At 35.9% G+C, this 60,948-nt stretch overlaps 6 protein-coding genes across 9 annotated transcripts; 3 read left to right on the top strand and 3 right to left on the bottom strand.

The window, feature by feature from the left end:
- The first annotated feature begins 2,560 nt into the window (after nt 1-2,560).
- On the top strand, nt 2,561-7,836 carry LOC110698063. Of its 2 annotated transcripts, none has more exons than XM_021875467.1 (9): nt 2,561-3,142; nt 4,602-4,685; nt 4,794-5,105; nt 5,200-5,335; nt 5,506-5,671; nt 6,338-6,466; nt 6,568-6,762; nt 7,142-7,264; nt 7,403-7,836. In XM_021875467.1, exons 1-9 carry the CDS (start codon nt 2,917-2,919, stop codon nt 7,517-7,519), a joined length of 1,488 nt encoding a protein of 495 aa, XP_021731159.1. In that variant the 5' UTR covers nt 2,561-2,916; the 3' UTR covers nt 7,520-7,836. The 2 variants fall into 2 exon arrangements, with proteins under 2 accessions (XP_021731159.1, XP_021731158.1); XM_021875466.1 differs by having other exon boundaries at nt 2,563-3,142; nt 4,767-5,105.
- A 102-nt stretch (nt 7,837-7,938) lies between these two features.
- Nucleotides 7,939-10,250, bottom strand: LOC110698062 (probable LRR receptor-like serine/threonine-protein kinase At1g34110). The gene has a single exon (XM_021875465.1). The coding sequence runs from the start codon at nt 10,104-10,106 to the stop codon at nt 8,172-8,174; it is 1,935 nt and encodes a 644-aa protein (XP_021731157.1). The 5' UTR covers nt 10,107-10,250; the 3' UTR covers nt 7,939-8,171.
- A 2,280-nt stretch (nt 10,251-12,530) lies between these two features.
- LOC110698061 (exocyst complex component EXO84A-like) lies at nt 12,531-22,880 on the bottom strand. Its single transcript, XM_021875464.1, has 8 exons — nt 22,558-22,880; nt 22,209-22,306; nt 20,893-21,335; nt 14,680-15,266; nt 13,582-14,094; nt 13,167-13,355; nt 12,951-13,087; nt 12,531-12,837 (listed from the first exon to the last, which is right to left on the bottom strand). The coding sequence occupies exons 1-8, from the start codon at nt 22,723-22,725 to the stop codon at nt 12,663-12,665; spliced, it is 2,310 nt and encodes a 769-aa protein (XP_021731156.1). The 5' UTR covers nt 22,726-22,880; the 3' UTR covers nt 12,531-12,662.
- Nucleotides 22,881-24,432: 1,552 nt separating this feature from the next.
- On the top strand, nt 24,433-27,598 carry LOC110698252 (protein MAIN-LIKE 1-like). Its single transcript, XM_021875649.1, has 5 exons — nt 24,433-24,501; nt 25,683-25,757; nt 26,181-27,194; nt 27,300-27,389; nt 27,476-27,598. Exons 1-5 carry the CDS (start codon nt 24,433-24,435, stop codon nt 27,596-27,598), a joined length of 1,371 nt encoding a protein of 456 aa, XP_021731341.1.
- Nucleotides 27,599-27,948: 350 nt separating this feature from the next.
- Nucleotides 27,949-29,985, bottom strand: LOC110698251. The gene is made up of 3 exons (XM_021875648.1): nt 29,436-29,985; nt 28,653-29,258; nt 27,949-28,562 (listed from the first exon to the last, which is right to left on the bottom strand). The coding sequence occupies exons 1-3, from the start codon at nt 29,983-29,985 to the stop codon at nt 27,949-27,951; spliced, it is 1,770 nt and encodes a 589-aa protein (XP_021731340.1).
- Nucleotides 29,986-37,534: 7,549 nt separating this feature from the next.
- On the top strand, nt 37,535-50,678 carry LOC110698060 (DNA polymerase alpha catalytic subunit-like). Of its 3 annotated transcripts, XR_002506649.1 has the most exons (7): nt 43,913-47,863; nt 47,989-48,063; nt 48,789-48,899; nt 49,334-49,393; nt 49,724-49,821; nt 49,977-50,464; nt 50,544-50,678. XR_002506649.1 is itself a non-coding variant. In XM_021875463.1 (6 exons), the coding sequence occupies exons 2-5, from the start codon at nt 48,828-48,830 to the stop codon at nt 50,059-50,061; spliced, it is 315 nt and encodes a 104-aa protein (XP_021731155.1). In that variant the 5' UTR covers nt 37,535-37,825; nt 48,789-48,827; the 3' UTR covers nt 50,062-50,464; nt 50,544-50,678. The 3 variants fall into 3 exon arrangements, 1 of the variants encoding a protein (XP_021731155.1); XM_021875463.1 differs by lacking the exons at nt 43,913-47,863; nt 47,989-48,063 and adding an exon at nt 37,535-37,825; XR_002506650.1 differs by lacking the exon at nt 47,989-48,063 and having other exon boundaries at nt 43,915-47,863.
- Nucleotides 50,679-60,948: the final 10,270 nt, after the last annotated feature.

Here is a 60,948-nt window from a genome sequence, read left to right as displayed (position 1 = left end):
CCTAAATCCACTACTACTTTTTTGAATTATTTCTCTCCTCTCACATTCATCACTTTTCAATAAATTATTAACCCCACTATCTTTCTTTTACAATTTTTTAATACTCCAACTACCCCACTTACCTCTTATTTTATTTAAGTCAATTAAATTATCTAAAACTATGTACCAGTAAAAATGTAACATTTATTAAAATAAGGAGGAAGTATAAAAAAACAAAAATTTTGCATTACAATACAACAATCATAATAGACAATATTGGGAAAAGGGTAAAGCTAGCTAGCAACACCAAACGTTTTATTAGCCCTTGCTTTCTGTACCTTCTAATTTCTACTAAAAAATAACATCAAAGTTTTTTTAAAAAAAACCAAAACAAAGCTGCATGCTACTGAAAATTACAAAAATTCACTGAAAACAAAACAAAAAAAAATAAAAATAAAAAATGCACACGCTTTGCCATAGATTTGGTCACACGTGGCATAAGTACTTAATTGATGTAATAATCAATAGTTAAAGCCAATAAGAATACGCTAACAAACGCGGCTTACAACTGCCGTGACTGACTGACTGAATCTGAACCTCTTTTTCTATTTTGACTGCCCTTCTTATCTGTAAGACTTTGAAGTTTCAACTAATCAATCTCACTCTTTTTTAACATCTTTTTCTTCTTTAATTTAATTTGGGTTTGGTTTCTTTATGTTTACACCATGTTTGTGAACAAATTGTATCCTGTTACACAAATCGATTTGATATATATATACTTTATTTTTTTTAATTATAAGTTACTTTTATAATGCTCAAATCATTGTATAAAGTCTTTCAATTAGCGATTGTAATTCTTTGGGTTCTTTTACTTCGATTTATATCATTTTGATTTACATTTAGTTATCAAAAAATCAATTTTGGTATAAAGGCAAAAGGTTGAGCTAATTTTAATTCTATTATATATTCTTGGAATGATCAAGTTGTTTTAAAGTTTATGGATTTTATCAAGCCTTAACTTGATTAAAGTATATTAGTGATGAGGTATGGAGTACTTTTTTGTTTAATGCACTTGAAAATTGATTAGATATGTTATTATATTCCAAGAAAGTATTGGTTGGACTATAATTCTAGTTCAATGAGTTGTTTGTCCTTTTCAAATCTCTACTGAAAACTTTAAATATAGATATCTGTAAGTACGTGATTTTTAAAAAATGATTGAAAGTTGATATTTTAGATATGTGTATCAACTCAAAATTTATCAAAATCTCACACAAATGTTTTTCTCTTATGTGATGGTCAAAATTTGACTATGTAATCAAGATATTTATTTATAAAGAATAAATTAAAATGAATGTAGTATCGATATATGAGTTGACTACCGATATCACATTGGCAGTACTTCAAACGTACAGGGGTACCAATATTAGAGTACATTATGTAAATGAATTTTAAATAAAAAAAAGTTTGATTAAGCAAATATTATGATTAAAAAGGGTTTGAAAATATTTACTTTCTTTGAATGACAACAATATAAGATTCATTTTAAGGGCATGCTTGGATTGAGGGAGATGTATTATTAGGATAATAAAAGTCAAACTAAGCAAAATGAAAGTGAATATAAGGAAGGAGGAGATATTGATGGTGTGATTGTAAGGAAAATTATGTAGTGATGCTGTAATATGAGGTGAAGAAAAGAAACTAATACCCTCATTTTGGGGGTAATAGTTACAATAGGGGGAGGGTGGATAACTATTATCCTCATTATGAGGATAATAATTCCTCCATCTCTCTCTTTTCCTTATGGTAGAACTACTTTTTTTCATTTGTAAACACCTTGTCTCCTACAAGTCTACAACAATCCCTCTAGTTACTTTTTTTTTTTTTTTTTCAAGTTTGACTTTTATTACCCTTTTAATATATTACCCTCTTAATATATTACCCTCAAACCAAGCATGCCCTAACTGTTAACATAAACCAAGTCAATTAAACAAAAAGTGAAGGTTGGAGAAGTAGGTGCTCCAATATCCACCTCATATCCCAATATTGAATAAAAAGTCTCAACCAAAATCAAATTGATAAGATTTTAGTCCAACAATAATTAAGGTTGATATTTTTAAATTACATTAAATATTTAGATCTACTATCAATCTTTTTCATAGTAATCCTCAAATCATCATAATAATGCTAATAAAATAATCACTCCAATTTTTTCAACAATCAACATCAACCAAAGAAAATAAAAAATCAACATCAATTGAAGAAAAATAAAAATCAACAACAATATACTTAAAGAAGATTTATATATATATATATATATATATATATATATATATATATATATATATATATATATATATATATATATATAAGATGCTTTTTATTTACCTTATTGAATTTTAAGTCTAATTAAGATTAATCAGATCTTATTAGACGTGAATATAAGGACAAATAGTGTGAAATTAAAGTTAACCAAGCTCAATAAATCTAAAATTAAAACTCCATAAATTGAAGTGAAAACGATTGGTATTAAAATCAAGCCTCGTCTACATCACTGTGGATTTATAAATTTATAAACACCAGATAAAAGAATGCGGTTGTTCTTCTCCTCGTTTGTTGTTGTATAGCAAAGCTCTTTCTCTCCTCTTCTTTCTTTTTTCCTTCTTCCATCCGACCCACCCACACAAATATATCTTTTCCCTTCGAATTCACGTTTTGCTGCTTTTTTTTTTCCTCTCTCTTTCCTCTCTTTGCATTCAATTTAATTCAATTCATTGCATTGTATTTATACACATCATCATCTTCATAATTATGATTGTTAATTATTAATACTTTATATTATAATTCTCGATATTTCCTCCAATTTTTTCATCATCTTCTTCCCCCCTTTATTTTCTCTCTCTTCTGCAATTTCTAGAGAGAGAAAGGGGCACAAAAATGGGAGCTTGTGTATCAACCCCGAAAGGGTGTGTTGGGAAACAATCAAAGAGGTCAAAGAAGAAAACCCATCATAGTACTAGTACTGCTACTACTGGTAACAATCGCAAAAAGAGAAAATCTGGAATTAAGAAACGCGTTTCTTCTCGTTTATCTGATCGTTCTTTCGATGCCTGTAACAATACTTCTTTTACAGATCGATCTTTTACTAATCCCACTTACCAAGGTTTATTTTGCTACTTTTAATTTTTCTGGGTTTATGCCTAATTTTATTTTTGTACCTGATTTATTATTTTTTTTAGTGTGATTTGTTTTGTGGGTTTTGTAATTTTGATTTTTGAGCTGAAAATATTACTTACATTGGATGGTAAAAGTCGATAGCTAGCTTAGTTGGTAAAGTCTCGTGAGGTCGTTTCAGATCGAATCCCGGCTACACCACTGCCTTTAGCGGTCACTATGTACCGACAACTAGAATTGGATAAAGCTGTGGTCTTTTGTTGTTTTTTAATTGATGATGTGAGAAAATGTGCATTAATTTTTCTGGGTGGCAGCTGATGCTTGTTCACTTTTTGGCTGAGAGTAACTTTATTTTGTGGGTAAGATTATGTAAACATACAAAAGTTAGACGGAAGTTTGATTAATGTGATTAGGATTATGATTAAATTAATTTAATTATCCAATTGTGGTAGTACTTGATTTTGCTGATTCTTATGCTTTTCTCCATGTACAAGCTATTGCCAAAAGTGGGTTTTTGATTCTGACTTCCTGTTTGAACCTAATACCTAGATTGATAATTAGGAATGGTTGTTTATAACAGCAGGTAATTGCTACTATTAGGTTCTAATTATGTGGGATTTCAATGCCGGAATTTTAAGGATTCAAGATCATCTAATTAAAGAAAAAAGAGGATAAATGAGGCATAGTAATGCTGATATGCTGGCATTTGAGTGCCTGATAGTCATGCTTACGGCGTTTAGCTTAGTGGAATTTGCTTATTAGTGCAAGCAATTCGTCTCAGATTGCATTAACTTCTGATTAATTGCATCTGATGGTGTGAGATTTCAGTGTTATTTGGATTGCTGAACTTGTTACACATTGTTAAACAGATTGGACGAATTCCTGTTGTTGACCTTGCATAGAATCACTTAGAATGTATACCATTGGCAAACTCGCTTATGCTTTTATGCGGAGTTTGTGGAAGAAAATCTTTTCCAGCACCAAGTGCTAATTACAGACCTGTTTTAAGGATAGAATTAAGCTGAATATAATCTTGGGGCTCCCTGATGCAGTTGAGCTGAAAGCTGGGTAGTGGGCGTGGGCTATGGGCATACTTGTTTTACTATGATGAATGATAAGCAACACTCAAGTAGTTATCTAGTTGAACCATCTGTTAAGTTTGCTCCGTCTTTTATAAGAAGTATGGAGTAATCGAGATTGTGTGGTATCAATAATGGCAATCCCTTAGTGAACTAATTTTTTTTATAAAATCCGGTGGCTGTTTCTTGCTTGTTATCATTGTGGGCATTGTTCACGGATGACTTATTCAAAAAACAAAGGCCCAAAGCTCGATTATTGCATTATATCAGATTGAGAAATATACTGAAATGTAACATTGGTTCTTGTGGATTATTGTGTTGCTGTTCTCTCACTTTAACCGTGTTTATCACTTATTATGGTCTTGACAGGCAGTAGCGTTGAGGAGGCATGGTATGATTCAAACATGATTTTTGAGTCTGACGGCGAAGAAGATTATCAGAGTATTCCAGAAGGTATGTTTTCCCCTTTGTTATACTTATATGAAAATGGTATAAGTTCTCCGTACCCATCTTAGTAGAAAAGAATCAATGCAGATATATTATCTCAAAATGCTTTATCAGTGGGTAGAAATTCGCATGAAGTACATTCTGCACGGAATTCTATGAGCGATCTTGGTAGAAACTCAATGGAAACAAAGCATCCAGTATACCTCGATGAAATATCCTCTTCTGTAGATGAAAGCAGCAGCAAGGAGGACAAAATGTTGGATAATTGCGGCATCCTTCATAATAATTGTTTGCCTTGCCTGAATACTACGACCATACCTTCTATTGAGAAGAGAAATTCACTCAGCTCTAGTCCGCAAAGTGCGAAAAAGAAGGCAGCATTAAAGCTTTCCTTCAAATGGAGGGATGGACCCCCCAATTCAAGATGTATGCACCATTACTTTGTGTCTATTAAGTAATGGATGTTGTAGATATCTTTATGTCGATTTACTAATCTCTAAAGTATTTAACTTCTGTGCAGTTTCATCAAAGATGCTCCTGCAAAAACCACTAGCAGGGTCTCAAGTACCTTTTAGTCGAATAGAAAAGAGAGTAATGGATAGTTGGTCACATATTGAGCCAAATTCCTTTAGAGTTCGCGGCCAGAATTATTTTAGGTAAGAGAAAAATGCTGGTTAACCACAAAAACATATTTATCTTTGAAGGATAATGTCAATATCTTCTGAGATGCACAAGTCATAAATATATTGAAAACTTAGAATCTTGATCCATATTTTCAGACATTTGCTGATTTTCTGACTTTGGAAAACTTGCTTTCATATGACAGGGATAAAAAGAAGGAATTTGCTCCACCTTATGCTGCATACTATCCTATTGGTGTTGATTTATTCTTGTCCCCACGAAAAATTGAGCACGTGGCTCGATTTGTAGAACTTCCTGCAGTAAATTCTTCAGCGGGGGGTTTCCCACCCCTTCTCATTGTAAATGCTCAGGTATTTATACCAAAGTGAAATTTTAAGAAATGTGTACCCTTGTTTAGATTAACAGTTCTGATCCTGGTTTCTCAGCTTGAGATAACTTAATGGTTCTGTACTTTTATTCTCTTAAAAAATTCCAATCCTTAAGGCTACTGGCCAATTCGTTTAGGAGCCTAAATTTTCTATGAGCACCTCAATATAGACCCTATGCTTAATGGTTTTTTAGTAAAATATTACACTGCTAAGAAGGGGAACAACATTCCTACTTTTATGAAGTCTCTGAATATGCATGAGTTTTTATTTTCTATGTTCATTTTGAACTGTGATGAATATATTATTGGCCTCTTAAGGTTGATTTATCTGCTGAAATCTGAAAGAATTGTGGCTGGCATCTTGCATTGAACTCTTCCGTTTGGTCATTGAAACCCTTATTCTGTTTTGTTATTTTTACTCTTTGAGGTGCCACATTTTGATTATTTGCCCATTCAAGCATATGGAAGTACACAGTGCATGCTATTTTGTTTATATCAACTAGTTTATTTTGTCCGACCTTAATATGGGTACTGTGATTGACATAATAACTAGCTTAAATTTGATGGCAGAGGTCTTACTCTTTCACTATGGCCAATTTATTTAGATTTCGCTTTTGATAGTCTCAGCTTTTCTTTTCTTGGTGTGCAGGTGCCATTATATCCTCCTGCATTTTTCCAGAATGAAGTTGATGGTGAAGGAATTAATATAGTGATGTATTTCAAGATAAATGAAAGTTTTTTAAAGGAAATTCCATCCAACTTTCAAGAAAGTATCAGGGTAAGATGTGATGGTCATCTAATTACTTCTGATTCTTTAATCTCAGAATTTTTTTAATCTCTGTATTTTAAATGTGTTTCGTATGCTTCTTGTGTATGCAGAGATTGATGGATGATGAAGTTGAAAAGGTAAAAGGTTTTCCTATGGACACGATTGCACCTTACCGGGAGCGATTGAAAATTTTGGGTCGTCTAGGCAATGTGGACGACCTTCATTTAAGTGCCGCCGAGAAGAAGCTTATTAATGCCTATAACGAAAAGCCTGTCCTTTCTCGTCCTCAACATGAGTTCTTTACGGTAAGTAGAAATTTAGCTATTCATCTTCTCCAATATATTTCATGATATTTGTTCTGTTCCACCAAGTTTTGATAATTTTAGAGGCAGCGTAAGAACTGATGAATGGAGTGTTATGTTACTTTGAAGCGCTTGTGCTTTTGAAAATGGTTTCATTGTTTTACGAAATCAACTATGAGTACTTTGAAAATATGAACGATACATACATATATAAATACTGTGCTAGTGTGCTTAGCAGGAAAAAAATAATGGTTATTGTTTTCACCTAAACTAAGTGCAATATGTTTCTTAAAGGTTGTCTGATTCAAATATTCAATAAGCCCTGTTAAACCATGACTTTAATGTTCTAGGATTCTTATCATCTGCTGCTAATTTTCTGCAGGGAGAAAATTACTTTGAAATCGATTTAGATATGCACAGATTTAGTTATATCTCAAGGAAAGGCTTTGAGGCATTCCTGGACAGATTAAAGATGTGTATTCTGGATTTTGGACTCACCATACAGGCAAGTTGATATCGCCCTTTTTGAGAATATTTATGTTTATTTTATTCGGTTGTATCCAATTTTTTTTTTATCATAAACTAAGCATATGCGACATGCCGACAGCGTTTACTGATATAACTGTGTTACATTATTAAACAGGGAAACAAAGCTGAAGACTTACCTGAGCAAATTTTATGTTGTGTACGATTAAACGGACTTGACTACATGAATTACCAGCAATTAGGGATGAATCAAGACAACCCCTTATTGAATTGAATTTTAGCTGGTATACTGTAAGATCAAAATATGTGAAATAAAAAAGAAAAGAGAGTTTAGTTTTGCCCCATATTATATATTTCCATAGTCTGTATGTATGTGTATAGTTCTAAAAGAAATTTTTACAGTTCCTATGATGATGGATGGAGCTGAAATTTTTACTCTGATGCACATGTAGTGTGCATAGATAACAGGGTCATTCACATGCATATGATAAAAAATACTATAGGATATATTAGACATAGTAGATTATTGCCCTACTTGTAATTATAATTCTGTCTAGACATAATGATGAATGCATGGCCCCTTGATTTGAAGAAATTGAGCATCTATATAAATGGCACTTTATAATTACTTTTAAATTTTCATGAATTTCTTGGAAACAGTGGGACACTCACCAACTCATTACCATAGTTTTTGCTCCTGATTTAAATGATGGGTGTATGGCCCATACTCCAGAATTGTACTCCATTTTATTATTTTGGATCATGCCAAGATAAAGACATTAATAAGTTTCTGCTAGAATCATGATTGTATTTCCAAAGAGAATGAATGTGTGATGCTAACTTGCACAAAAAATGAAAATGCATAAAAAAAGAATTCTAGTTTAGTTCTAACTTTCTATCATGCTAAGAACCAAAAAAATTCTAATTCAAATCTTACAAGGAGGAAGAGGTTTTCCACATAAATCTCGGTTTCCAGAGTAAGAGCTCGATGGAAAACCGCTAAGTGGTTTACCGATAGGAATTTGTCCCTTCAATAGATTATCTGATAAATCCAATTCTCTTAGTTTCTTCAGCTTCAAATACCCATTTGGTATATTGCCATTAAAATGGTTTCTTTGTAACTTCAATATCTCCAATAAACTTGCATCACCTAATGATTCTGGCAATGCTGAGGTTAATTGGTTGCTGCTGAAATCCAAGGTCTTCAGTGATCCCATCTTCCCTATGGAAGTTGGCAGTCCATTTTTAAGTAAATTGTTGGATAAATTTAGGAGCTGAATTCCAGTTTGAGATCCTATACCAATACCCTCATGCCCGCTTGAGAAACTGTTGTCAGAAAGATCGACATATGTCAGAGACCCGCCTGAAAACCTGGTCTCCAATTCGAAAACCTTCTCCACTGATCCTGTGAGATTGTTTGAGTGAAGGTCGATTATACCCAAATCATGCAGATTCGTGATTGTGTCTGGAATATCTGAAATGAGGGAGTTCCTAGATAGGTTCAGCGAATAGAGCTCAGTTAGTTTCCCAACCCAAGCTGGTATGCTTCCTGTCAGACTGTTGTCTGACAAGTCCAATTCCTGCAACGCACTTGGAGTTGCTCGTAGGACTTCTGGAAACTCACCTTGGATCCTGCACCCTGCTAACAAAATCCGGGAAAGAGACGGCAACTCAGCTAGCCACTTAGGAATAGATTGAAGGGTTAGAAGGTTGAATGAAAGATCAAGGATCTGTAGGTTGTTAAGGGTTGACATCTCTTGAGGAAGTGGACCTTGTATAAAGTTATGTGATAGGTTTAAGAGAATAAGATTTGATAGCTTGCCTATGGATTCTGGTATAGTTTCAGATAAACGATTACCATCAAGATATAACTCTGACAGTTTTGATAAATCGCCAAAACTTGATGGTAATGGACCCTCAAGCTTGTTATTTGCAAGTGATAATCTACGAAGGGATGACAAATATCCAAACGTAGAGGGTATGTTTCCTGTTAGCTGATTGTTTTGCAGCCTCAGGAAACCAAGGGAGGGCATATCACCAGGATTTACAGGAAATGGAATTTGTCCCTGGAGAAAGTTGGTGTCAAAATAAGCTGTTGAAATGGCAGTTAAGTTATTTACAGAAGCAGGAATCGCTCCTGTCAGACGATTATTTGAGAGATCGAGTGCTTTCAAGGAGCTCAAGGCCCCAATCTTCTCGGGGATTAGACCATCTAGAGCATTGTCATGGAGGTCAAGTGTCACCAGATTCACCAAGTTTGAAATAGTATCAGGCATGAACCCTGAAAGTCTGTTGGAATACAGGAATAATCTTTGCAGGTTCCTTAGAGAACCAATACTAGAGGGTATCGATGCAAGAAATCTGTTCTCCTGAAGCTGAATTTCTTCGAGTTTTATCAGCTTACCGATACTTTCTGGTATAGGACCACTCAGATTATTGCCAAAGAGATTCAGCTTTGTGAGATTCACCAAGTGAAAACCGACAGATTTAGGGATGTTTCCTGAAAGACTGACAAGCCCTCCGAGGTCAAGGACTTCAAGAGAAGTAAGGCGCATGATTGAGGGTGATAGAACGCCTTCCATCTTCGTCTGACCAATGAAATCTTCTGTTGAGATGAGCCCTGGCAGATTGATTTCTGTCACTCTGTATGTTGTGTTCTTGCATACGATCCCCTCCCAATCGCAGCACCTTCGGCCTACCCATTTTTGCAGCCTGCCAGAAGTGTCAAGGCTAATAGCTGCCTTGAACTTATGCAAAGCTGTTAGGTCATTAGAGTTGCATGGTGGGGAACTAATACTTTTGACAAATTCAGGGTAAAATATAGAGAATGTTAAGAGGATGAACATTAACTGATATGCCATGTTTTGGCTAAAAAGGGATGAATGAGACTTGAGATTAGTACCTGTATTTAAAGGTTAAACAGATTTGACAGAAATTAAAAACCCTACCATTAAGAAAACATTATTATAAAAAGTGAAAAATATCTTTCTTCTTTAATCTTTACACTTAAAACTGGCCCTCTTAATTAATATATTATTAAAGTTGATTGTTTTGTTATAATTACAGGAGTCAACAAAAAGAATCCAAAGATTTGTTTAGATTTGTATCTTTTTCATCCCACATTAACTACCGCTTTTACTTTTCAACAACAAATTTTGATGGATAGTCTCTTTTTCTACGTATTGAAACTTGAATTGGTTGATAGTGAATGCAACAGTTAATATGAAATGGAGGTCGATATGAAATCTTTTGTAATAAGAAACTAGGGGATTAATTATACTATTATGGGCATCGAATAATCAAAACTTGTTTTTGGAGTTCTCCAATCATTTTAAGTTAACAATATTCATTAACTTGAGAATTGATTGGTTTTCTTGTCTTTCTCTTTTGTAGTGCTCAATAAAGTCCAAAGCATATATTTTAAGTAGCAGTTCTAACGTCAGGTCTTTGGAATTAATCTTTTTATGGAACATGCTTTGCATATAAATTCAAGCCTAATATTGCTGGCACATGTTATTAAAAAAGCTTCGACAAACACTTAATGGCTTATTAGCTTAGTGTTAATACTAAACTATATATTATGCGGACAAATTATACAAATGATATAATGCACTTGCGTAGATATTAAATTTGATCCGTTGGATCTCATCTTGGATTACTTGCCTGTGTTGATTAATGTATTGAGGTTAAATGACTTAAATCTGACGGCCAAGGTTGATACTTTTCTGCATTATTAATTAACGTGAAAAGTATTATTCAAGTTGTTAAGTTGATAATTTTTGGATAGTAATTGTATAGATTAGCAGGGGTCAACCCTATGTTTGAAGGTCCCCCCCACTATCCAATGATGGTAGGTTGTTAGTCAACTTTATCTTAGTATTAGTACAAGCTTTTAATTTGTTCCTTATAACCATGTAAGTTATATACTTGTATCAACTTGAGGCATATGTAATTTATCTATGATCATAATAATAATGATGATAATTGTTATGAGTGTGGAGTCTAAGAGGAATGATCTTGATGCTCCTTGCTCCATGACAGAGAAAACGTAAGCTACTCTCGCGGGTTAATCGAGGAATTGAAACTCCCTCCGATGCTAAAGAAGTAACCTTGTCGAGAGTAGAACAAAGTATAATTTTAGATTTTAGGGAGTTATCTCGTACGTTTCCTCAATATATGTTTATTACCATTGCGACATGTCAAACGCATTGTTAGTAACTACTCTGTAGTACCTTAGACTTTTACTCTATAAAAACAAGCTAAGGACCCTTTATAAAAATTTTACGCTTGTTTTAGCTCAGTAAGCATTGGATTTTTATGGATCTGAGTCATTTAAACTAATTTAAACATCAGTTTGTTTTAAAAAAAAAATTTCAACATCTGTTCAGTCCAAACTTCAAGTGTTAGTGCAGTTCACCAGCATCATTTTTCTTGGAAAAGTTGTTAATCAGATACTTAAATTAGGCAACCAGTCAAATTTGCTCTTTTGAATCATTTTCTTTGTCCAAAATCATATCCTAAAGTTTTTAGATGCACGGCTGACAATGTAATGCCCATTGTTCTGCTGCTAACATGCAGTTTTCATATTGTAACATAGATATTGGTATGCGACTTTCACTACTATCACACGTACTGCGTACAAGTTTGTCACTAATGTTACCATTTATTATTAGTTTATTACTACCTATCAAATGGGACACGAATGTGTATAATATGAAGCCAAAATGCACACACTGAATTTTTATGCAGGCTGATGCTAAGGCAGGCTTCAGTAAACACAAAACAGCTTTCACTATTGCAACCTATATATAATGCTTGAAACCATATAAGGGGAGATTGTATAGTGCACTTGCAAAGACATAAAAAACTAATAGTAGCAACAACCAATAACAGTACGTATTAACATTCGTGTTTTCAACCTTGCATATCCCAATCCCAGATCTGGTGGCTAAGATGGGCCCATGTGACCTCCAAGGTCAAACTTTTTTATTTTTTCACAATTATAACATGCATGGGCAAAATTATGATATATTGTACTCTTAGTCTCTTACACTTAGTTAATTATAAGTTAATTAGCTAGGTGTCAACCCTATATTATATGTATACAACTACCGGTCTACCATCTCCACTATGTATGTTTTGAGCTAATTGGTTGACATCTTAGGCCTTGTTAAATTTTAATCAATCGGTTTTAGAATAAACTAGTTGTAATCAGTAAAAATCAATTTGATATGCGTAACTCTCACATTTGTCTAGATTTGAAGTACTTCCGAAACTTTGTAGGATTGTAGAATTATAATTATCGTAAGGATCCAAAATTGCTTAACATTTGAACTCACAAACGTAATGTTTTGTATTGAAAAATTACAATTGGAATCTGTCCATTTTACTTACAAATTGCAAAAAACTGATGATTACTATTGCATACTCGTGAGGCTTCCATGAGAAAAGGCTGATGTTAATGACCTTCCAGATGCTGATGCTGCAGGGCTGACAGCTTCGCGGTCCTCATTTCCAAAGTTGGCCTTTCCTGTTAGCATCTTTAATGCTATCTGGGCTACTTCAGCGAACCATTCATCCTCTGGCAAAGAACTGCCGAAGGGGGTGAAAGAAGCAAAACAAACAGAAATGGAAGCTTTTAGCATTGACTACTTGGCGAGTGACTATGAACCAATTAAATTCATGCTAATGTAAAGCATACTAACCTGTAAGGATCAATCCCAGTAGCAGAAACTGCGTCGATAGCTCTAGCAATGATGTTTTTAGCTACTTGTTGGAGATTTCGAGACAAAAAACGGCCTTGGGATGCAAACAGCATCACAAACTCCATATCTAAGTAAAACTGCAAAAGAAGTCCTCATAATTATTAAGAACATGCAACTTATGGTAAGGTGACTAGGGTGAAAATTCGAATATCCCACCTGCTGAAGGCCATAAGGACCCAATGGCTTGGTCCCCTGCTCGATTTCTTCCCAAAAGGTTTGATCATCAGAAATCCACAAAATCACTGTCTCTGTCAATCTTATTAGCAGTAATGTCGCGAACCTTTCTCTTCCTACAAATATCTCCGATGCTAGTGCAGCTATTTGACTCAATCTCATGTAAAGCTCCTAAAAAAACACCCCAAAGTTAATTGTTTTATGACCTTTATGGGTATATGAAATGCAGGCCTAATTTTTATTCTGTTATGACCCATTAAAGATCATTCAAGAATAGGTTATCGTTGATATAAAATCAATTTTAATTAGTAAAAATAGATTCAGTTCAGTAAAAATAAAAGGTGACTGGTGAAGAGAGCACGGCCTTAATTATATTTGAAGATGTGAAGGATAGAACCTGGAAAATTGAAGAAGGGAACCACTCAGGCTCCTCAGCATAACCATCCAACCTAGTATATAGGTGTGCTGTAAGACGAAGTTCACCATCATTAGTAAAGATCAGCTCAAGGGCATGCTGTCTGCAGAAGCTATCTCTTAACCTGTCTACAGATTTTTGGAGCCTCTTCTTCCAGTCTCTTTGCTCTGCTACACGATGTTGTCGATCTATGTCTTTTCTTGAAGGTTCTTCATTCCTATTAATTTGATTGAAGGGCAACATCTTTGCAGCAGCACGAGGGAGAAACTCGTCTGATAAAAGGAGAGCATTGGCTAGCAAAGCAAGCTGTTGGGCTTCAGTCTCGGCCACCTTGACAATTGAAGGTCCTAGACCATCTTGGATCGCCTCAGTTACTGATGCTGGGAACGCGCTTATTAGGGTGTTCACGTAGGAGTGGAACACATGTACTAACCCTTCAAGCAATGGTGTCCTCAGTTGTAGAGTCTCTAGGGGTTCCACGTCTTCGAAAAGATCCTGAAGGAGGAAGCACCAGAGTATATGAAATTACTACAAGAGATTTTATTGGAAAAGGAAAAATTCTGATACAACCATCAGAATGCCACACTATGAATCCTAATTACCCTATCAAATACAGATATGATTTTCATAACTAGTCTAAATTAGCAAGGATACAATATCTAAAAGCCCTATAGCCTAATCCAAAGAAGTGGAGTGGAAATTTCATCCATTAATATTTTGACCATTAATCTTTTCATCACAGAAAACCACTATAAACATCATTTCCAAATCATTCGGCAGCCCCAGGATTTCATAGATTGTTTCAGGAGTAGATAAAAATGGCCAAGTAGTAACCATCTTTAATCTTCTATCTTCACCCAACTAATCAACCTTTTGTGTTCAATTTTCGATAGGAATTGGGGGTCACATTGGTCATTCACACTACGTTCTGTTGTTCAATACAGTTAGTCAAGGCAGAGTGAAGTTGGAAGTGGCAATAACTGCAAGTCTGCAACTATATAAGGGACTAAGGGAAATAACTTTAGAAAACAAGAAAATGAAGTTTATGATTAGAAATTCGCAATAAGTGATGAGGTGCACCTGGACCATAGAATTAAATCTATTGGCACTGCTACTGAGCCTAGATTGACTCACACCCCCGCCTGATGGAGGCGTCAGAGACCAGTTGTCAGAAGAAGCAAGGGCAGCGCAGTTCTGTTCGATCCTTCTCAGATTAGCACTAAGCGCCTGCTCAACAAGTGGCTTAAAATCTTTCAGCAGAACAGGAGAGAGGGAAAGTCCTTGAGATTCAAGCAATGCACAATGTCCCAAACAGATCTGCACACAGTGAGCAGCTGCTCTCAGATTCCCTGAAGCAGCTGACTGGGTAAGCAATTGCCTCCTTACTAAAACACCTAAATTCTCGGTTTCCTTAACTGCCCAAGTCACTAACTCCGATGTATATGAAGTGTCCTCCCCAAAAACAGCTAGAGAATCACTCGAAGCTTGAGCGATAGTAGAGAATACGAGTTGTGAGAGACTAGTACAATATGCTGCCCCTGGATTTACACTGAGAGTTGCTGCAGGCTTCAGAATTTGTATAGTGTGGTGAAGCTTTTGGTGATGTGCATTCAAAAGTAATGAATGAGCCCTCGGACCATCCCCTAGTCTTTTAAGCGCCATTACAACTTGTTGTGCGACAGCGGAAGCAAAGGTCGTAAACAAACAAGAAAACAATAAAGAAATTCAATGCAAACAATAAGAACAACACCAAGAATTTACGTGGTTCACTATCGATGTGATAGCTACGTCCACGGGCACCGAGATCGAATGATTTCACTATAAACTGCAAAGATTACAAAGATGATTCTTGTATTTCTCAAGAACGGCTCTCACTCTATCTCTTTTCACCCTAATACTGATATTAGGGAGGTTTTATATTAATCCCTAATTAAAAGATACTTGGGCAAAAAGATAATAAAATAAGATAACCTAAAACCGCAAAATCCGCGTTCCGTATTTTTCCTTCTCCGCCCGGTCAGACCGGGCAAGGTCTGCCCGATCGGGCGCGAGAAGAAAACTCCATACGAATGCTTCAACGTATCCAACCCCCACCGCCCGGTCAGACCGGGCAAGGTCTGCCCGATCGGGCGAAGGCTCGCCCGGTCGGGCGAAGGCTCGCCCGGTCGGGCGCGAGAGCAGCTTCTTCAACGAATTTGCCAGGCACCTCTTCTTCTTCCGCCCGGTCAGACCGGGCAATGTCCGCCCGATCGGGCGGACAAAGCTACGAAGCACGAGTCACCTAATATACTTATCAACAATCTCCACCTTGACGAGAACTCGTAGTCAGCAAACAACCCCATCAAGACATAGTGAAAAAACATCTCAAGCCAAACCCGATGCAGGACTCATGCATAAGCCATACATCCCGATAAGTCTTCAACCAAGACCCATCACATACTCGTCTCCAAGTATAACAACTCATAATGCTCCACCTGCATCACAAGCCCCGGGCAAGCTCCACCTTAAGGCCAACACACCTACACCAGGAGCTCCCCAACTTCGCCCCTCAGGGCCTACTACATCACGTAGTAATCAATATTTAACAAGTCTAAGCAATGTTTAAACTTGCTAAACGGAACAGGCTTAGTGAAGAAATCAGCCGGGTTGTCAGCAGTCCCAATCTTCTTCACCTTAATCCTCTTGTCAGTACGCAAGAAATGATACCTGACATCAATGTGCTTCGTCCGATCATGGTGTACTTGATCTTTAGCTAAGCAAATCGCACTTAGACTATCACAATATACTGTAGCAAAATCCTGTGCAATACCCAGTTCACCTACTAGGCCTTTGAGCCAAATAGACTCCTTAGCTGCAGAAGTTAGAGCCATATACTCAGCTTCAGTAGTTGACAACGTAACTGATGACTGCAATGTAGACTTCCAACTAACCACAGAACCACCCAAAGTGAACACATAACCAGTCACAGACCTCCTGGTATCCACATCAGCTGCATAATCAGAATCACTGTACCCAGTGACCAAGCATTCCTTACCATTCCCGTACACAAGACCAATATCAGTTGTCCCTCTCAGGTAGCGAAAAATCCTTTTCACCCCTTGCCAGTGTTCCCTCCCAGGTCGAGCCATAAACCTGCTTACAACACTAACAGCATGCGCAATATCCGGCCTAGTACAGACCATAGCATACATCAAACAACCAACCGCGTTTGCATATGGAACTCTAGACATATAAGACAACTCCTCCTCTGATTGAGGTGACATAGACAAAGACAACTTACAACTAACAGTAGTTGGCGTACTTATAGGCTTCGATTTTTCCATCCCAAAACGAGACAAAATCTTTTCAATGTAGCTTTTCTGAGTCAAGAAAAGCTTACCTCTAGCCCGATCCCTGTAGATCTCCATACCCAAAATCTTCCTAGCTGCACCCAAGTCTTTCATGTCAAACTCCGAGTTAAGCATCTCCTTTAATCTAGCAATATCAGATTTATTCTTTGTGGCAACCAACATGTCATCAACATATAACAAAAGATAAATCATGGAACCATTATCCAGCTTACTATGATACACACAGCAATCATATGAATTCCTGTCAAAACCTTGTGAAACCATAAAAGAATCAAACCTTTTGTACCACTGTCGGGGGGATTGCTTAAGTCCATACAATGACTTTAGCAATCTGCAGGCATAGTGTTCCTTTCCAGGAGCTTCGAATCCTTCGGGCTGCTTCATCAGAATCTCCTCCTCCAAATCGCCATGAAGGAAAGCCGTTTTAACATCCAACTGCTCCAGCTCAAGATCAAAATGTGCTACAATTGACAATAACACACGGATAGAAGTATGTCGAACCACAGGTGAGAATATCTCAACAAAATCAACCCCTTCTACCTGACTGAACCCCTTAGCAACTAGCCTAGCCTTAAAACGTATTTGCTCAGTTTCCGACAACCCTTCTTTCTTCTTGTAAATTCATTTACAACCCACAAGCTTCCTCCCTTCCGGTACCTTTACCAGTTCCCACACTCTGTTCTTGTAAAGGGACTGCATCTCTTCACCCATTGCGGCAAGCCATTGCGCAGACTCACTACAACTAATTGCTTGTTTATATGTGGCAGGTTCAAATGACTCTACATCATCAGCTACACTCAATGCATAACCTGTCATCGCATCAACACAGCAATTTCTTCCCTCCATCTCTTCAATCAATCTAACAGGCTTCTTGATAACTCGTTTAGGCATCTCAAGAATGGTGTCAGGTTGACTAGATGACCCCTGATTAGATTGCTCCACCTCATCCCCAGAGTTAGAATGAGTAGGAGTAATCTCAGGTTCAGGAGTACCCGGCACTGGAACATCAGCATCATCATCAATATATTGTACCCGAGGTAAATCAGCAATGGTAGACTGATGTACCTCAAGTACCCCATCTGTCTGTAATAAATTGTCTCCTTCCCTTCTCAAATCTGAAATCTCTGCATTTTTAATTGAATACATGGTGTTTTCATCGAAAGTAACATCCCTACTAAGAATGACCCGACCCTCCGAAGGTGAAAAAATTCTAAACCCCTTCACACCATCCCCGTACCCAACAAAACACCCCTTCTTGGCTCGTGGATCCAGCTTACCCTCAATAACATGATAATAAGCAACACAACCAAAAATCTTCAAATTCGAAAAATTAGGCAACTTACCACTCCAGATCTCAAACGGAATTTTGGAATCAATTCCAGAATGAGGACCCCTATTAATGACATAACAAGCTGTTAACACAGCTTCACTCCAGTACCTCCTCCCAAGCCCTGCATTAGAGAGCATGCATCGAACTCTCTCTAGCAGTGTCTGATTAACCCGTTCTGCTACACCGTTCTGCTGTGGTGTCTTCCTGACAGTATGATGCCGACCTATACCCTCATCTGCACAGAACTGATTAAACTCGTCTTTGCAAAACTCTAGCCCATTGTCCGTTCGTAGCTTCTTGATCTTCCTTCCTTGTCGATTTTCCACCAAAGCTTTCCATTGCTTGAAAACTTTGAAGGCCTCATCCTTTGACTTAAGCAACCTAAGCCATGTGTATCGGGACTTGTCATCAACAAATGACACAAAATAGTGGTAACCTCCCATACCTTCAACTCTAGATGGACCCCAGCAATCTGAATGGATGTAATCGAGCACTGCATCAGTAATGTGAGCACCCTTGCTGAACTTTGACCTGTGTTTCTTACCAAACACACAATGCTCACAAAATTCAAGGTTGGCAACCTTGACCCCGGATAGAAGACCCCTCTTGGACAATAGCTGCATCCCCTTCTCCCCCATATGACCAAGCCTCATGTGCCAAATCTTAGTCATCTCCTGGTGAGATACAGATGCGCAAACCGCAGAACTAGGCAGTGTAACACCCTCAAAAACATAGAGGGTGTTCCTTTTGATACCCTTAAGTACCAACTCAGAACCTCTGAAAATACACAACTCCCCATCTGAAAACACACCATTGTACCCCAATTCATCCAGGGTACCCAATGAAATCAGATTCTTTCCTAAAGCAGGAACATGCCGTACATTAGTCAAAGTTAACCTCCGCCCATCAACAGTCCTCAACCTCATGGAACCAATACCTGTGACCTTACATGGAGCATTGTTACCGACTATAACCATACCCCCATTGCGAGGTTCATATGTATCAAACCAATCTCGACGTGGACACATATGGAACGAACACCCCGAATCTAGAACCCAGTTATCAGATAAATCATCAGACCTAGCAGAACTGACTAATGCTAAATCTTCCTCTGAATTATAGCTCTCATTCGGTTTCTCTTCAACTACAGCAGCCTGGGACTTGTTTTTCCTCACCGGACAATTATTCCTAAAGTGACCCGGTTCTTTACAGTAATAACATGTTTTAGTAGTAGTTTTACTAGATCCATCCTTGCCGTTTCCAGCACCCGACCCAGCATTGTTCCCCTTGTTAAACCCCTTATTCTTTTTAGACTTTCCGGACTTAACAAATAACCCACTACCATTATCCCCATTATCACTCGTAGCTTTCATTCTGAGTTCCCTAGTATGAAGTGCTGCCTTCACTTCTTCTAAGGTTATAGAATCCTTACCAACAACAAAAGACTCTACAAAATTCTCAAAGCTAGACGGTAGAGATACAAGTAAAATCAACGCAGCATCCTCATCATCAATTTTAACATCTAAATTACGTAAATCAAGCAAAATAGAGTTAAGTTTTTCTAGATGTTCCCGTAAGGAAGTACCTGACTGCATCCGGAGGCTAAACAACCGCTGTTTCAGTAATAATTTGTTGGTCAACGACTTAGTCATATACAATGACTCCAGCTTCAGCCACAATCCAGCCGCCGTTTCCTGATCAGCCACCTCCGTGATGATTTGATCATCAAGACTAAGTAATATGGTAGAGTGTGCCTTCTCTTCCATAACTTCTAACTGCGAGTCAGTCGGTCCGTCTCCTGACTCCGAAGTAGTACTCTTTGGAGCCAACGGACGCCATATCTGCTGTTGTTTTAACAGAGCCTTCATCTTAATTTGCCATAGCCCGAAACTATTTTTCCCGGTAAACTTCTCAATTCTTATTGTTGAATCTCCTGCCATTGTTATCTTCAAGAAACTCTCCAAGGATTGAACCTGAGCTCTTGATACCAATTGTTGTGCGACAGCGGAAGCAAAGGTCGTAAACAAACAAGAAAACAATAAAGAAATTCAATGCAAACAATAAGAACAACACCAAGAATTTACGTGGTTCACTATCGATGTGATAGCTACGTCCACGGGCACCGAGATCGAATGATTTCACTATAAACTGCAAAGATTACAAAGATGATTCTTGTATTTCTCAAGAACGGCTCTCACTCTATCTCTTTTCACCCTAATACTGATATTAGGGAGGTTTTATATTAATCCCTAATTAAAAGATACTTGGGCAAAAAGATAATAAAATAAGATAACCTAAAACCGCAAAATCCGCGTTCCGTATTTTTCCTTCTCCGCCCGGTCAGACCGGGCAAGGTCTGCCCGATCGGGCGCGAGAAGAAAACTCCATACGAATGCTTCAACGTATCCAACCCCCACCGCCCGGTCAGACCGGGCAAGGTCTGCCCGATCGGGCGAAGGCTCGCCCGGTCGGGCGAAGGCTCGCCCGGTCGGGCGCGAGAGCAGCTTCTTCAACGAATTTGCCAGGCACCTCTTCTTCTTCCGCCCGGTCAGACCGGGCAATGTCCGCCCGATCGGGCGGACAAAGCTACGAAGTACGAGTCACCTAATATACTTATCAACACAACTGCTCTTCTTTCAGCACCTTTGGTGGAAGACTGGCTAACTGTTTCCACCAGTTGATCTGCTAACTTCAGTCTGCTTGCTGTAATGGCATTTTGGAGTGATATCAACATCGTTGTTTTCAGGGATCCCCTGTCATTGGCATCTTCTACCACTCTCTCTGCTTCGTCTAGGGCTGCTAATGCTTCCTCCACCCTTCTCTCAGCTAGGAGCACTTCTAGGGACTCAAGGAATTCATTCAACCATGTCTCAATCTTGGTAACCTCGCTATTTTTATTATTAGACAATTCTTCATCTGATGGACCTTGTACACCTGGTGACAAAGAGTTAACATGGACTCCATCTGCTAAGCCATGAACAACTGCTGCTTGAGCTGATAAGAGGTTACGAAGTGATAGAAGTTGACCCTCAAGTGCTGATATCTCCTTCGCCGTTCTGCAAGTTATGCATATATCATGTTTTTTGAAAAAATATTAGGATTTTTTGACAATTACCACCTATAATTATTGTTGTTTTAGGAATTACCACATACAGTTTTTTTTTTTTTTTTTTTAATTGAAATTTACCACCTACATTTTTCCAAAACACTAGAACTTCTCACCACTTTGACCAACCCCTCAAAGATGACGTCATCCTTGCTATTTCCCTCCGTTTTCTTTCTTCTTCACTCGATTCTCACTTCCCTCTTCTTCCACTTCCATCTAAATTGAGGCATAGCTTGAAATCGAATTGCTAGAAACCCTAATTTTTGAAGATACGAAGCAAGAACAATGAATTTTGAAATCCTAATTTTTTATTTTAGCAATTTGATTTTAGTATTTGTGCAAAATTAAAAAGGAGATGAAGAAGAAAGACCGAGTACCAAAAGAGGAAGGAAGGAAAAGGAGGGAAAATGAGAGGAAGGGGATTTGTGGGCCCCACCAAGACACCATCTTTCAAAATGGTGGAAAGTTTTATCATTTTCATAAAATGTAGGTGGTAAATTTCAAATAAAAAAACTGTAGGTAGTAATTCCTAAAATAGCAACAATTATAGGTAATAATTGTCAAAAAATCCAAAATATTAGGCAGGAATATTTTCTACACAACTCTCGGAATTCGACTATAAATCCAATCATACAGAAAATATAAGTACAAGTTTTTGGTGAGAACATTTGACACGAACCTATAACGATATAATTAAAGTTACTCGTATACATAGTCGTAGCTTATTGTCAAATTATCTCATACGAAAGTTTACCATGAAATGTTTGGATAACAAAAGACGTGACAAAAATTAATAGCAATCGAGATAAATGATTCTGCTGACCGTATAAAAGCAGAATAATTAGCATATACACTCTTACGCATCTCCTCAGCTGATGCCTTTTTTAAGTCCTTTAAGTACATTGTCAAGTATTTTAACTCCTGGATAGCAAAATACAAACAAACCAACCATTAAAACAAAATGATAGTCATATTTCAAACGACTATTATAAAATTTTCAATAAATAAATAAATATATAGAAGAACGTAGCACAAATGCACAATGCAAAAGAAAAATAACCATTAATCCCATCGTTTAAATAATAGCTTGAATAATTCAGATAAGTCTAATCCCAATGTTAATCATAATATTATTACAAAGATTATTAATCTAATTGTAAGAAAGACAATACCTTTTCGGCCATTCTTCTGCATTTTGAGTTGATGAAGGCGTCAAGATCGAATTGAGAGCTTTTAAAGACCTTAAGACGATCGCTAAGTGAGAGGTTCGATTGCCTCTCGAAATCGTTTGAATCTCCTAAACTTAGCTCCTTTGATCCTCCTACCACCATATGATCCATATTTTCTTCTTGTTATTCTTTCTAATAAGATTGTTGGTTTAATCTTTTCTTTTTGATCAAAACATTTTCTTAATTAATCTTCAAAAAGAAACAATATCCCCATTTTAATTATCGGATGAATTTCATTGCAAAAGAGGAAACCCTTGGAAAGAGAGGAAGAGTGATGATGATCCGTGATGTCCTATAGAGGAATAAACAGAACAATAACAAACTTCTTTGTGTTAGGTAATTGGAAGTTTGCCACGTGTAGTGTGGGTCCATTGACTGTTAGGATTTCCTGTTTTAATTAATTAAGTTAAAATCCCGTGCAATGTACGGTTGTTAAATATTTTTGACAATAATACTACAAAATACTACATAAAGTATGTAAAAGATATTCAGAATTATTTCATTTTGGTATATATGGAATATAATTGTCAAATTGGAAAGAAAATATCACAAGGTATCAATAGTTTACTTAAAGATTTTGAAAAAAAAAAAGAGAAAAAGGCGGGAAAATTTTTCATGGAAGGATTTACTTTTAAAATAGGTTAATAATAGAAGATTAGCTCTCCAAAATATACCTATTCATTAATTTGTTTAAAAAAAAAAACCCTATTTTTAAATATTGAAAAAGACAGTCTAACAATCAAACTTTGAAATATAAGGCCTTATGTAGTTGAACAAAACATTATTATTATTATTATTATTATTATTATTATTATTATTATTATTATTATTATTATTATTATTATTATTATTATTATTATTATACAGACTATGTTAATGATGACTTTGTTGCTTTGTCACCTACATAACATTATTCAAGAGTCTATCATAAAAAATCTTCATAGATATTTCCAAAGGTTTCCTCGGCCTCAAATGAGAAAATTCAAGTTTATCTTCTTGATAATGTTTATTAAAGGGTATTTTAGTAAACCGCATGGCAAAGAGGGGGTATATATGTAAAATCTATGTTTATGATGTAACGATTGTTTCTGTCGTTATTTCCAAAGCTAGACGGAGTCTTCCAGAATTCCAGAAGAAGGATCGCACAAAGAAGCTCCTAGCCATCTTTAATGGTGACATCAATGGAGGAGAGAAACCTCACAACAAACATAAAACACCTACCCAATAGGGTTAACCATTCCCTTCATTTATATGTTTTTCTTAGGATTTTCTTAGAATTCGGTGGCGAAGCCGTCGGAATATAGCTCTAATATCTCCATATAAACATCTTCTGAGCTTTCTCAACTAAAATAGTAATCTGATTTCTCCAATGAGGCGAGTCATGAGCTTTCTTCACCGCGGACACAGTGGCCACTGGAGGAGAGAGAAAGAAAGGGTTGCGATTTCACCATTGAATCTGCATATGAGCTTTCTACATTGGGGAGAAGAAGTTAAAGTTCACGGTATGATTTACAGAGGGTGTTGTTAAACGTCGCTCCCAAATTACAACCCGACGCTCGCATTTTTTTCATGAAATTCCGTTTTTGCCCCCCGTATATAAATACTCACGACACTCACTCACGACAGTTACAACACTTTTTTACGCTCGTACTTCTCTCTCTAAAAACTGAATATCTCCTCAAAAAATAAAAAAACAGATTTTTTTAAAAAAATCTGAAAATTCAAAAAAAAAAAAATCTGAAAATTCCCAAAAAAAAAAAACAGAAAATAATAAAGAAAAAGAACAAGAACCACCACCAATCGAAGGAGGGTACACCAATGGCGGATCGGAGGCGAATAACGTTCACCTACGGCGGTCGTGGCGGCGGCGTGGGAGGCGGCGAACAGGTTTGGCTCACAGTGCTTTTGATTTTCGTAAATACGTTTTTTAAAAAAATAATTCTGGAAAATTAGGGACATCCGGAAATTTCAGGCGGATGTCCCTAAAATCTGTTTTTTTTTTCCTTTTTTTTTGTTTTTGTTTTTTTTTTGTTTTTTTTTTGTTTTTGTTTTTGTTTTTTGTTTTTGTTTTTTGTTTTTGTTTTTGTTTTTGTTTTTTGTTTTTGTTTTTGTTTTTGTTTTTTGGTTTTGGTTTTGGTTTTGGTTTTGTTTTTGTTTTTGTTTTTGTTTTTGTTTTTGTTTTTTGGTTTTTGTTTTTGTTTTTTGTTTTTGTTTTTGTTTTTTTGTTTTTGTTTTTTTGTTTTTGTTTTTATATTTGTTTTTGTTATTTGTTGTTGTTTTTGTTTTTTGGTTTTCGTGGTGATTTTTGTTTTTTTTTCTCATGATTAATGTTATGTAATTTTGTTTTTTTTTTGTTGTGATTAATATTTTTCAAATAATCGATTAAAAATATTCCGAATTTATTGGTTTTTTCTTTTTGATGATTAATGTTATGTTTTTTTCCGTGGTTAACAATTTTTTGTTTTTGTGATTATTCCGTTTTTTTTATTTGTTTTCTCATGATTAATGGTTTTTTTTTCGTGCTTAATATGTTTTTTGTTTCGAGATTAATATTCATTAAATAACCGATTAAAATTATTCCAAATTTTTTTTCTTTTCTCATGGTTACTTTTATGTTTTTTTTCGTGCTTAACATATTTTTTTTCGTCATTAATATTGTGTAAATAACCGATTAAAATTATTCCGAATGATGTATTTTTTTTCTCATGATTAATGTTATGTTATTTTTTTTAGGGATGAACATATTTTTTTTTTTCGTGATCAATATTCTTTAAATAACCGATTAAAATTATTATTATTAGTAATGTTATTAGTTTTAGGATTGTTATTATTAGCAGCAATATTACTATTATTATATTTATTGTTGTTATTATTATTATCGTTGTTAAGAATATTCTTATTATTGTTGTTATCAGTATTATTACCCAATTTATTTTTGTTGTTATTAATATTGTTATTATTGTAATATTGTTTACTTTTTTGAATTTGAATATTAGTTGTTCAACTTTAATATCATAGTTATATTTGTAATTATTACTGATATTTGATATTGTATTTATTTAATGTAGATTGAGAGTTCGGGTCCTCGTCATGCAGTATCAAGACGTTTGCATGCGTCTATTAGGAGGGAGTTGGGTCGTTCGGTAAATACGGGGGCACCGTATCATCATGAGCAGCAATATAGGTCTGTCGGTACTTAGTCGGGGGAGCATCAATCGCAAGGGAGCCCCCCCATGTACTCGTTGGGCCAAGTGCCGACATCTGACGAGGAGGACGATGAGCGGGCAAGTCAGGCTGATCGAGATGAAGAGTACGATCCAGTTGGTTATCATACGGTGCATAGGTGTCAACAAGGGAGATTTGTGAGTAGCAGTCAAGCGAGTCAACCTTCCACTAGCTCAGCAGAGACATGGGTAGTGCAGCAGCCGATGCCAGGTGGTCCTGAGGATGGTATTGTTATCCCCAGTTTTGGTGGTCACGTGGCTGCATATATTTGGGGCGGGTAGGAGTGTAAAGTTTTGCGCTGTTTGAGCAGGACACGGTTGTGTTCTGCATTGGTTACTTAGCGAGGTCGTCTTACACAGGAGCATTTGGAGCTGATTGACGGCAGTGGTCTGTCTCACTTACCAGGGATCATGTTTAGGCGTTTTAATTGGCTGTTGATTTATGCGTTTGTTGAGAGATGGCAGCCAGATACGAACACCTTTCATATGCCATTTGGGAAGATCACGATCATGCTGCACAATGTGTACCATATTCTTGGGCTTCGTGTTGATGGTTCCATGGTTTCCATTACTCCTAGCACGGACGTTATATGGGACGCGTACCAGGTTACCCTGGACATGACTGCGGGAGAGCATTACGAGAAGTGCGGTACGAAGACCATTTGGCAGGGTAGTGGGGTGCTGACCGAGAGGATTATGGACTCGACCTTGGAGGAGCAGAGGCCCTACAGTGTCCATTACAGTGCCTACATGTGGTTAGTACTAGGCGGATGTCTGTTTTTGGACAAGAGTGGTAACCGCACTCATCCTTCCTTCCTCAACGAGCTTGTTGTTGAGGAGCTGCAGATTAGTGACTACACTTGGGGTTTAGCTGCTCTGGCATATTTGTATCGCCAGTTGGGTACGGCATCAAGAAAAGATGCCGATTCAATCGCTGGTTGTCTCACGCTTCTGCAGGCGTGGATCTACGAGTACTTTCCGTGCTTCCGGCCTCAGCAGGGTACCTTGACAAGGGAGCTTAGTATTCCTCATGCGTGTGCTTGGGATGTGGGATTGGGATGCCTGAACAAGAGCATGGAGCGCCTCCTCGCTTTTCGTGCTCGATTGGATAAGCTGACCGATAATGAGGTTAACTGGCTACCGTACGGAGTTGATCCCGCTCGACGCGTGCCAGCCACTCTATTCATTGGCTGCATCCAGTACTGGAGCATCATTGAGCCATACATGCCTGATCGAGTGGTCCTACAGCTTGAATTCGTGCAGGAGATTCCGCGGACCATTATCAGGCCTGAGAAGGCCAAGAGACCGACGAACCTGAAGATGTATCGGGTTGACTTTCCGACCGAGATGACATCTGTGATGTGGACTCGGTTTGTCCCTGGCTCGTCTTTTAGTATTGTTTTAGGTGCCCTCACCAGACTCGGTGGTGGAGGTGTTACAGTCGCTCCTGGTTACATGTAGTGGTTGTACCAATTTTCTCATCCTCGTCTTTCTCCTGGTGGGTCATCAGATTGGAGTAGCAGACTTCCCGAGAGGACTAACACGGACTATGTAAGTAGTTGTCTTTTATTATACTGTAAATATTACTTAAATAAATTGTAATTTCTGTAACTAATATGTTGTTCTGTTACTTGCAGTGGATGGGTCGGTCCTTGGAGATTCACCGGAGATCACTGGATGAGTATCCCAGCATGACGCGTGAAACGAGGGCAATGACCGAGCAGCTGATAGCTGACTGGAAGACGATGATGGGGTTGTGAAGTACTTGTCTTTTAGTTTTATATTAGCAAACATTGATTGTTTTACAGTACTTGTACGAACTTCGTTAGTTTATTGATTTTTAGTATTATGATTATTATGATTTTTATGATTATGATTATGATTATGATTATTATATTTATGATTATTGTTGTTGTTGTTATTATTGTTATTATTATTAGTTTATGTTAATTAGTTAATAACAAAAAATATTATTATTATTTTTATGTTAAAGAGTTTATGTTTATGTTCATGTTAATGAGTTAATAACAAAAATGTTAATAACAAAAATGATTTACATATTACATATCTAAAACTGTTCACCATAAATGAATGTACATAAATGAGTTTGCTATCTAATTAACGCATCCCACATGTTCCGTCTAACTGCATAACGCTGATCCCAACCGTCAACACTTGGCTCGTGGTGCTCGATCCACCAACATGCAATCGGGGGAAGTGGTGAATCTGGTGCAAGATCAATACGGATAAAATGTGAGCCCCCAACTGTAGCAATCACAAACTCTCGGGCAGGTGCTGTGACCGTCCTTCGTGCCCGCAACGACAAGATCGTGAGGCATGGGTAGTAATAGGTTGGTACTTGGCCTACACCAAGAATAACTACCATTGCGTTGAACCAAGTAGCAATAGGAAATAAATCTTGAATTGCAACCATCCAATGACGGGAATCAACCGCCCCACCGTCCCATCTAATACGCTCCACATTCATCCCAAGCCTTCCAAGCCCGTAAATCCTTTCGTACAGGACTGGATAACCAAAGACCTCGTTAGCTATTGTTTCTCGAGCGTCATACCATTTCCCTTGGTCACCGAAGAAGAAGTCGGCCACACAACGAAAGCCGCAGTTACCATCGCCAATGACATCCTTCCATCCTGTGATGTAAGGCAATATCGGTCCTGGAAGAAAGTGTCGATACCGGCTTTGGCTGATGTCACATGGATCTTCTGCACGAAATTAGTGTTCAGCTATTAGTACAGTAAATGATAAAAATACGTGAAAATCAAATTAGCCAATCTTACCTGTTTGTTACGGACCACGTTGAGTGTTTCGACGGTTTACATGTTCGAAATAACAAGGATCACGTCTTGCATCATTGTTCCTTCGTCGACCACGAACGTTGTGGTTTACAGCAGGATCTCCAAGGTTTGAATGATTCGGATGCAGCTCCTCCTCAATGATGCGAGATACATTTCGAAGAACAGCAGGATCACTACCGATTACCTCATCCACTAGAAAACGAAAATGTGTGGCGTCCTCGGTCGAGTCGTTACCGAACACCGGTACATCATCACCATCACCGATAACTAAGGTCTTCCAGAACGGGTGAATTTTCCTGGTATACAAGCCTATCTCGGCAGCTAGAGAATCATGTATCTGGAAAGCACACGGCAAACCGTGGGTCACACGCATTGCACATCCACATCGCTCATACACCTGATAACTCAGCTCCCTCATCCTTTTCCTCTTGTCGTCGAGAACCTTCAAACAATGCTGAGACACCTTGCCATTAATACGTGACAGTTGCAATTGTCGGTACTTCTGACCAATCTTCGACCTAGACGCCTCCAAACCATTACGAATTGCGATGATCTGATTACCAATGTGGCAATGAACTCGGGCCCATACGGTATCTAAAGAACCTGCACATTACAAAAAAATCGTCAGGAGTGATAATAATAATAACAATAATAATAATAATAATAATAATAATAATAATAACAAAAATAATCATAATAATCATAACAAAAAACATAATAATCATAACAATAAAAATATTAATATTAATCAATAACTACAGCAAAGTCCAAACAACGAACCTGTCGAAGATTCAAACCACATCTTCACGGCCGAATGTTGACTCTCAACTCTGCAAGTGCTTGTGTTGCCAAAATGCAGAACTTGGTTTGTCCAAAATGTCACAAACTTGGTTTTATGACAAAGCCATGTTCTCTCTACATATTGTATCACCGCTGGATAACTTGTCCACCGATCTTTCATTGTTTGTACAACAGCACTATAATCCTCCTCGGTTGCAGCATCCATGATACGTTTCCATTTCTTGTTTTTGAAACTCGCACCGATCTTCTTGTTTTTGAACATATTAGTGACTCGAGCCTCCACATATTTGTTAATGTGCCATCGACATAGTAAGTGCGGGGTCCCTGGAAACACTTCTCTCAATGCCGCACATAGCCCAAGCTCACGGTCTATCAAAAAAACTGACGGTTCCCTATCATACCCAATCAAGTCTCCCAGTCTCTGCAAAACCCATCGATAGCTTGCCGTGCACTCGTTGTGCATGAACACGTAATCGACGAGGAAATTCTGATTTGTCGGTGTCACACCTACTATCTCAAAGAACGGCATCCCGTATCGGTTGGTCTTGTAAGTGGAATCCATACCGATCACATATGGGTACGTCCATAGGATGTCTACCGTGACTAGGTGCACCATAAAGGCATGCTGTAAAACGCCTAGATCATCAGACATGACCCAGTAAAGATACTGACTCTATCTCGCCAAATGTAGAAATTGTTGAGCTACTCCTCTCCCATCAGGCATCTCCGTTCTCAAGTCATTCCGGCAGTTGTGGATGTGTCTGATGTTTGGATGATCATCAGGAAATTGCTCGGCAATAGTCTCCATGATGTTACGCGGTGCAACCTTAGACTTCGTCATGTCATGCACAACCTTCTTCGCACCCGGTCCCAACCCACTAATTTTACGATGCCCCTCCTGATACACAATCACTGGATGGTTATGGGTCCCAGTTGCATCTTTTTTTTGCATGGATCTTCCAACTATCGGTGATGAACTCGTAATATATCTTGATGTAGAAAGGACAACCATTGGCTTTGGTTTTAGTGTCCTTCCGAATTGCGTTCTCAAGATCTCTCGGCTTGCTCCTACGTCCCCGATACGGCCTACCATCCCTGGTTTTGTTGTAAGACGATTTGACCAAAATAAATCCCAGATTTATGGCAACAACATCCACCCATTGAACTGCATTATCAAACGTTGGAAAAAAACGTATTTGTGACAAAATTCGCCTGTAATTCACACCGTCACCGCCTTCTTCAAACTCCGAATCCTTTAAAAATACAAGAAAACACAAAAAACACGCCAATATTAGTATTTTACTTATAATATTAATAACACCAATATTTTTAAAAGAATAATAATAATAATAATAATAATATCATAACATTAACTAATATTAAATAATATTAACTAACATCAACTAACACTAACATTAACTAATTTCACAATATTAACTAACATAAACTAACACTAACATTGACTAATATTAACTCATTAACATAGACTAATACTTACAAAAATAACTAACAATAACAATAATAACAATATTAATAACAACTACATAAACTAATACTAACAAAAATAACTTATAATAACAACAACAACAACAACAACAACAACAACAACAACAACAACAATAATAATAATCATAATAATCATAATAATAATAATCATAACAATAATAATAATAATAATCATAATAATCATAACAAAAAAAATAATAATCATAATAATAATAACAATAATATTAATCCATAACATACAAAAAAAAAATGCAAACAAAAAGGCACTTCCGCCCAAAGTTGATTAGTTCTCCATTCCAAAGCAACAGCCGACGCTACAGTGTAGTACCCCATCCGGGAGAAACCCCAAGAGGAGACTCTATTCTCGGTATTCAGCCAATCACTTAGACTGGCTTGAGCTAAGTGGTATGGTAAGGCCTTCACGAGTTTTCTTTACCCGCTGTGACACCTTCCGACCTTGACCTAGGGACGAAGTGGCTTAGTTGAAGATAGTGAGACTAAGGGACGGGAAGTACCATGGAGGATTTGCCTAATATTTCCGGATCCTCCATGGAAAATCCGGAAATTTTGGGCAGAAGTGTCTTTTTCAAAAAAAAAAAAAAATTTCAACGATTTACAGATTCTTCTGAAGATGCCTTCGACGTACGATCGTCGCCGTCGTTCATCGTCCAAAACAGTCGCTAAACCTTGATATTATTTTTTAAAAAAAACTTAATATTTTTGGTGGTGGTCTCGGGAATTTTGGGGCGCGAGATTTTTTAAATGTTAGTGGTAGGTCAAAGTGCTCGGGAATAATATTAAACTGCTCGGTATACTATGTGACAAAGTTGTGGAGCATTATATACGTCAAATAAACACAAGGGTAAAACGGTAATTTCATATTTAAATGGGAGCGTCACCATGTAAATTGGGAGCGTCGAATAGCAGTTCACTTCACAGAGCATATGTCCAATTTTTTATTTTTCTTTTATTTTTTAGTTTTTAATCCCCTTTTAATGAAGTGGCATAAAATAGAAAATACAAGTTTCTCTGAGAAAAGGGCATTTTGGTCTTTTTGATAAAAAATATTCACTGCTCTCAACTTCTCTCTTCTCAGCCATGAACTTTGAGCAGATTTCAACAATGAAAATCGAATATTTCTTCAACAATGGAGGGAACAATTTCAAACAATGGCAAAATCCTACCATTTAGGGTTAACCATACCCTTAATTTATATATTTTTCTTAAGGTTTTTCGTTAAATTCGGCGACAAAGCTGCCAGATATGGTGGTGTTATGGTTGGGGTTTGTTGTGGTATTGGTGGTGTTGGGAATGGAGTTGGTTATGGTAATGGGGTTTGTCTTCCATGGATGATTCGAAAGGTTGAAGAAGGAAGGATGAAAATGGAAGGAGGAGAAAGAAGATGACTTATCATAAAAAATAATAAAATATTAAAAAATTTCCCATTATTTACTTATTTGCCATTTTGAGAGGAGAAATTGGGACAAGCTCGACATAAAAACAAATGGATATTATCACAACTTTGCCATTGAGATCAACAATTTATGTTTATCTAGGAGATAAATGGGGTCTAGCCCGCCTCAAATTCTTATAGACATATTGTAAATGCACTAATCTTTTGTCTTAGAAAGAATTATCCTTACTTTCTGAAAATGACGTACTTATTCCATATTGAAATATTCAATTATTCATTAGAGGTCGGTATTGTGATCAAATCTGTTTACAATTTATGGCTTTCTTGACAAAAAAAAAAAAAATGAAACGAATCGAGTAGTCTTTTGTGCTAACGGGCCTTCACCAACAAAAAAAAAGGGACCTTTTACACGTTTTGGTTGCGAAGGAAAAACCGTTACTAGGATTTGGACTGTTGACATCCAATTTGGGGTGTTGTCCCATGACTGCTAAAAAACAACTTCCTTTCCTTTTTCTAACTACTAGCAGATTCTAGCACCAACCTCCAAAACTACATCGTTGCATTATTCGATTGGAAATCCGCACTTCACATTTCACAAGTTTTCTTTGAATGGAGGAAATGATACAGATTTACAAAGAATTAAAACAAAAAAATTGCATAAAATAAATGGAAAAAAATATAACCCTAATTTGACATTATTAACCTTTATATTCGTACAATTGGGGAAATAGAAGAGAGGGTTTTCCTTGATATATGGTTCAACTTTTTTCTTTGTGAAATAATTATTTATTAATCAAAAGCCATACGACATCTACAAATGAAATTTAAATCAAAATGTACATAAAATTAAATCAAATAAAAGTTTCCTTTAGCAAAGCTACGTTCGTTGAATAGATCTTGCACTGTGGTACATCTCTCGCACACATCGCTGGAATATACAGCCTTTTCGGAGAGACGGTATAACGATTTATTGTAGCCGTAAGGATGATTTTCATTTGATTCACTTGAACGCCTTTGAATATTTGACAACCGTTGCGATTCCGGACAACTCTTTACCAATGAATTGATAATAGGGCAAAAGATGATTACCTTTTTAATAAACCCTAACCCCCAAAAAAAAACCTAAACAAAAACAAACAACAAAACTAACAAAAACTAACGACTCCACCATAGGGAGACGGACAAATTTCTACGCTACTCGTGTAGATTTATTGAAAACTAAATTGCAAAACTAAAGAAAATTAAGGAAAAAGGGTCGAAAATTAGACTATTTCCGACCTAAACGGCCTAGAATTTGGAGAGAGCCTAGAAGAGAGGAGGAGAGAAGAGGAGAAGAGAGGCAAGAGTTTCTCTTGATATATGGTTTGACTTTGTAACAATTGAATTGGTGAAGATTTGGTTTATGGAGCTTCTCAATTCATTAGGAGAGAGACTATGTTGCCAACGAATGGGCACTATTGTAATTTGGCTGCTGATGACTATAGAAGAAACAAAGAGGGAATGAGAAATTTGGAGGGAAATTATTATTATTATTATTATTATTTTTCCTAATATACTAGTATAAATGTTAGATACAAAAAGATAGTAGAAACTCTACCTATTATTCTTTGTTCACATTTGTTATTATTTTCTATTTTTGTAAGTTGCATTATATTCACTTGGTTTACTACGACCAATGTTTGTGATATATATATATATATATATATATATATATATATATATGTTATGTGCAACTTTTCATTTTCTTTCCTTTTTTAGTAAACAAAAAAGTTTTAAAAGACTTATTTACCCTTACTTAAAAAAAAAACAGATTTTCATAAGTATGACCTTATCTTATTTTAATTTGATTAACATAAACCTAATCTACCTACACTAATCTAATGACTCCCACCAAAAATCATCTCATTTCCCCCCAACTACCCCCATTTATTCATCTCCCCAACCACCTAAAATTAATTGCGATGACTGGGTTTTCCCTCTTTTACTTATGGAGATTTCCCCAGAACATAAACCCTATATCTTGTTCTTCTACTTTCTCACTCCTCTTCATCCTTCGTTTTCTGCAATCTCTCTCTCCAGATCTCTCCTTCTCTCATCAGTTGTTTGACAAATCGAGTCCCCCAATAAAATGGTTAACCTTGAATCTCTCCACGACGCGTATATGGCCACGGATTCTGAGCAGGAGGGTAAGTTGATTCTCTCTCTCATTTAATCAATTGAGACGAACTCTCATTTTCCTCGCCAATTCTATGAATCGAGTTAGTGGGCGGGTCCCATTTTCTCTCTCCTATTACTTTAATTACTTCACAAAATTTTCCCTAATCTTTGCCCCTTAACTTTCCCTAATCTTGAGTAAAAACTTATTTTTATTGAACTAAACTTATTTTTGCTGAACTTAACTTATTTATATTAAAATGGTATTTTTTTTATTGAACTCCACATATTTTTAACTAAATATTGTTTGAACAAGGTGAAGAGAATAAGGCCTAATTGAATCGATTATTATTATTATTATTATTATTATTATTGTTGTTATTATTGTTGTTGTTTTTTTGTTACACGAGCATTAAGCTTATACACGAGACTCAACTGCAATACAATCCTATCAACCTCAGTTTTTCATACATAAAACATCGTAGATGTAAATTTTGGTTTAGTCTCCAATGAATATGTACTTCGTATATAGTATGGCACATATTTCATATTGCTTATATTATATATTATGAGATTTATTTATAAAATTAATCTCAGTTATACAAAAAAAATTACTCAATTAGTAAGAGACAAATTAGGGTTATCGAATTATATTTCATGCACGGGTTACACTTGTAGGTTAAATATTTAAATGATTTTACTTAAAGAATTATTTTATGGTAAATTTGGATTGCTCTTTAATTTAAATTAATTCTAATATATATATATATAAAGTAGGCATTTTCGGGATCATTTGGCGCGCTACATTAAAAAAAAAAGTATTATTTCGATCAATTAAAATTGCATCTGTATTTTATTTTAGAATTAAAAAATTCACTCGACACCTAAGCAAAAGTGACGAATGAGATTTAATAATTTCGCCACGTAGATAAATTTTAAAAAAATACTCTGTAGTAATTTCGCCATCTATTTTTTTTTAAAAAAACAAAAAAATATCTTTTTTTTTTTTTTTTTTTTGGAAAGAACTAAAAGTTATCTTTATAAATTAGGATTTAAATTATGTGCTAACACACGAGTAACCCCTGACTAGGCAATCCCTAACCAAATAACCCTTGATCAGACAATTCCTAACCAAGTAACCCCTGATCGGACGAGTAACCCCTGATCGACCGAGTAACCTCTAACTGACCAGTAACCCTTGACCAAGTGAGTAACCCCTGACTGACCTAGTAGCCCTTGACCAAGTAACCCCGACTATTCTTTAAAAAAAAAATATGTGGTTGGCCACACGGTGTGCTTAGCCACATATGAAAATTTGTGAAACTAAAAAATATATTTTGATAATAGAATCTAAATTATTTAGAAAATAAAAGTTATCTTTTGATATTAATGGTTTTATCAAAATATTCGATGAATGATAAGATGATATTTTTCATAAAATAATTTAAAACTTTTAATTCAAGAAAAAAAAAATTTATGTGAAATTTATGTCAAAAAAATTAAATAACAATTTTCTCTTTCGAATTTATGTCAAAAAATTTTAAAACATTAAAAATTATCAATTTTTAAAAGCTAAAAATTATCTTTAAATATTACAAATTAAATTATTTAAAAAAGTAATACTATTTTTTGGAAGTATTCGGCACGCAACATAACCAAAAATATTATTGCGACCAATGTAAAATTATAATAGAAAAAAAAAGAAATTAATATTTAATTACAAGAAACATACAAAATGAAATATAATAATAAAAAAAAATCGTGCATCACACGGGCTTAAATCTAGTTATTATATGTAAATATGAATTGCATTGTACAAATACTGTTTATTACAAAAAATCAAGCCAATGAATAAAAAAAAGGGGAAAAAAATACAAAATAAAAAAATAAAGAGAAATCAAATACAATATTTATCAACTCGTAAATTGGATAAGATCTAATTTTTTTCTAAAAACAATCAAAATAACATTTAAAAAGCTATAAAGAAAAACCAAAATTAGTTTTAAAACATGAATTGAAAAGTATCCAAATACAAAAAAAAAAAAAATATTCTTCAATATTTAAAAACTCCTAAAATGAAAACCACAAACAAAGTAGATAAAAAAAAATCATATAAAAATTAAAATAATAGCCAAGATTAATACTAAAATGAAACAAAATTATAGAAATTGTAAATAAAAATAAATATCAAATCTATAAACGTTGAATATAAAAAATTATAAATATGTTTGAAAACAGTTGATGAAATTCTAAAGCACAAATTATTTAAAAATAAATAGAAACAAAATTCACAAAAAAAAAAAATCAAAAACGAATTTTCGGAAATAAATTTGGAAAAAAAAACCAATAAAACAACACCATATCAAATTTTATATTAAAAAGAATTCTTTAAAAATGATAATGAAACATACAACAAAACGGTAAAATTAAAATTTTAAAATATGAACACACTTTATACATTGAAAAGAAAATAAAAATTATACATACAAATCTTTATAAAACCTCAAATGAAATTCCAAAGCACAATTTGCTTAAAAAGTGATTAAATTAAAATAAAAATACCATATAAAGATTAAAACAAAAACATCTAATGTACACAAAATAAAAAAATATTTTATATTTTTGAAAGTAAATAAAAATCTTTAGACATGCAAAAAAATTATAAGGGGTACAAATTTTCTATTCCAAAAAAAAAAATTACACAAATATATAAAGGTTTATTAAAAATATTATTAAACGTAAAATTAACAAATTAAAAATCAAAAACAAATATCGAAACAAATTTGGAAAAAAAAAAAGTTAAAAATGAATTGTAAAAAAAGTGAGAAACTTTACCTTTGAGTGCTTCAACACTACCATTATGTTTTGAAGTTTTAAAAGATATTGTTAATTTTTTATTATATTACTAGAAATATATTCACTACTAGAAAATTGGTCTTTAAAGACGCTAGCGTAGCAACGCTCAGTAATAATAGTGTTGATACATTGTAAGGGATTTGTAAGTTAAAACGCTATTAAAAATTGTTGCTTTATAGCGTTGCTAAAGGAAAATGATTGGTTTCTAAAAAAAACAAAAATAAAAAGGCGTAAAGGGAAGCACAATAATACAGTGAAAAATTAATGAAATATTTCAAAGTTCCCGGCCTCTACTTGCAAAAAGCTGAATCCGTAAATTTTTTTCTCTATTTCTCTGTGTAACTTTTCTCTAATTTCCCAAAGCACTTTAGCCAATTGCTCGTTCTTCGCAAGATCAACTACTCAATTGTTACAAATATAATTTATTGATTGCTAAAAGGTAAGAATTCTAATTGGTTTCTAGATTTCTTTCGACTACTTTTGATTGTAATTTGAATTTTGCTTCCCAACTTTATGAACATAAACCTAATTTCACTTTTTAATTTGATTTGATTTCAATTTATACTTTTATTTTGATTCCAATTTATGATTTTATTATCATTCAAATTTGTGCTAATCAGATCAAATTCTCAATTTATGGAGTATAATATATTCAGAAATCTAGTTTAATTTTGTAATTGAACATTCCTATTGAATTAATTTCTAAGTATAATCATCTTTCTTAAATAATTACTGATTTTGTAATTGTACCTTATTTTTATTTAACTTACAACTTGCAATCTCAATTTTGCTTTGTATATTTTCCATTGGTTGTTGATATTCGGTGCGATAAAGTCACGATATTCTGTGCAGAAATAGAAAAACACAATACCCAGCTTCAAGTGAGTAATTTATAGCATCCTTGTTCTATATTGCTTCTGCATGTATCTAATTCTTTTTATTTCTTTCTTTATTTTTATATTATTTTTTTTGGTTGCCGTACTCTAGTTGCTTGTGTATATCTTTGTTAGTCTAGTTGAATTATCAAATTGTCCACTACTTTAGTTACTAACCACAATTCCATTTATGAATAGTCTGCCACTTTAAATTGCTTATCATAATTTAATAGCATTGGCTAATATGTACTCCATTTTTCATGTATCAATGTGCTTGTTTTTTTTTTTTTTCTTTTTATTACGAGAATTAAGTGGAATTGAGAGTGTGTAATATTCCTAATCGTCGGTGTATTTTATTGGAATTGGTACGACTCAATAAATTGGGAAAATGTAGGTGTAAAACAGCATAAATTAAACATTTGGAGACACGAGCATAGTCAGAGTATGTTTTTGTAGTATAAATAGCGTGCTTTTGTTGTATAATGTGAACATCATATAGTTTGGTTTAATTGGTTAATTAAGATATTAGCTGTAAAACATGTACTATGAATTAAATGTTTACTACATGTTATCTTATTGTTTTAGTGTGCATTTTAGTGCACCCTTGTCATCAGCTCTTATGATTACTCGACTTTAAAAGTATAAGTTGATTTGTTACTTGGTAATTGTATATATTCCTTATAATGGGTTACTTGATTTCAGTTCTTCTGATTTAGAATTACTGGCAGGGCAATCTTTTTGTAATTTATACTAAGAAAGTTACTATAAATTACAAACAAATTAGTATGATTAATTGAGGGTATTAAAACTTGTCTTCTTATTAATAGGATTATAAGAGATGTAAAAAGATTAAATTTACTAAATAGGAAATTTTCTAATATGTCTTGGTAGGGTGATGATCACTTAAAGATAGGCTTTACATCTCCACCTAAGGGGGAAAAAAAAAGAATAAATTCCCTTTCTTTGTCCTCAAAGTCATAATTGAATTTTGATCAGTACAAATAATTAATCTTTGTTTCAAGAAATAAATGTAAATGTATTCTATATTGTGGCTATTTTTTTTTAATATCTTTTTTAGAATAAAATTAAGAACCTTATTAAGGAACAAGGGGACCAAGAGGTGAGCTTAGATGATGACCCCGTTTCAAAGGTTTTAGGCAAAGGTCAATATGGCCGTTCTTGTGGTTTAGGATTAGGTGTTAAGCCATCAGATGTTGCAGAACCTTCTGGTCCATCATATCATAAAGGCTTGAACATGTCTACAAAAGATGAAGCAGCTGTTTTGTGTTATATTCAAAAATTGGAAGGTTTAACACAATGGCTAAGAAAGCGCGTCAAAAGCCAGGGAATGACTATACGAAAATTGAAGAGGAAGCTCCAATATAGTTATGGTTCTGACTTCGACGATTCCAGCTCTGATGAATTACTTGATTCTGAAACTGAAACTGAAACTAAAACTGATGGTTATGATGATCACGAAGAAGAAAATCATGATGTTACTCTTGCTAATAAGGTACTTATTCTTTTTCTACAAACATTCAATACTATATAAATGCTTGCCACTACATAACTGAATGTTGTTATAAAAATTGATACTTAGATTTTGACTTACATATTCTAATTGAGATGTTTTATTTAATGTAGCTTGGAGGTACTGCATGTATCTCGAGCTTTTTTTTAACGGTTTCGTCTTTTTTTGGTGTACTTCTATACTAATATCTTTTTATATGTGTATGAACAATGTGTACTACGTGGAAAAGTGCATTTTCTGTGTTTATGTGGTGTTGTGTAATTAGTGGTTGAAAACATATTACCTTTTCGTTAAACATATGGGCAGAGTTGCATTAGTTTGGTCATCAAACTGTTGAGCGTAAGATTGGAGGTTGTACAAGGCTAATCAACTTGATTTGTTTGGTATGTGTGTGAGTATAGGTTGTACTCAAAGAATTATTGCTAGTGTAGTGCTTATGTGCTATAGTGTAGGTTATGCTTGAAAACGTATTATCATGCAAGCATTGTAAGTTAGATATTTAAGTGTTGAATTGCATTCAATGTAATTTTTTTAATTTTTTTATTTACCTGGTACAAGAGCAATTTGTGCTCCTTTTAGCCAAATTACTAAGATTGCTTAATTTCTAGATTTACATGATTTGTTGTGGCCATAAAACTATTTACTAAATTAAAATAATTTCTAGGCTTACATGACTTTCTTTATTTGTTGTTTGATGCAGAGCCACAATACTACTTCTGGAAATGATAATTCTCCCTTGCAATACTTGTTTCGGGGTTTTTGATGTGTCATGCGGGAGAGTTACAACACCGAGACTAACCTCCGGCTGCCTGTACCTGTAAAACAACGGAGACTCCCGAGGGAGTTCCGCCTCCGACAATCAAGTTAGAACGTGTATGAGGAGTATATTGCGGAATGTAAATACTTCTCTCTGATTCAGAGAGAATTCTGCAATGAAGATTGCTCAGTTTTTGTGTGGATTGAATGTGTATTCAATGTATCCCTGATAAATGAGGATGGTTCCTCTATTTATAGGGAAGGGGATCAGTTCCCCTTCTAGGGCTTAGGTGACACGTGTCAATAGAGGGTTAGATCCCTTTGGGCCTCTCTAGACACGTGTCAGCATGCTATTGGGACACGTGTTATATTAACAGTGGTCCATTTGTCAGGGGTATTTTTACCCCCAAACATTAGCCCCTCGGAAGGAGTAATCTCTCTTCTAAGAGGGATTGCTCCTTTCGAATACGAGACCCCTTGAGCCTCTTTGGTCAGCATTTTTCTAGTTCAATTAAGGAGAAATTTGATTGTCTTGGAAAATTTGATACGTTGAACGGTATGACATTTTCCGAGTTAATCAAATCATAATAATGATTGCCGCTGAACTAGACAGATGTCGACTATTATTACTTTTAGCCCCACTATGCTGATAGCCCCAGATCAGGCGGACTGTCGACCATCAAGTGGGGGTTAGCGCGCAATATTATCTGGTCATTGGCCTCAATTTGATCATGAGGCCATTGGCCTTCGCTTGATCATTCGAGTGAATAACTGTTTGGGGTGCTTTTAAGCAAAGCTGGTTATGGCACGACTAAGATTTCATGTGCCGTTTGTACCATATGGTAGTAAGGGCGGTTGTATTTTTTTGCTGGGAGTACCGGCTGTACCCATTGGATGTCATGCTAATTGCATGTTGCTTATCCCACACATGCACAGCTGGATGTGTGGTTAAAGCAGGTCGGCTGCTTATGATGCCGCCTGTATATGGCTGGGCTTGAAAGTACCAACTTCCATTAGTCGGCTTAGCTATTGCTTGTATGTCAACATGCCTGAGCATGCCGACAGACTGAGAGGTTGCTTGGTTGCAAATCTGAAGGTTGGACGAGTGTTGATTGATACTAACTGGCAGCTCATTCGACATAATCAGCCTAGCTTGTCTGAAAAATTTGAATTTTCCTGAAGATGCTTTGAAGGATATCTCTCACCCGTTGGATGGGTTTGGTGGGAGCATTATCCACCCCGTTTGACGGATAAACTTGCCTATTCGATTTGGGTAGAAGGGAGAGGGAAGGGACATGGTCGTCCGCTTCCTAGTCGTTAAAGAGCTCACTGGCTATAATGTCATCATCGGCCATCCGACCTTAAACTCGGCAAAGGTTGTAATTGTCCCTCACTTAATGCTGATGAAGTTTGAGTGGTTGGACGGGAAGATAGGTTCAATTCAGGGAAACTAAGTAATGGCCAAAGAGTGTAATCAGCTGGCCGTGAAGCCAACTTCACTCGGACATGGTAGAGCGTCCTGAGCAAAACTCAGAAGGAGGATCAGTTTAAGCAATGCAGGTCGGCAAAAAGCACAAGTCAATCAAGAAAGAGGAGGCATAGCAATTAATGAGCGTCGGCCGGCCAGAAGAGCTAAGGTCGCAGCCGACCGGTGATCATACGGACATAATGCTGGACCCAGACCAGCCTGATCGTACGGTCAAGGTCGGCACTATGGCCATAGACATGCTTGGAGACGACTTAGTAAATCTGTTAAGAAATTTCAAAGATGTGTTTACATTTGAAGTTCATGAGATGTTGAGTATAGCCTAGGCTTGGCAGTTCACAAGTTGGCCATAAACCCGGTTGTGAAGCCTGTTCGGCAGAAAAAGGGAAACCATGGTGAGAAAAGGAATCAGGCGGCCGCAGTTAAGGTGAAAAAGTTGCTGGACACGGGTTTCATTTGGCAATGCTTTTATCCTAATTGGGTGGCAATGTAGTGTTGGTCAAGAAGCCGAATGGAACTTGGCGGTTGTGTGTTGATTACATTGATCTTAATAAGGCATGTCCTAAGGATAGCTTTCCCTTCCCTAAAATCGACCGCCTGGTTAATGGCCTGGCATGCCTTGATGAGTTTTATGGACACCTATTCCGGATTCCACCAAATCCCTTTGTGGGAAGAAGATCAAGAGAAAACAGCATTTGTGACCGAGCAGGGGTTGTATTGCTACAAAGTCATGCCGTTCGGCCTGAAGAATGCCCCAGCCACATTTCAGAGGCTTGTGAACACGATCTTCAGAGACCAGATCGGCCGGAACATGGAGGCATATATTGATGATATGATTGTTAAATCAAAGAAGTCGGCCGATCATCTGAGTGACCTCCGAGAAACATTAGTCGAATTCAGGCAGCATAAGATGATGTTGAATCCGAAGAAGTGTGTCTTTGGTGTTGAGTCAGGAAAATTTCTCGGATTTTTGATTGATCAGCGTGGCATTGAGGCCAATCCGGAGAAGATCCAAGTGGTCTTAGACATGAAATTGCCGAGAGCCATAAAAGAAGTTCAGAGGCTGGCCGACTACTTAGCCACTCTCGGACGGTTTATGTCAAGATCAGGGGATAAGTGTCGCTACTTTTTTCAAACTATCAAGAAAAATGCTATGTTCGAGTGGACGGAAGAGGTCGAGGAAGCCTTTGTTCAGCTGAAGAATCACTTGCATACACTCCCTCGGCTCGTCTATCCACTCAAAGATGAAAAGCTATACATGTACCTTGTAATTTCTGATCACTCTTTAAGTGTCGTCCTGCTTGTTGAAAGGGACGGCCATTAGATCCCCGTGTATTTCATCAGCCATGTTTTCCACAATGCCGAACTTAGGTATCCAACCATTGAGAAGTTAGGCTTGGCATTGTTCATGGCATCAAAAAAGTTTAGGCCATGTTTTCTTGCTCATTCAATTGTGGTCTACACGGACAAATCGTTTAAGAAGCCATTCACAACATTGGAGGCTAGTGGCCGAATGCTTAAATGGGCCTTAGAATTGAGAGGATTTGATATTACATTCGAACCCAGAAAAGTAATCAAGGTCAAGCCTTTGCAGATTTTTTGGCTGAAATGACACGATCGGACCTACAGCCAGCAAGGGATCAGATTTGGAAAGTGTTTGTTGATGGAAGTGCAACAACGACTGGGTGTGGCGCTGGTATCATTCGTCTATCTCCAGAAGGAGATAAGTTTGAATACGCTTTGAGATTTTAGTTTCAAGCCTCCAACAACGAGGCCGAGTGTGAAGCCCTTTTGGTCGGCCTTAGAATGTGTAAGGCGACCGGGGCAAAAAAAAATTAATGCCTGTTCGGACTCCCAGCTGATAGTCAGCCAAGTGTGACTACGAGGCTAGGAAGCCGACAATGATGAAATATCTCCAAATGGTGAAGGATGAGGTCAAGGGCCTAAAGCATTTCACGTTGCAACAAGTCCCTCGGTCCGATAACAATCAAGCAGATGCCTTGTCCAAGCTAGCCTCCTTGGCATCATGTGATACTCTGAGATCTGTGTTCTGGGAAGTAAAAGGAGAAGCGAAGCATTGATGCCGAGCCCATGTAAATCATTGACCAAAGCTCTACATGGATGGACGGAATTATCTCCTATCTCAAAGATGGAATTCTTCCGGACGACCCAAAAGAGAGTTGGGTGATGAAGAAAAAGGCGACATGGTTTGAGAAGAAGGGTGGGAACTTGTTCAAGAAATCATTTGTCAAACCATATTTGAAGTATGTTACGCCTTAGCGGGGGCATGAAGTTCTAGATGACTTTCATCAGGGGCATTGCGGATCACACATAGGTGGACGAGGCTTAGCTGAAAAGGTAACCCATGTGGGCTATTACTGGCCGAGCATGAATTCAGACGCTAGAGAAATGGTGAAAAAATGTGATAAGTGCCAAAGATTCGCAACCCTCATCCTCCGTCCGACAAATAGCTTGTTGGCCATAAGTAGTCCTCTCCCTTTTGTAAAATGGGGCATGGACATCTTGGAGCCGTATACTCTTGCATCAGGGCAATGACGGTACGTGTTAGTAGGAGTCGACTACTACACGAAGTGGGTGGAGACTGAGGCCATCCGAGGGATCAAGTGGAAAGATGTGTTCACCTTCATTTGGAAGAATATAATCACCCGTTTTTGTGTTCCACAATCAATGGTGTTCGATAATGGGCCCCAGTGTGAAATAGACCATCTCAGAGATTGGCTGAGTGATCAGGGCATAACACATTGATTTGCCTTGGTTGGACGCCCAAAAGCCAATGGTCAAGTTGAAGCGTACAATAATTGATCAAGCGGAAGCTTGAGAAAGCAGGCGGCTTATGGGCTGATGAATTGGTCAATGTCCTATGGTCCAATCGAATAACAGCCAAAAGCTCAATAGGAGAAACCCTATTCTTTCTTGTCTATGGCGCTGAAATCGTCCTCCCAATTGAGATGTATGAGCCCACTTTGCGAGTGATGTTGTATGATTAATCGGCCAATTAGGAGGCCATAAAGACTGTCTTAAACTTTCTTCCGGAAGTTAGGGGAAACGCGACGCTTAAACACGAAATATATTGTCTAAGGATGACAAGGGCATATAATCGAAAGGTGTCAAAGCGGCCGCTTAAGATGGGAGATCTAGTTCTGAGAAAAATAGAAGCGGTAGGCCGAGCAAAAGAAGACGACAAGTTAACCCATAATTGGGAAGGGCCATACCGAATCAGAGAAGAAGTGCGAGATGGTACATACCGTCTCAAAACCTTAGATGGTTGTCCTATTCAATGTACTTGGTATGGACAATCTAAAAATATATTATGTATAAAGTTTTTATACTTAGCCAAAAAAGTTGTATATACAACTAGGTCTAGCGACCGAGCAATGTAATTAAAGTCGTACGGCCAAACAATGTAATTTTGACCGAATAAATGAGATAGTCAAACATTGTTAATTAAATTTTTGCATAAATATTGCGTACGACTAAGCAGAAATGCCGCCAAAAATTAGAAACAATGGTTGCTAGCAACATAGCAGCTCGGCCTCTAAAAAGGGGCAAGGTACAACGACTAGGAGAAAACCCAACAAGGTCTCTCCCAGCCAAGCAATATGGCCCTCGAATGGGGCAAATGTGGAAAGCCGGCAGAAAAATCTATCAAAAGTCTCTCCCAGCAAAGTAACTCAGCCATAATTGTCAGACTGCTATCCATCAGGCCATGATCTTGGTCAGACGGATAAGAAATAAGGTAGCCTAAAATTGTTTAAGGAATTTTAAGTCTAAGGGAAAGGATATACCTAAGCTATTAAGCCATACGAATACTTAGAAATTATCAGATTAAGATCATATCTGAAATTTCATAAGTACATCTAAGAGATAGTATCAAAGGAAGACTTGGCACAAATTAAATATGAAGCCAATTAAATGGCCGCATATAGAAATTCATTCGACATTTTCCTAGTCCAAGGGAAATCATTATGATTTTAAATTATAGTCGTCATACCCTTTGAGGTATAAGATCTATCAAGTTAATCAAACCTCTTTAAATATGGACAAGACAAAATGCCAAATAAAGGGGCATACCCCCATATCCATTCGTACTCAAAATAAAGGCATATGGCATGAAAAAATGCAAAAAAATGCTAAGTATGAATGAAGAAAAAGGAGAGAACTTGCATAGATCAAAGCCGCTCAAACAGGCGGTAAAATAAAGAAGTCATAATACAATACCGCTCAAACAGGCAACAAAGATGCAAATTGTATAGAACAAAGAAATAACAAGCTAAGTAAAAAAGGCTGATAAACTGCACCAGAAGACCGAAGCCCTTCACTTAGCCAACGCCTTGTCACCATCAGCATTGGGAACAGTCTTGGCCGACTCCTCTTCCTCGACCGGCTTCTCTTCCTCCTCCTCCCCCTCGTCATCTTCTACTTCATCCTCATCATCTCTTGGAGGAGGAGAGGTAGTTTCGACGAACTCAGGAGGGGGTAGTCCGACAGCTACGGCTTCCTCCTTGAGAGAGACATGCATGATTTAGCCGATGAACAAAGCGCTCCTGATAGTAAGCGAACTCACTGATGGGAAACATCATGGAGAACGCTTCATAGAAACGGCTCTTCAGCCTCTCCTCGGCCACATGCTCAAGTTGGACCGCCTCCTTAGGGTCGATCAGCCGTGGTGCTTTGAGCTGCACAGTCAGGTTCGTAATAGACTTGTTCAGTCGGTCAACCTCAAGCTTGAGGGAGTCCAATTAGTCTAGAGTCGCCTGAAGAGCCTGAAGGCTAGAGTCCAGCTTGACCTTTAGCTTCTAAGAGGATTCAAAGCCCTCTTTCCATTAAGAAATGTTAGCGACCGCCTCGTCCCTTTCTTTTTGAAGGGCCTCCCGAGCAAGCCGCTCCAGCCTATGAGCATCGCCCATTATGACGATGTCCTCTTTTTGTTGACTTCTCGGACAGTGCATAGAGGGCGGCTTTGTGCCGGATCTCCTGCATTGCTAGTAGGCCGGTGTTCTCACCCTGGACCTTCTTTATCATGTTCTAGGCGGCCTTGATCTTCTCTTGCTCCTTAGAACGCCAATCCAGGAAGGCGCTGAGTCTAAGGAAAAGCTGCATTCGGACAGAAACAAGTTAGTAAAAGCGAAAACGTGAAAATAAACTCACTAGTAGAAAAAATGACAAAGGCACCCCACCTTTGGCACCAGTTTTTGAAAACCGGTGGTTAAAAAAACGGGCGGGATTGGAAAACAAGCTTTTGGCACCGGTTCCAGCCAAACCGGTGGCAAATTATCTTTTTGGCACCGGTTCAAACCGGTGCCAAATAAAAAAGATATTTCTTTAAAAAAAAAAAAGGGAGAAATGGATTTGGCACCCGAACCGGTGCAAAATCTATTGTAAAATAAAAAAAAACCCGGATATACTCTTTCTTTCTCTTACTTTCATTTCCTCGATATTTCCTCCTCTCTCATCTGATCTGCCTCTCTCTTTCTCTCCTCCATTGAAGCGTACTCGAATTTCTCCATTGAAGGGGCTTCTGAGCTTTCTCTCAGCACTTTCCTCAAACTCCTTTGATCTCTATAACCGCCACTTTTCCCTTTCCTTTCATCTCTCTTTCGATCTCCTTCTCCTTCTCTCTTTGAGGTTAGGGTTTCTAGGTGCGTCTGTTTTGAATCAATTTGATGTACATGTGTCTTCAACAACAACAAATTCGAATCAATTTCGAACCAAAAATCAGAAATTCGAGGTTAGGGTTTCTTGGTTATTTAGCTTTGCGTTATATTGTAGCAGTTCTGAGCTTTCTCCTCCATTGAAACAACTTCTGAGGTAATGTTTTTTAATCAATGAAGTTTTTTAATCAATGAATATCAATTTCGCTAATTTTTTGTGTTAGTATAGTTAATCTAGGGTTTTACCATTGCTAAAATTGTGCTATTGGCTTGTTTATTTAGGGTTAGATACGAATTGCTGGATTCTCTCTTCTGCTCGATTATCTGTTGAGTAATCACCAAAATCGAAAGTTTTAGGTATCAATTTTATTATTATATGATGAGTTTCAGGTGTCAAATTCTTAGTTGTATTCTTTGATTAAACTAGTATTAGTATTATGAATTGATTGATTGATTTAAGGTTTGGAGGAATGTAGTTTTTTGGATGGACGACTATGATGTTGATGAACAGATAAAGTTATAATTTTTCAAAATAGTTATGTATTTTGGATTGGCTTAAAAGAGATAGTATATTTTTATGAATATTTGAGTATAGAATTTCACTCCTACAGGCTACAGGCCTACAACCTTTCATTTCTTTGTTAACGGTTGTTATTATGTTTAAAGTCGATATAGAAAACAACATTTCGCTTTGTTCTTGTTTTGGATATTGTTTGCCTCAATTCTCATTGTTTTGTTTGATTGGATGTTTGATTGTTTCAGTTTTAATTTGGATGTTTGATTGTTTGTTTTGGTGAGGATTAGCTGGGTTTGAATTTAGGCTTTTATTAGTGAATTTAGTAATTAGACCGAATATCATTTTTTGATGAATTTGTGGAACTGGAAATTAGGGTTGGATTTGGCTGATTTTTGCTAGAAACCAGTAACTGATTTTGGCTTGTTCAGCCTCCTGCAGTCCTGCTTTTCAAAGTTTAGCTTTTGAGATTTGAGAATAATGATGAAAAACTAATAAGGATGATGAAAAAGTAAAGTTTGCACATATGCTTATTTTGGTGGACTTATGGTTACTGTTTATCTTGCAGTTTTCTAAGGATGGTGTGAAGTATATTGAAGAGATAAAAATGAGAGTGAACCTTGTTATCCCAACTCCACCATCTCCAGAGTTGTTACCCCTCAACGAAACAGTGAAACAGGTAACAATTTCTGACATATGAAGTTTCTGGTTACATTGACTTATTTTTGATATGTTATGCCCCCTGAATAATGATAGCAAGTTTCATTTTATTGATCTTTTAAATATCAAGATGTTTAGCAAGAATTTGGTGGTGTTTATTCCCCCCCCTTTTTTTTTACACTGCTGGTTGATGATCATGTTGAGTCTAAAACAGTAAACCAGGAGGATTTGAAGCCAGTTACAATCCATAAGGATGTTCCTCGATCTCAAGATGTAAAATCAGAACCAATTAAGCAGATGACTCTAGTTTGTAGAAAGATGTTGAGACTCCTGGGTGGGAGTTTCTGCTCCGTGTTTCTTTTATTAATCTTTTATTAAGTTTTCTGGTTCAAGTATTTATTTCAGGGTTTACTTATGAGTAGAATTGTATTTAACTGAATCCTGTGATTTCAGATTATCAATGATTTGCTTAATCCAACTGGTCAGAATCTACGTGTAAGAGAAGATGCCCAGGTTTGTGTTGGTTTCAGTTATTGGCTAGAATATAATATTTCCATATTATGTCTGTTTTTGGCTCTTAGTGTTATGTCTTTGCTGCTGCTCCATTATTTTACTACATTTATTGGAATCATTAGCTGGTTCGTCGTCCATTTGAGACGATCTCAGTAATCTAAAGTGGCTTATAAAAATCTCTCTAAGTAAGACCAAGATTCTCACAGCTGGTACATTTTTTATCTATAATTTGGTGTATGAAAACCATATGAGGTATCTTTAGTAACCTTCTTGAAGATATGAAGTGGGGCTGCTTCAAGTATGTAATGTAAATTTAAATGTTTGTTATAGGTAAGTGAACGGAAGGGCCTTGATATGGTGCGTTGTGATTGGAGCTTGTTATCAAAGGAAGTTGGGGACTATTGCTTGAGTCCGATACTTTCTAGAGGGTATAGTTGTGCTTCTATCTTGCGTCAAGGATTCCTTTTATTTTTTCCTCTTCTGATTTTTGATATTATATTATTCTAATAGCAAAAAACAGAGTGATTGCACCTTTATAGAGTTTTAAGGTATCAGCCTAAATTATGTTTTTCCTTCCTTGCAGATGCCGTGAGGATGTTGTGGAGTCGATACATAGTTATCTTATGAAGCTAATAGAAAGACCTAAATTTTTGTTGGCCAGTGTTTAAATAACGAAAATAGGAATTGATCTTCCAGATTCACTACTGCATTGACATAATTTGAATGTGTCACTCTTGAAACTTAATCTGTCACTCTTAATGGGAATATGTCTTGTAAATTTGTCATCATTTTTTGTATGTTAGATATAGTCGCAATAATTTATACAAACATCTTTCAGGAATCATGACATATGATGGTCTCGAGAGTTGCATTTTGAATAGTCGACTATACACAAGTGAGAATTCAATCTGTGGGGAGAATGATTGTCCAGCAGACTCTTTTAATGGAGGAGAAACCAGCTGCTCATCAAGCAAAGATGCTTTCGGATCTTTCTTTTCTGATAGGACTATGAAGAGGAACCATGAAGAAACAGATGAGTGGAGTGTCCCAGAAAGCCCAGAACATATTTTGGTAAGTAAATTTTTAAGCTTGTTTTGCTTGTCTGTTTTTGGTTCTGTGATCTTAATTTATCTTCTGCATTTTCTGTCAGGTTCCTTTGCACTAGATGCATAGATGGATGCAGTCAAGTCTTATTTGGGAATTGCTACTGCCTCTTATCTTTGATTGTGTAGTTTTTTTTTTTTTTTTTTTCCAGTTTTTTAAAGTGTAATATTAAAAGTTATTGAAGAAAATATATGTGTTTTATGTATATTATGATTATATATAAGTATTTGGTAAAATTTAAGTGAAAAAAAATGCAATTTTTTTTTTATTTTTTTTGGGCATTTTTGGCACCGGTTTTGGAAAAGAACCGGTGCTAAAAGTTTTTTTTTTAAAATTTTTTTTGGGGACTTTTGGCACCGGTTCTAAGTCAAAACCGGTGCCTATTGTATTGAAAAAAAAACAGCGTGCCATGGGTAATTGGCACCGGTTAACCGATGCCAAATCTTTAAATAGCCACCGGTTTTGAACCGGTGCCAAATCTTCAAATACTCAACAGTTCAAAACCGGTGCCCATAGGGTGGTTTGAATCGGTGCTTATTTATGTTTTTCGCCTAGTGACTAAGTGCCAAACCTTAGTCAGAGTATATTTACCTCGACATTGCAGTTAAGCATGGGACCGATCGAGGAATCCCTCGTTAATTCCGCGGAACTTTTCCCGCTGCTCTTGAGGGACGACCCGCAGCATGGCCTCCTTAATGGCCTTTCGGTCAGCGCTAGTAAGCGACTGGCCGGGTAGTTACATGTTCATCTCTTGGGCAAAATCTGTACCAACTATGAAGGAAGTTAGATTACTGAAATTGAAGTACAAGTACTAAACACGCAAGTGCCATATATACCCGCCGAAAAAGATGGAGGAGATGGTACACGAAACTCGGTCGAATGAGTATGCGGCGGTTGTTCCCCAATTTCTTGGGGTTGACTTTGCTGCTTATCGGGCGCCTGAGAGGGTTGCTTTCCCAGCCATTCAGACCTTGTGACGACCTCGACATGAAGAGTCGAGGCCGTTTTGTAAGGGGACAACTTTCCCCCTTCACCCATGCGGACGGTCTCATCATGGACCGCTTTAGCTTGCGGGTCCATGGACTTGGAGCCCCCACTCGGTGTCAGCTGGAATTGTTCTACTTTAGACTGCTTGGAAGCAGTCTGCGGCGTCGCCTTGGCGGCTACAGTCTTCCGAGACTTAGACGTCTGGCCGTCCTTGGAAGCAGAGTCCTGGGAGTGGACGCCTAAAAAAGCAGAGAAGTTGGCCGAGAAAGATATTATGTCCGAGTAAAATTAGGAAGGATACCTCTCCTAACATACCAACTCGGCAATTTATGAAAAGAAGCCGTCCGAGTAAAATAAGGTAGGATACCTCTCCTAACATACCAATTCGGCAATTTATGAAAAGAAGCCATGTCCGAGTAAAATTAGGAAGGATACTCCTCCTAACATACCAGCTCGGCAAAAAAAAAAAAACAAAAAAAAAAAAAAAAAAAAAAAAAAGAAAGAAAGAATTTTTTTAGTACCTCCTTAGCCTGATTGTACTGTTGTTGGCGAAACTTGTAACGCTCTAGGCTGAAGTCAGACATGTCTGTTTCCCCCTTCTGCTCGACGTCCAACTTCAAGAAGGCTTCGTCTGATAAGAAAACAAAAATCAAGTGTTAGATTAATTTCAAGTTACAAAAACCTTTGAACGTCCAAGTCACAATGTTCCACCTTGGGGATAGTTCCAGTACAGGTCGCAGGCCGACATGAACACTAAATCCCTTAGCCAGTCGACCAGTGGAATCCAATGAGACGGAATAGAAACGGACTTCCCATCCCTGAACACCTTTTTTATCTTAAAATAGTCAAATTGGAACTCATTGTCAGGATGGACGGGTAGCTTGGTGGGCTTATGATTCCCCCGTCCGAGCTTAATAGGCTCGACATTGAAGCGATTCATCCGCAAATTGAATTCCACATCTTTGGTTTTAATGCGGTATAATCGGTGCTTCCAGTCACGCTACTTGGATGGCTTTTGCATAACTACCAGGTAGTCTTTGTCGGTATTCAGAACTAGTCATCCGTCCGTCTCTACATCCAGCCACACCATAGAGTGCATCTTGCAGAAGGTCGGGGCGTCGGGGGTCATGCCTTGCCTAAGGCACGAACAAGTAGCTTAATATGTTTACCCAGCTGTTCGGCACCAACTGAAAAATGGCAATATTATATTCGTCTAGCATATTCTAGACGAACGAATGCAACGGGAAACGAAGTCCCACCTCCAAGGCCGCTCGGTAGACACTGAAACACCTCCTCCTTAGTGACTCGCCTTCCCAAGCGGCCATAGAGTATGAACGCCTTAGGGACACGATGTGGTAACCCCTTCCAAGTTTGGTAAATTCCTTAAACTCCTCGAATTTATTGTTCAAAAAGCTCAAAGGCACACTGCCAACAATACAAGCGCATGGGTCTTTAAAATTCACGGTGTTGGGCTCCTCGATCGGTTGATAAGCATCCGGATTCTCAGCTTCCTGCTCAGTCGCTTGAGGTTCGGGGGCCCTAACCGAACCAAACTCTGAAGACAGAACCGTGTCCAGAGCAGCGGCCTCGGCTAAGCTCCCCCCCCCCTCCTCTGGGAGCCTTAGCCGGCCTCATTAAATGGTGCCCTCAGGCACCAAGGGTCTTTTACCTTATCTTCCTTTTCTCCTCCAACGGCCACCTGATTTCCAGAAGTAGGGGCGCTGCGAGGGGGCAGGTCAGACGGCTCATAGATATGGATTCTAGTCCGTGGCCTGGCCGACCTGGTAGTTTTTGTTGAGGGTTGTTGGCGATTTTGGTCGGACAAACCCCCTCGACCGGACCTAGTGTCCGCCTGAATTGTGGGATGCCTCTTTGAAGATAGTAGCTCGGACGGCATCAGGACCGAGCTAATGTATTGTGAAAGGCGTTGTACCGGATTTGCCCCGGACGCCACAATTTCCCCTTCCCTGGTTGGTCTGGAAGAAGACCGGGAAGTTGTATTTTGTTGAGCATGTTGCCCGTACGAGGAGACAATCACCTCCACTACCGAGCAGGCACTACCATTGAATGTGGCATTCGTATTCTCCTCGTCTGTATTTCGGGATTATAAGAGACTACAGGGTCGACCATACTATCGTCCAGGTTTCTTTCTGTATTACGCTTGTACGTTTGTCTCGTATGCGCCATGTTCGACTACAAGACATGGAAGAATAGGTGGGGATGAGTTGGTACGCACTAAAAAAGGGTCCACTCCAAAGAGAGGAGGAGTCGGCTCCATCCACTCTAGACTTCTCAGTCCCAGGCAAACGGCCAACCTCATAAGGAGAAACGAACGAATCCGAGTGTTGTGCCAGTTCGTTAAAAACAAGTATGGAAAAGGAAAAAATAAAGAGAAGCAGACGGTTACCTCTGTACGAGTAGAAAACTTGAGGAAATTTAAAGATCTTGATGAACTGATCGTCAAATTCAATAAACTTGAATGGAAAAGTCAAGTTCACGGCTGAGCTCTAGAAAATTTGGGAGGAAAAGTCAGTTTCTCTCACTAAAAGCTTTGACTTCTCTCTAGAAAACACTAAATCCAAAGTGTTTTTATGAAGTCAAACAAGTTCTATTTATAGGGATGTTAATGGGGCGGGTCGGGGCGGATGTTGGCTTTCCCATCCCCATCCCCACCTAAAATTTTCATCCCCATCCCCATCCTCGGGGCGGGTCAAAAATTCATCACTATACCCACCCCGCGCGGGTACAATTCCAAACCCATCCCCGCCCCACCCCCACTTGGATATCCACCTCCACCTAATCCCCGCCCAAGACCCGCCTAATCCCCGCTTCACATATACACAATCCTATATGATTAATATAGCAAACAATTTTATTTTATTTTTTAAAAAAAAATTAATGTCAATATTACAGACCTTTTTGTTTTAATATAAGTGTATTACAAACTATTATATTTACTATTTCAGATAATTTTTTTTTATAAAATAGTATAAAAGTATATAATTTTGTTTTAAAAATTGTACAGATGTGGGTATAGGGTGGGCATGACAGGTACGAAGTGGGGCGATTGGGTCGAGGTGGGTATGAAGTGGGGCGGGGCGGGGCAGGGATAGGGCGGGTATAACCTAAAATCCACCCCCGCCCCATCACCTATGGCGGGTATGGTTTTCATCCCCATCCCCGCACCACCACCCACCAAACCGAGACCCATCCCCTTCCCATTGGGGCGGGGATGGGGCGGGTCTCCTACTTCACCCGCTCCACTGACATCCCTATCTATTTATAGGCAAAATTTATGGGGGCAAAATGGTAAAATTACCTTTACCGCCTAGAAGTTCAAACGGTTCTTTTGAAAAACCTAACCTAGAAGCTCAAACGGTTAATTAAACCGTTCCGTCAATAAAGACGGGGAAGATGTACGATTACCCAAACGACACGTCAAAATATACAGCTAAATCAGCGAATCCAAACCGTTACTCCGGAAAATGCAGAGGACAGGTGTCTCACCTGATTACTGGAGGTACCCCTCGTCCGTCTTATTTCAAGACTTAAGTCAAAAGGTGAAATCAGGCGGACGCCTTAAGGAAATTAGCCCAAAGGATCTTTCCCAAAACCAGGCGGACAATATAGTTCGTCACTTTCAACAAAAAGCCCAATACTCGAACATGCTTGGACAAGTGAAAATCAGAGGAGGCGGCCCATATGGTATGAGCTAGTGAGCCACCCCCTCTGAGGGGCAAATGTTTAGGGTAAAAATACCCCATCACGTGGTCCAATCCCATAGTGACACGTGGCCCAATAAAAAAGGGCGACATGTGTCCCAATAGGAAGATGACACGTGGCCAACAAAAGAACACTCGAAAGAGAGAAGGCCTCCTTACATCAGGAGGCCCAAATCCCGAGAAAAGCGTTATAGAGGCGCCCCCAAAGGACGCGTGTCTTGCACTAATTGCGCCGCCAATCAGGTTGCACCTTTTTAGGGCACCAACCCTAACGGGCACACATTCCCACCCCTATAAATACCCCAATCATTTATGATGGGAGGGGTGGATTGAGACATATCATTTATTGCATAAGCAAATTACTCTAACTTCTCTCTACTTTCTCTCTACTTGCTCTCTCTAAAATACTTTCGTTTTTCGATCACTAACTTGATCGTCGGAGGCAAATATTCAATCAAACGGAATATTTGTTGTTTTGCAGATGTCCACGGCTGTCCGGCTATATTCAAGACCTGTATCCCGAGAGATTCCAAATACCCCGAAACATTAATTATTAATTATTAATTATTAATTATTCATTATTCATTATTCATTATTCATTATTCATTATTCATTATTCATTATTCATTATTCATTATTCATTATTCATTATTCATTATTCATTATTCATTATTCATTATTCATTATTCATTATTCATTATTCATTATTCATTATTCATTATTCATTATTCATTATTCATTATTCATTATTCATTATTCATTATTCATTATTCATTATTCATTATTCATTATTCATTATTCATTATTCATTATTCATTATTCATTATTCATTATTCATTATTCATTATTCATTATTCATTATTCATTATTCATTATTCATTATTCATTATTCATTATTCATTATTCATTATTCATTATTCATTATTCATTTACTCATTATTCATTATTAATTATTAATTATTATTTATTAATTATTATTTATTATTTATTAATTATTATTTATTAATTATTAATTATTAATTATTCATTATTCATTATTCATTATTCATTATTCATTATTAATTATTCATTATTAATTATTAATTATTCATTATTCATTATGCATTATTATTCATTATTCATTATTAATTATTAATCATTAATCATTAATCATTAATTATTAATTATTAATTATTAATTATTCATTATTCATTATTCATTATTCATTATTCATTATTAATTATTCATTATTCATTATGCATTATTATTCATTATTAATTATTAATCATTAATTATTAATAATTAATTATTAATTATTCATTATTCATTATTCATTATTCATTATTCATTATTCATTATTCATTATTCATTATTCATTATTCATTATTCATTATTCATTATTCATTATTCATTATTCATTATTCATTATTCATTATCCATTATTCATTATTCATTATTCATTTATTCATTTACTCATTATTCATTATTAATTATTCATTATTCATTATTAATTATTAATTATTGTTTATTAATTATTATTTATTATTTATTAATTATTAATTATTAATTATTCATTATTCATTATTCATTATTCATTATTAATTATTAATTATTAATTATTCATTATGAATTATTATTCATTATTCATTATTAATTATTAATCATTAATCATTAATAATTAATAATTGATTATTAATTATTAATTATTGATTATTGATTATTGATTATTGATTATTAATTATTAATTATTAATTATTAATTATTAATATTGATTATTAGTTATTAATTATTAATTATTACTTATTAGTTATTACTTATTAATTATTAATTATTAATTATTAATTATTACTTATTAATTATTAATTATTAATTATTAATTATTAATTATTACTTATTAATTATTAATTATTAGTTATTAATTATTAATTATTAATTATTAATTATTAGTTATTAATTATTAGTTATTCATTATTAATTATTAATTATTAATTATTCATTATTCATTATTCATTATTCATTATTAATTATTAAATATTAATTATTAATTATTAATTATTCATTATTCATTATTAATTATTAATTATTAATTATTAATTATTAATTATTAATTATTAATTATTAATTATTAATTATTAATTATTAATTATTAATTATTAATTATTAATTACTAATTATTAATTATTAATTATTAATTATTAATTATTAATTATTAATTATTAATTATTAATTATTAATTATTAATTATTAATTATTAATTATTAATTATTAATTATTAATTATTAATTATTAATTATTAATTATTAATTATTAATTATTAATTATTAATTATTAATTATTAATTATTAATTATTAATTATTAATTATTAATTATTAATTATTAATTATTAATTATTAATTATTAATTATTAATTATTAATTATTAATTATTAATTATTAATTATTAATTATTAATTATTAATTATTAGTTATTAATTATTAGTTATTAATTATTAATTATTAATTATTAGTTATTAGTTATTAATTATTAATTATTAGTTATTAATTATTAGTTATTAATTATTAGTTATTAGTTATTAGTTATTAATTATTAATTATTAATTATTAATTATTAATTATTAATTATTAATTATTAATTATTAGTTATTAATTATTAGTTATTAATTATTAATTATTAATTATTAATTATTAGTTATTAGTTATTAGTTATTAATTATTAATTATTAATTATTAATTATTAATTATTAGTTATTAGTTATTAATTATTAGTTATTAATTATTAATTATTAGTTATTAATTATTAATTATTAGTTATTAGTTATTAATTATTAATTATTAGTTATTAATTATTAGTTATTAGTTATTAATTATTAATTATTAATTATTAATTATTAGTTATTAGTTATTAGTTATTAATTATTAATTATTAATTATTAATTATTAATTATTAGTTATTAGTTATTAATTATTAATTATTAATTATTAATTATTAATTATTAATTATTAATTATTAATTATTAATTATTAATTATTAATTATTAATTACTAATTATTAATTATTAATTATTAATTATTAATTATTAATTATTAATTATTCATTATTCATTATTAATTATTCATTATTAATTATTAATTATTAATTATTCATTATTCATTATTCATTATTCATTATTAATTATTAATTATTCATTATTAATTATTAATTATTAATTATTAATTATTAATTATTAATTATTAATTATTAATTATTAATTATTAATTATTAATTATTAATTATTCATTATTAATTATTAATTATTAATTATTAATCAATACTTAATTTAATAATAGTTAACAATTAATTATTATTTTATTATTATTAGTTATTAATTATTATTATTAATAATTAACTTACTATTAATTATTAAGTAAGGATAAAGAAGTAATTTGTTTAATGAAAAGCCAAAAGCCAAAACCAAAAAGTTAGTAAGACTAGCTTTTTGTTTTTGGCGGAAAAGTCGGCTTAGCTGAAAAGTTGTTTACCAAACATGTTTTTTGGCTGTTTGACTAAAAGAAAAAGTCAAAAGCCAAAAGTTAATCAAAAAGCCAGCCAAAAGCTATTTACCAAACATGGCCATAGTATATCCTAAAATAAAATCTAAACAAATTGTTACTTTGTATATGCTACGTCGTAATTAATAAGATTTGAGAGTCATAAAATTGATATCAGGTAGCATATGTATTATGTAACCTTATGAACTTGTGAATTGTGATAAACTCAGAAACTCTCTATTTTTTTTCCTTAAAGAGTGTTCTAATTCTTCGCTTCCCGTTACTAAGAAGATTGTGCAAACTTATCCACATTGGTGAACACTATTATTGATAGATAAGGACAAAGATAGGGAGAGCAAGTTAAATTACAAGTAAGAAAAAAAAATATACCAATTAAAGAAATGGGAAATTTTTTAAAGACATTCATTTATAGAATACTAGTTTAAGCCCCGTACAGCAAATACGATAAAGATTAATATAATACATACTCTCTTCTCTCTCCTCCCTCCTCTCTTACTAGGGTTTTAGTTTTCTTGGCCGTTTAGACCCTTTTTCTTTAAGTTTATTACGTTTTTGCTTGGTTTGATTTTAATTTATTTTGTTTTGTTTTGCTTTGTTTTGTTCTCTCTATTTGTGAGAGTTTGTCCCAATTTTTTTTTTTTTTTAGTTTTTTCCAATTTTTTGGGATTTTGATTCTCATCTATGGATGAGAATTTTGTTTTTAGGGTTCTGATAATAATTGGGAAGGTGATTTGGATTCATATGGGTTTAGGGTTTGTCATCAACTCTACGTTCATTGCGAAGGTCTCTACTTGGAAAGATGCAAAGAAATCGAAAATGCTCGCGTCAAGATTGAAGCGGTGGAGTGTGAGCTATGCCAAATATGCAAATTAGTTATGATTTTGATCGCAAAAGTTATGTTAATTTCTCTAAAGTTGTGGTTTACTAATCTTTATTATTATTGTAGATGCCGGATGGCTGGCTATTTATTAATGATATTATTTCTTCCTGTTAAAAAAAAAGAAAAAAGAAAAAAAAAAGGTTTAAGCCCGGTGCAACGCACAGTTTTACTTAACCTAATTATGAATTACATTATTAATTTAACAATAATTTTTTAAAAATCAGTATTTTTCATTGAAGCAAATACTTGATTATCTTTTCAAAAAACATTAACTTGAATTTTATATTATATTGATATCAAAAGTTATTGATCATTAAACATTTTAATTAAAAAAAAAAATTTAATGATTATAGATTTTTATAGGGATATTCTCAATGGTAATCCCCAACAATTGCTACGCACCAATGGTAACCCCCCTTTTTTTGGATTGTACAAGATGACCCTAATTAAGAAATTTATCTCACATATGACATTAATGAGTGTTATTTACTTTAAACAAAACTAACTATGGTTAACTAAGGTTAAATTATTTAAAAAAAAAAATAAAATCAATTTCAAAAAAAGTTAAATTATTTTTTAAAGAAAAAAATAAATAATTATTTAAACCACCACCAACCCAAATCTTCCCCGCCGCCCCTGACACCCCTGCCCCGTGGCTCCGGTCACCAGGATCCCCAACAGCGCCGACGACTCGCCTGGACCCCCTCCCCTGAAGCACCAAACCGCCTCCCTCACCAAACTAGGCAACGTCACCCTCGAAAACCCCAGGTTCCGACCCTCGTACCCCACCCACTGCCGGAGCACTCCCTTTCCCCGCCGAAAACACCCCCACCCTATTCCCACCTTGCCTCTTCCCCGATTCCCCCCTTCCCCTTTGCCCCTTCCTCTTCCTCTACCCCTTATTCAATTCGTTAGCTTTTGATTAAAATTAACGTAATTTGAACTTGGGTTTCAGATGAAGATGTGAGTGAAAATTGAAACCTGAGCAAGAACGCTGATCATTGCGTCGCGGATTTCATAAATTGGGTTGGGTGGGGCTGTCAGACCACGTAGGTTGGGATTTGGGAAGGAAGGATGGCGTTTCGAGTTAGGGGTTAGCTGGGTTTCGTAAATTGGGTTAGGTGGGGCTGCCAAACCGTGGGGGGTTTCGGGGTTCGGTGGGTGGGGGGCTGCTGGACTGGGTGGAGTGGGTAAGGGGGTCTAATTAAGGTTCTGGGTTGGGTCAGGTGGTAGTGTCATGGTAAGGTGGTGTTGGTGAGGTGGTTGTGGGCAACAAGGAAGTGTTTGGGGGGAGGCGACAAGGAGGTGGTTGGGGGAAGGGCGGCAAAGAGGTG

The sequence above is a fragment of the Chenopodium quinoa genome, unplaced genomic scaffold (assembly GCF_001683475.1).
Source record: "Chenopodium quinoa cultivar QQ74 unplaced genomic scaffold, ASM168347v1, whole genome shotgun sequence".
NCBI lineage: Eukaryota > Viridiplantae > Streptophyta > Magnoliopsida > Caryophyllales > Amaranthaceae > Chenopodium > Chenopodium quinoa.
The sequence above is the reverse complement of the archived record's forward strand: the minus strand, read 5'-3'. Positions and strand labels throughout refer to the sequence as shown.

Coding starts and splice junctions, on each gene's coding strand:
- LOC110698063 (XM_021875466.1), top strand. CDS start 2,917: ATGGGAGCTTGTGTATCAACCCCGAAAGGGTGTGTTGGGAAACAATCA. Junction 5,672..6,337: donor TTCTCATTGTAAATGCTCAG/GTATTTATACCA, acceptor CTTGGTGTGCAG/GTGCCATTATATCCTCCTGC. Junction 7,265..7,402: donor ATTTTGGACTCACCATACAG/GCAAGTTGATAT, acceptor ATTATTAAACAG/GGAAACAAAGCTGAAGACTT.
- LOC110698062 (XM_021875465.1), bottom strand. CDS start 10,106: ATGGCATATCAGTTAATGTTCATCCTCTTAACATTCTCTATATTTTAC.
- LOC110698061 (XM_021875464.1), bottom strand. CDS start 22,725: ATGGATCATATGGTGGTAGGAGGATCAAAGGAGCTAAGTTTAGGAGAT. Junction 22,307..22,557: donor GCAGAAGAATGGCCGAAAAG/GTATTGTCTTTC, acceptor TTTGCTATCCAG/GAGTTAAAATACTTGACAAT. Junction 14,095..14,679: donor GATTTAATTCTATGGTCCAG/GTGCACCTCATC, acceptor TTCCTCCTTCAG/GATCTTTTCGAAGACGTGGA.
- LOC110698252 (XM_021875649.1), top strand. CDS start 24,433: ATGGCGGATCGGAGGCGAATAACGTTCACCTACGGCGGTCGTGGCGGC. Junction 27,195..27,299: donor TTCCGACCGAGATGACATCT/GTGATGTGGACT, acceptor GGTTACATGTAG/TGGTTGTACCAATTTTCTCA. Junction 27,390..27,475: donor AGAGGACTAACACGGACTAT/GTAAGTAGTTGT, acceptor TGTTACTTGCAG/TGGATGGGTCGGTCCTTGGA.
- LOC110698251 (XM_021875648.1), bottom strand. CDS start 29,985: ATGCCGTTCTTTGAGATAGTAGGTGTGACACCGACAAATCAGAATTTC. Junction 29,259..29,435: donor GTGGTTTGAATCTTCGACAG/GTTCGTTGTTTG, acceptor TGTAATGTGCAG/GTTCTTTAGATACCGTATGG. Junction 28,563..28,652: donor CCGTCGAAACACTCAACGTG/GTCCGTAACAAA, acceptor AATTTCGTGCAG/AAGATCCATGTGACATCAGC.
- LOC110698060 (XM_021875463.1), top strand. CDS start 48,828: ATGAGAGTGAACCTTGTTATCCCAACTCCACCATCTCCAGAGTTGTTA. Junction 49,394..49,723: donor GTGTAAGAGAAGATGCCCAG/GTTTGTGTTGGT, acceptor TGTTTGTTATAG/GTAAGTGAACGGAAGGGCCT. Junction 49,822..49,976: donor AGTCCGATACTTTCTAGAGG/GTATAGTTGTGC, acceptor CCTTCCTTGCAG/ATGCCGTGAGGATGTTGTGG.